The following is a 64,969-nucleotide window of genomic DNA, read 5'->3' on the forward strand; positions in this document are numbered from 1 at the left end:
GTACCTTGTCATCTCTGCAGGAATTGTGTACCCTAGGGGTGTGGTCATCATTAGAGCTGTTCACCAAATATTTTGAGTTCTCCTTACAGAGACAGATAAGTTTGAACTAAAACTTGTTTTAGTCTCTGAAATGAATAAGAAATGATTATATCACCTCTGAGCAAAAAGTTTAAAAGCCAATGCTCCATTTGCCACATTCTCTTTCTCCTGCCTTGGCAGTCAAAAGACAGAGCCCCCAAACAACCTGTAATCAAAATGTTCTGTGAGCAAGAAATAAACCCTGGTGATTTTAAGCCACTGAGATTGTAGGGCTCTTTTGTCCTTTAACTTAGCCCATCCTGATGGGTACACAGGGTCATAAACTCAGATTCCAGAGCATTCTTTGAGATGCTTAGACACTCATGCAGGAAGCTGTGAGGCAGCAGCAAAGCAAATGGCAATATCAGCTCTGAGAACGGGGAAGAAGGCTTCTACCCAAAGATATGAGGGCGTTAGAAGAAGCCTACTGACTACTGTATAACTTGTTTAGTCTAATTATTCACCACCGAACCACAGAAAATATGGAATTAGCAAGGTCTATTTGCAATGGTCTCAACAGCAAATAAATCTGTATCAGAGAAAAAGCATTGATTAAATTTGTATGTCCTTCCATCCCTGCCATTTTGTTTCTCAAATACTCAGCAAGTGTAAATTGCTTCTTTTCAGAGATGAAAAAGGGGGGCAGGATAAAAATGACAGTAAAGACCCCAAGAAACATTATCACTTCTCCAGAGTTTGACTAGTGAAGTTCAGCAGACATGCAATATTTTAATAAAATGTTTGGTAAGCTTGGGAGATGTAACAGCTTAAAATAAAAAGTCAACCTGTTTTATAATTGTCTCTCTCGTAAGCAAGAAATCAAGGTCAATGTGAATTTACAGTAGCCCCTGGAACAGCTCTGTAAAGAAGGATCTCATCCTGCCTGCAAGTTGGAACAGCTGCCGTGTTCTTTTATTCATGACCAAATGTTTCCAGAATGATTAAACTGGCATTGTAAATGTGCGGTCTGTATCAGCTGAGTGACAAGGATTAAGTGAGATTCAGATTAAAATGCTAAGTGAGTTTGTACCAAGATCAAGCCAGATATATAGTTAACACTAAGAAAATACGTGCTGAAGAAGAAGTATAAAACAACCACCACCTAGAGGAAACCTCAGAATAACAAATTGTACCAGAGAATGTCTTGAATGGCAAGTAAGTCAGTAGGGACTGAATTACACTTTTGAAAGCACAATCGCTGGGCAATATTTTGGAAAAAAACATAAAGCCAAACAAACGGCTTGGCCATCATATGTATTCAGAGTAGGTTTTGTTCAAAAAGAAGGTTGCAATTATAACATCCATTTTATTGATACAATAAATGTTGATAGAGAAATTTCAGGACAAACGATAAGTTGGAAACCAAAAATTACCATAAGAACTGCTAGATTTATGACTAAAAAAAGTAGGAAAATGCTTTGAGTCATGTAGAGCTTTTCTCCCCGGCCCAAAAAAAATCCACAATTGAAAGTCAAAATGAATGCAAATGTATTATTTATGAAACAATAGTTTAGACAAATAGTTACATTTGTTGCAACAAGTAGAATTTTAAAAAGCACCATTAGAAAAGAAATCTGAGCCAGGCACAGTAGCTCATGCCTGTAAGCCCAGCACTTTGGGAGGCCAAGGCAGGTGGATCACCTGAGGTCAGGAGTTCGAGACCAGCCTGGCCAATATGGTGAAACCCTGTCTCTACTAAAAATACAAAAATTAGCCAGGCATGGTGGAGGGCGCCTGTAATCCCAGCTACTCAGGAGACTGAGGCAGGAGAATCACTTGGACCTGGGAGGTGGAAGTTGCAGTGAGCCAAGATTGCACCACTGCACTCCAGCCTGGGCAACAGAGTGAGACTCCCTCTCAAAAAAAAAAAAAAAAAAAGAAAGAAAGAAAAGAAAAGAAATCTGTCATCACTATACGAGTAATGTATGGAACTTTTGTGGTGTAATGAAATAGAAATAAAATCACGTAGCCTTTGATGATGACACAGTGATCTGGGACATTGAAGAATAAATACAATATTTGAATTGACACCCTCAAACCTCCCTGTCGATGGTCTTCCAATCCTCTATATCTGCTCACATTCCATAGGACTTAACCCCATTGATATACCGTTCTTTGCTGAAACTTGCGTTTTTGGATTTGCAAAGGGAACAAAAAGGGAACAACAGTCTTACATCCTTAGAATTCCCAGTAGTGGCCTTTTGCCTGATAAATTTCCCAGTTGGCTTCATGGAAACACTCCTTTCCAGTTCCATTAGACACTCCAAGTTTGTCCTTCTATAGGGAGGACTTAATACCTTCCCTCCTAAAGCTCTGATTGAGGTCAATAGAATGATGATAACATTTTTATTCTCAGTACCAAAGAAGTATGAGGAGGTACCCAGGCTAACGTGAGTGAGAGGCCATAGTACAGCACAGTGATCAAGAACACGGGCTCAAAGGCCGGGCACAGTGGCTCATGCGTGTAAGCCCAACACTTTGGGAGACCAAGGCGGGCAGATCACCTGAGGTCAGGAGTTCAAGACCAGCCTGACCAACAATGAAGAAACAGCACCTCTACTAAAAATACAAAATTAGCCAGGCATGGTGGCGCATGCCTGCACTCCCAGCCACTCTGGAGGCTGAGGTGGGAGAATCGCTTGATCCTGGGAGGCAGAGGTTGTGGTGAGCCAAGATGGTGCCATTGCACTCCAGCCTGGGCAACAAGAGCAAAACTCCATCTCAAAAAAAAAAAAAAAAAAAAAAAAAAAAACACGGGCTCTGAATCCATCTAGCCTACCTGTAATCTCAAAATCTGCCTACAGCTCTCATTTTCACATCTGTAGCTTGTGGATGGTAATACTACATGACACATCATGAACCAAATAATCCTTGTTCACCACTTACAAAGTATCTTGCACACAGAAAGTTAGCAATAGATGGTTGCCATTATGATTATAGTAAATTCTCTCTCTTCTAGGAAAAATTTAGAGACATCCTTAGCCTCTTGACTCTGTTCACCCTCTTATAAGAGTCACAGATTTCTGCTTGTGTGCTACAGATACTGATGCTCTCAAGGAGGTGAACAGATGTGGTATCCCAAAACTGGACAGAAAGATAAAATACAGACTGTTGAAGAAAGGTCAGGAAGAGGCAGCTGCACAGGAAGAGTAAGTAGAAAACAACATTCAAGGTCCAACCCCTGATGAGGTGCTAAGTGACTGGTGGGAGCAATTCCTGCTGTAATCCAGTTAACATTTAGCATCTAATTATCACTTCTCAGTGGAGTCCAGACTAGATAATTGTGAACTGCAACCTCCGGGCTGCACGGGAAATGTATGATGCTACTAAGCCATGGATTCAATCATTTAGCAGGTACTGCTATCTAGAAGTAAGTAGAGAGACATGGAGAATATTACTCTGGTCAACCAGTGAAGGGTCATCTTTTTTTCTGGATCTGGCCTGCAGTTCAGTGGATTTTAGCCCAACAAGATGTGAATGACTTAATCCAAGATTTCCTTCTATATTCCCTCTCGTACTAGCAGTCATGGATTCTAGAAAACACAATGTGAGATTCCAAACCTCAAGTTCCCTTCATATAGGATGCAAAGCAATGCTAGTGATTCCTCACTTTTGTTTTGTTTTTGCTTTTGTTTTTCAGGGGGATGACACATTTCCTCATCCTTCCAGTCTTCCAAAATACATTTCCTTAATATCTAAATGAAGTAACTGCCTGGGATAGAATAATGACTAAAACATAAGTCCCAGACCTGAGAAGCTCATAGTCTAATATAAGAGACTAAGGGAGAGGCTAGAGATTTTCAATAGAATAATACATGTAACAAAGTCATGGCGGGAGGTAGAGGTTGTAGTAGCACACAAAACAGGGCAACTAAATCTGCCTGAAAAAGACTTGGAAGGCTTCTCACAGAATTAATGACATGTATGTTACATCTCAAAAATAAATAAAAGAAAAAAAGAGGAAAGGCACTCTGGGAAGACAGAAGGGTGAGTATAATAGAAAAAGGCTTAGCATGTTTGAGCAAAATAAGAAGTTCGTCATCATGTATGCTGTGGAGTAGGGGGCATGATATTGGAAAGACAGGCAGAGAATACAGTGTAAAACATAGTATGAAGAATATTATAAAATAAACCTAGGAGTTTGGATTTAATCTTATAGGTAATGGGAACCAGCAGTGTTTTGTTTTGTTGCATTTTTAAGACAGGATAGTGATACAGACTTTAATTTTTGAATGATCATTTTAAAAATTAAAGAGGTAGAGAAATGTGTTAAGATGAAAGAGAATAGAGATAAGAAAAAGTAGGTGTAAGTAGTGTGATGGAAGGGAAGAGAATGGAGATGATAAAGACTAGACAGAACATTGTCACAATGGTCTGGGAGGAAAACGTTGGGATTGTGGACCAGGACAAAGACAGTAGAGATAGAAGACAGGTCAATTTTAAAAGACTTTTGGGGGCCGGACGAGGGGGCTCATGCCTGTAATATCACCACTTTGGGAGGCCGAGGCGGGCGGATCACAAGGTCAGGAGATCGAAACCACGTTGAAACCCCGTCTCTACTAAAAATACAAAAAATTAGCCGGGCGCCGTGGCGGGTGCCTGTAGTCCCAGCTACTCGGGAGGCTGAGGCAGGAGAATGGTGTGAACCCGGGAGGAGGAGCTTGCAGTGAGCCGAGATCGCGCCACTGCACTCCAGCCTGGGGAACAGAGCGAGACTCCGTCTCAAAAAAAGAAAAAAGAAAAAAATAGCCAGGCAATGGTGGCGCGTGCCTGTAATCCCAGCAACTGGGGAGGCAGAGGCATGAGAATCCCTTGAGCCGGGGAGGTGGAGGCTGCAGTGAGCCGAGATGGTGCCACTGCCTTGCAGCCTGGGAGACAGAGCGATACTCTGCCTCCAATAAAATAAAATAAAATAAAATAAATAATAGATTTTTCAGAGATATAAACGAAAAATGCTTGGGAGAACGAGAGTGGAATTAAGAATACACTTGCAATAAAGAGTGGGGTAAAAGTCATGTTGTGGAGTAAGAAAGAGGTGGAAATAGAAGCGTCTCTCAAACAGTAGTGAATGAAGGCTCTTTCCTCATCCTTGGTATAGAGATGATACCAATCCTCAGCACTACTGCATGGAAATCCAGTCATGGAATAAAATGAAGCTAACTGGATTACCTTGGGTCTGCATTCACTAGCTTGGCCTCATTTGAACCACTTCAGTCAACCAGCCCCAGACCAAAAGCTTTAAACTCAAACTCATTTTCCAGGAGCACACTATTCTCAAGCAAAACCAAAATGCTATTCCTTCAGATAGCCCTGACTTAACCTCAGTTCCCCACAAAGCCGAGCCAAGGACAAAGACACATGTGCAAGAAATTGATAGAGTGGAATTGATAGAGTGGAACTGATAGAGTGGAATTGATAGAGTGGAATTGATAGAGTGGAATTGATAGAGCGTAAAGCAGGGAAGAGTCAACACAAATACACATCAGCTACTGCCACCCACAGCTGGTTGCTCAGTCATCCAAGCATTGTGCCTAAATACCACACTGATTAAGAGCTTTTTTACCTCTCTGGTTCACACCCTCACCATTATTTCTTTTGACCTGTTACAATAGTTTAGTAACTAACAGTATACAAAATACATTAGGAATATGCAAAGTACTATAAAAAAATTACTTGTTGCATATACTCAGATTATCACACCTTAGAGCAGGTCTTATTCTCCAGATTCAATAGAGTTGTTCTAGCTGTAGGTGACTGTCCCTTCCTTCTTGTGTAGACCTTGTTTACTTTTGCATTGTACTGGGTTGAACAATGTCACAACCCAAAATTTTTGTCCCCCATGCTCAACTCCTCCTGCAGAACCTCAGAATATGGTCTTATTTGGAAATAGGGTCTTTATAGTTGCAAGTAGTTAAGATGAGGTCATACTGGATTAGGCTGGGCCCTAAATCCAATGGCTGGTGTCTTCATAAGAGAAAGGAGAAGGAGATTCAGAACACAGAGGAAGGGAGAAGGTGATGTAAAACTGGAGGCAAAGATTTGAGTGATGTATCTACAAGCCATGGAACACTAAGGACTGCCAGCAAATCACCAGAAACTGGGAGAGAAGCGTAAGATGGTTTCTCCCTCAGAGCCTCCAGAAGGATCAGTCCTGGCAGCATTTTGATTTCAGACTTTGTTGGCTTCTTGTATGTCTTCTTTTTCTGTTTGTTTGTTTTTTGTTTTTTGTTTTTTGTTTTTTTTTATTTTGAGACAGAGTCTTGCTCTGTCACCCAGGCTGGAATGCAATGGCGTGATCTTGGCTCACTGCAACCTCCACCTCCCAGGTTCAAGCGATTCTCATGCCTCAGCCTCCCAAGTAGCTGGGATTACAGGCACCTGCCACCATGCTTGGCTAATTTTTTGTATTTTTAGTAGAGATGCGGTTTTTCCATGTTGGCCAGGCTGGTCCCGAACTCTTGACCTAAAGTGATCCACCCACCTTGGTCTCCCAAAGTGCTGGGATTACAGATATGAGCCACTGTGTCTGGCCTGTCTTCTTTTGATAAATGTCTGTTCATGTCTTTGCCTACATTTTAATGGGATTGTTTGTTTATTCCTTTTTCAACTGTTTAAGTTCCTTATAGATTCTGGATATTAGAACTTTGTCCTTTGCATAGTTTGTGAATATTTTCTCTCATTCTGTAGGCTGTCTGTTTATTCTGATGATAGTTTCTTTTGCTGTGCAGAAGCTCTTTAGTTTAATTAGGTCCCACTTGTCAATTTTTGTTTTTGTTTCAATTGCTTTTGAGAACTTAGTCATAAATTCTTTGCCAAGGCCAATGTCCAGAATAGTGTTTTCTATAGTTTCTTCTAGGATTCTTATAGTTTGAGGTCTTACCTTTAATTCTCATCCATCTTGAGTTAATTTTTTTATATGGTGAAAAGTAGGGGTCCAGTTTCATTATTTTGTATATAGCTAACTAACTATCCCAGCACTATTTATTGAATAGAAAATCCTTTCACTATTACTTATTTTTGTTGACTTGGTCAAAAATCAGATGGCTGCAGGTATGCAGCTTTATTTCTGGGTTCTCCACTCTGTTCCATCAGTCTATGTGTCTGTTTTTGTACTAGTACCATTCTGTTTTGGTTACTGTAGCCCTGTAGTATAGTTTGAAGTCAGGTAATGTGATACCTCTGACTTTATTCTTTTTGCTTAGGATTGCTTTGGTTATTTGGGCTCTATTTTGATTCTACGTGGATTTTAGAATACTTTTTTCTAATTCTATGAAAAATGACATTGGTAGTTTGACAGAATCGTGTTCAATGTATAGGTTACTTTGGGCAGTATGGCCATTTTAACAATACTGATTATTCTAATTCATGAGCATGGAACGTTTTTCTATTCGTTAGTAGCATCTATGATTTCTTTTAGCGTGTTTTATAGTTCTTTTTGTAGAGATCTTCCACCTCCTCAGGTAGATGTATTCCTAGGTATTTTATTTCTTTGTGGCTCTGTCTTAAAAACAAACAAACAAAAAGCTTTCAGTTACCTTTACCATAAGGGTTATGGAAAGTCTCTCTGAAAAATGTTCCCAGATTATTCTTGTTTTAGACATAAGCATTGATGATCTATATTGATGCAAATGTAACATGGAATGGAGAATTTTTACAAATGGTGTCATTACCAGCTATTACTGACATAGCTTTAATTTGTGCATTAAGTTTAGCAGCCAATTACCTAACAGGTCATCAAGGGAAGGACACAGAAGAGGCAAGCATTGATAATGAAAGGTCTATATCACAGGTGTGCTCAGAAAAGGCAAGCATGGGTAAGCAAGCTCAGGGAGCACTGTCAAGAAAACATGAGAAGCAAAAGAAAAATATTGCTAGAAGGGCTCCAGGAAGAATTTTTCCTTATTTAGTAACTTGGGCTGAGACTTGACCTCTGAAATATTAAGTCTTCATTTATCTCTCCTCTACATACATACACACACACACACACACACACACACACACACACACAGAACACTTCTATAATTTTAGCTCCACATTCAGGAAAGAAGTAATATTCCATTCCATGATGACCATTATAGCTATTGCTATGTGGTTAATGAGTTAATATATTCAAAACACATAGATGTGGGCCAGACACATGTTAAGTACTATGTAAATGTCAGCAATTACTATCATTATGTCCATCCATTTTTTTCCCACAAAACATTACTGGGACTATCTTAAATGCCTAACACTGAGAAATCAAATATGATTCCTAATTTTGAGGATTTTGGTTAAAAACAGGTGGTGGTGTTCAAATCTATTAACCTTATGAATTAAGCATTTTTATTCCCATTATATTCATGAAGAATTCAAGATTCAAAGAAGTGACTTGCAAATACACCACTCATAATTAATGAAGTTTGGACTTCAAACCAGGCTGTCTAAACTGAAATCAGAGCTAAAGCTCCAAGTGTGAGATGCACGATTGCCATAGCTGTAGCAGACCAATGATTCAATGATTTGGAAAAGGAGGCACAAGAGCAAGATGTAACTAATTCTGCCTGAGAAAACTGGAAAAAGCTTAGAGAAAAGGTGACATGTAAGCAGAGAAGATTTCAAAAAAAAAAAAAGAGAGAGGGCAGGGAGGTAAGAGGGTATTTCAGCCTAAGGCTCAATGCCTTGTTTTGCTATGGGGTCAAATGAACTCTGATAGCTATTTAAACCCAATAGCTTTCCTCTCCTTGTTTGGGATAGTTGGTCTGTTCATTCAATTAGTATTTATTAAGCAACTGCTTTGTATAAGACCATATTAAGCACTGATATACATAAAAAGAAAACTCCAAAATAGATTCCACCCCCCAGGATCTTCCTGAAGGAAGTAGCTGACTAGGTTAGCTCCTCTCTTAGTCCTCAGTTCTTGCAATTTGTGTGTAGTTCTTTCACTATGGCATGGAGAGCAGGTATAAAATAGAGCATTGCAGCGGGCTGAGTGTTTGTGTACTTCTAAACTGCTTATGTTTCAATCCCAACACCCAGAGACTTGTATTAGAAGGTGAGACCCTTGGAAGGTAATTAGATTGTAAAGGTAGAGCCTTCATGAATGGGATTAGTGCTCTTACAAGAACCCTTACAAGCTCTTATAAGAGAACTTGCTTCCTTTTTCTCTCCTTCCACCACATGAGGAAACAAGGATAAATCTATAACTTAGAAGAAGTTCTTCACCAGAACCCAACCATGCCAGCACCCTGATCTCTGACTTCCAGACTCCAAAACTGTAAGAAATAAATGCTTGTTGTTTTAAGTCACCCAGTCTATGGTAATTTGTTACAGCAGCTTGAACACACTAAAACAAGCATAGTGCCTGTTACTCTAGGAATGACTATCTGATATTCCATAATACAGGTGACAAAAGATAGTATTATTTCCAGGAGAAGCAAAAATGTATTCAGTGCCCAAGAATGACAAATTTGAAAAAGAATTAGGACTCTAGTTTAATCTAGACAAGAAATATGAAATTTGGTCCAAAACTGAGTTGGAAGAGAGCACGATATTTCCATAGATAGCGTTTATTTTGAGAAAATTCTGAGCTGGAAATATGAAGAGGTAAGCTCATGGCATATGCAGGGTGGCAGAGTCAGAACTTGAATCCAGTTCAATTCAATAAGGCAAATGTTAGCAAGCCCTCTCCTTTGAACCTGGCAAACATTGTGAGAACCTCTCATTGGTTTGGTGGAGAGAAGGAAAGTGACTGAAAAATCTAAGTTGTTATTAATGCATCTTAAAACCTATTACATTTTTTATGATTTTGTGGAACAGCGTAATTAAACCACATGCAGCATGCTTTACTTGCCTCAGGGAAAGCTCACTGGATAAACAAGATATGGTTCCTCCCTTGCTGCTTCCACTGTCAAGGTTAATAGGAAAAAAATCTAAATAAGTATTACTGTTCCTAGCAACAACAATAATAACAGTGGCAAACAATTAAGAACTGCCTTTTATATGCCAGGTACTTTATCCTTGTTTTCCCTGATCCTTTCACATATTCTTTGAAGTAGGTATTATTATCCCCATTTTGCATGTAAGTTGACCAATACTCGGGGAAATTCAGAAACTTTCCCAAAATGACACAGCCAGGAAGTGGCACAGCTGGGACTCAAACCTAGATTAACTCTAAAGTCTACAGTATAATAATGCTCAGTGTACATGAAAAGGAAGCAATATCAGACCTTATAATGCTGGGCAAAATGGCAATACAGGAGACCTGAATTCAAATCTTGGTTGTGCCACTTGCTAACTCTGTGAGCCTACAGCTAGTTGCTAAACACATGACCTTTAGGTACAAGATTACAGTTAATGAGAGAATTGGATAAGATTAGATGTTGTAAATGTGCCAAAACCAATACCTAGCGCATAACAGATTCTCATTTAAAGCTAGTCAAACCTAAATAACCAAGTATATTTCATTCTAAGGAAACCCAGAATAATATGCCAAAATCAGAATTTACCAAACATGCTTCTGTTTCCATTTCCAAACAAAAGAATTCCTGTGTTATACCATCAATAGAAAAATATTCCCAAAGTGTGTAAAAGATCGTTTGATTTACAAACATTAACTTTATACAGGTCCCCAGGCACAGTGATTTCATCAAGCAAGGTATATCTGAGGTCTGGTGACGAAGACCCTATATTCCTCCTGCATCGCTGATTTTTAAAAACTGCTTCCAAAACAAATCATTAGAAACTACATAGAATTTAATCACTCTATTCTTTACTCTTCAAGTCAATGGTGACTGACAAATGGTAAAGGGAACTAAAATGTACTGTGTGCCTATCATGTGCCAGTTTTCTTACATAAATCCCACCAGGTGGGTTTACTTACAAGGTTCACAAACACTATACTCTTGATAATTTCAGACCCTGGAATGGAATTATCAAGATCTCATCAGTCATTCCAACTCCTAGAGGAGTAATTAATCTATCTGCAAAGATTTCTCTCATCTGTAATTACAGTGGCCATATATCCTGGGCTTCTTAGTTCAGTTTAAATATTCTCTCTTGTTGCCAGACCATGTCTCCCAACTTTGAGTTTGGATGATAGACTCTTGGTATCTTTAATTTAGAGTGAATTTAAACCACATATTTCTCAGAAAGAAGTAGGGAGGGAGGGAGGGAGGAAAAAAGGAATTGGAAGGAAGGAAGGAAGGAAGGAAGGAAGGAAGGAAGGAAGGAAGGAAGGAAGGAAGGAAGGAAGGAAGGAAGGAAGGAAGGAAGCGAGGGAGGGAAGAGGAAGGGGGGAGCCAGAGATAGACAGACAAAGAAAGAAAGAAAGCCTTTCCTCCTCACCCACACATGGGCCACATGAAGCAGCAGCACATTTATCCAGGAAATTGATGTAGTAGCCACAAGGGATTCATTTACAAGGGGAAACTATAGCCCTCAAATAGGCAAAAAGTAAGAATACATCAAGCTAAGCAGTAAAGCCTCATCCATTTGCAGGTCTATCTGCCCTAACCCTCTCCTTTTATGTTATTCATGGTCATTTGTAGAACTAATCAATTGCCAGATGAGGTGTGAATTTGGTGGGCTTAAAAAAAAATTTTTTTTTTTTGCTTGTATTTGGCAAGACCACCTCTCCTCTCCTGACAAATTAATTACCTGTGAATACCTCCCAGCAGCCCCAGACTTTCTTAGATGAAAGAATAGTGGGTATATGTGCTCACTGTTTCAAAATGTGAGCATAATAAATGAAGTGATCAAAACCCAGGGCTCTGACCTGAAGCCAAGGACAGAGAGCCTGCTGTACATTCTTCACAACATTGTTTTCATCAGCATCAAGTTCCTCAGATCACAGTTCCCAGGGCTGCCAGCAGAATGGATTTAATATCGCCACGTGGGAAGAAGAAAAAGCCACAGGGGTGAAGGAGCTATTAGAAAGAGAGAGGCCTTAAAAAGTTCTCCTAGAGAGCTTCCTAAAGACAGGGGAGAAGGCACAGCAGTGAAGCACTGGGGTCCTACTGCCATGGAGAAGCTCCCCTACCTTTGGCGGCAACAGGGCTGGAGGATAATGGGTTGCTGGACCTGCACAGGGTGCTAGTGCTGGTTCTGGCTACAGCAACTTTCAGTGATCTATTAGCACTTAGGGCTACAATTTTCCTTACATTTGCAGGAGTTTGCTTCCAGGTTACCTTGCAATTTCTTCTTAATTATTCCACCTGGATCTGTGTCTCCAGCTGGTTTTAAGTGTCTCAAGGGCAGGAACCAAGATTGCCATTTCATTTGTAACTTCCTACAGTGCTGAGTAGCAAAATAACATTTGTATAATGCTCTACGGTTTGCAGATTGCTTCCTGCGCATTAGCTCATTTGTTCTTCACCATAACCCTGAGAAGTGGGAACTATTATTATCTTTATTTTGCGTAATCAGAATTCAGTGCACACGTGAAGGCTGCTTTATCTCTGGATGATTAGTCCATTTCATTAAAAGGCTAACACGGTTTTCTTAATGTCCTGGGCACTTATAACACATATAGAAGAAAGGAAAATGTGCACAACTTTGTGAAAGGGGAACTCTATGCAAGTTACTGGCTTGGAGAATTTTGAGCGTAGGTTTTAGTTTAGAAAACCTCCCAGGAATATATAGAGATGTGACAAAAAATGGGACGACATGAGCCAGGCATTCATCTTCAAGTGCATCCATTTGAGAAGGTTGCAGAAAGCCCTGGGAGACAAGCTCCTGAACTCTCAGTGTAAGTTTTCCAATCCTCCTAGACACCAAGTAGTGCCAGGCGGGGTGTCAGAGCCCTCGCATCGAAAAGTAGTTGGCTTGCAGGTCGTAGGGTAGTGAGAATTGATTGACAACAGTATAGGTTTGAAAAGGTAAGTTTCATTAGATAGAAAGAATGTTGCAGAAGAATGCAGCAGGGCGCCTCAGCAAGACAAGACTGAGTGTGCCACCGTGGATTTTTCCTTAGGGGCATTCATGGACCTTAACGCGGGAGCTGAAGGGTAATTTGGACCATGTTAGCCACATAGGCCATGATAAACGATTAAATTTGTAGACATTTTGGTGCCTTGATGTTAGCAAGGGTTGCACAATGAGTTTTGACATGCACACATTCTGGAGATGTATAAAAAATCTAGTTACTTATAAATTTCGGGGGAAGAAACCAGGTATCAGATGCTGTCTTTAGATAAGAGGGAAGTCTAATTACTTCTAAATTCCTCAGATAAGCTTTTCCTCTGGATGGCCTGCTTGATGGTCACCGGGTGATCTCCTTCTCTCCTCAGTGCTGTCTATAGCTGAATAAGTAACACATCTTATACATACATGTTCATGCTTTTGTGAATGATTAAATCTCATTTAATTTAAGCTTGACTTTGTTCACAGTAGACTTTTTCTTCATTATACGTGTTCTCAAACAACAAGTGCTGGAAGAATAACTGCTTTCACGTGAGAACCATTACATTTGGAAGGGGTCCACATATGGTAAGGTAGGTGGTCTCGCTGCCTGAGAGCCAGTGTGAGATCTGGAAATGAAGCCTGGGTTCCTGAGCTGCAGATGATCTTCAGGAAGTGTGTGAGTGGGTCAAATGTCGTATTGAGCAGAGTGGATACCACAGCACTGCCCTACTCCTAAGTGATGTTTAAATGCCTTGCTTAAGTTTCTTCAGATCTCATCAATGCTGTGTTCTAAGGAGACTTGATCCAAGAAAAGGGGGTCACTTAAGGAGAGAAACAGTAAACAGGGAAGAGAGCTCATCATCATCACTATCATCTTCACTTGTCCCAACAGATCCAGTTTGGAACTCCAGAAAATACTCTGGTAGAAATAAGAAATCTATTCTTGTATCCTTATCAATAGCATCTTTATCATCATCACTTCTCCCATAATAAATCTATGCAGTCAATACAATTTCAATCAAAGTCTGATGAGTTTCTTCATGGAACATTCAAACTGATTCTAGAATTTATTTGGAAGAGAAAATGGGCAAGAATAGCTAAGAAAATTTTATGAAATAAGAGAATTGGGACCAGCCCTCCTAGGTGTCAAGACTTATTAAAAACTATAGCAATTATATGGCATCAGTGTAGGAGTAAATAGGTTATCTAAAAATAATCAAAAACTGAAACAGATCCATGTTTATGTAGGAACTTAATATTCAATAAAGTTAACACTTTGTGAAGAAAGAACAGATTGGTAAGTGATACTGGAAATAATAGACTTACTTTTGAAACAAGAGAAAATTTGTTAATATAAAGATTCCATATAAATTAAACTTAAAGTGTTAAAAGACAATATTGGAGAATGTATCTATGACTTTGAGGGTAGGAAAAGTTCTCCTTAAACGAGATGCAAAAACACACAAAAAAAACTTTAAAAGAATTATAAATTCAGCTACCTCACAATTTAAAACTTCTGTTTGTCAAAAGATACCATAAGCAGAGTTAAAACACAAGCAAAAATAGAAAATATTTGTATCATATAGAAAAAATAATTAATATCCCGTATCAATAAGAAAGCATGAAAAAAACAGGCAACATATATTTCCAGGCAGAAAAACAGGCAACATATATTTCCAGGCAATTCACAATAAAGGAAATATAAACAGCAAATAAACATGTAAATGTATACTCAACCTCACTGATCATTAGCATGTTCAAACCACAAATGCTATACCTTTTCATTTTTCACGCACAAGATCATTAGACATTTTTAAAGTGCTGACAAATTTGACAAGAGTATAAAGAAAATATTACTCTCAACTGCTGTTGGTTGAAATGTACACTGGAATTGCCACTTCGGTGGTCATGGGGCAGAACAAGTGGAAGCTAAAAATGTGTACCTCTTTTGATCCTGTGCATCTACTTCTTGATGGCTTCCCTCAAGAAATTCTTGCACAAGCGAGCCGTAAAGATGTTTGTTGCAGCATTGTTTGTGCAAGTAAAAAACTAGGATTAACCAAAATGTCCATTGATAGAGAAATGGTTTTTAAAACTAGAATGCACACACCCTAGGGAACTCTGCAGTAGTTAAAGATAGTAAGTTATCTATACCTATTAGCCTGGGTTGATCTCAAAAACATACCAATTGAAGAAGAAAAGCTGTAGAATACTATACATTACCTCCAGGGAGAAAAAATACATGTGTATGCCTAGCAAAAGATCAGGAAAGATAGGCCAAAAAATGGCAAGCGTAATTACCTCTCAATAGAGGGGTAGGGGACTAAGAATGAAATTGAGGAGAATAAATGACTGAGGGGCCCTTTGGCCTCATCTATCTGTAATATTTCCATTTTTAACAGGGATATTGTATTTTTGTTTAATTAAAATTTAATTTTAGCCAGGCATGGTGGCTCACGTCTGTAACCCCAGCACTTTGGGAGGCCAAGGCGGGTGGATCACCTGAGGTTGTGAGTTTGAGACCAGCCTGACCAACATGGAGAAACCCTATCTGTACTAAAAATCCAAAAAATTAGCTGGGTGTGGTGGCACATGCCTGTAATCCCAGCTACTCAGGAGGCTGAGGAAGGAGAATCTCTTGAAGCCGGGAGGCAGAGGTTGTGGTGAGCTGAGATCGTGCCATTGCACTCCAACCTGGGCAATAAGAGCAAAACTCCATCTCAAAAAATAATAATAATAACAATAATAATTAATTTTAAACCAAAACTGTTACTTGCTATTTATTGAAAATGCATGTATCAGACACTATGCGAAGTGCTTTACAGACATCTATTTCATCTGAAACCGAAAACAAGTCTCCATGTATTTTTACTATTCCCACTTTATAGATAAGAAAGCTGAGCCTAAGAGATGACAAGTTATGAGTCTGTCCAGTTACACTGTCTACAGTTTGCTGCCTTGCTTAGAGATGGCCTGTCTCCTTGACCATGTATGAATCTTTCTTTAGTGCAGATATCAGGAATCTGAATTTCTGGGGCAAAACATATGCACAGAGGCAGCTTCAACAGATTCATCCCCTTCAGAGCTGCTGTGACAGTTTACACCAGATTAACTTGCAGTTTCCAGAAAAAGAGCAAACTCTGGCCTAGAAACTGGAAGCACCAGAACCAGTCCCAGTACTCCAGTTCACAGTCTCACCCACTTCCCTCCACATACTCTCCATAATGAGACTACATTCCAGTCCTACACTAAGGTTTCAGAAATGCTGGAGTCGATGGGGCAATGGTTAACATTCATTAAGTGAGAGTCAAAGGCCAAGCAGTGTTAATCTTCCATTGAATGGGCCCCGCAGCTACTGGCAGTGGGTTTTAATTGGGTTTTCTATTAAAGCAATTTTCTCCTCAGTGATTTATCATAAAGAAATGACACAATTAAGTCTCATTTGGAAACACTAATGAATTATTTAGCATGGACCAAGCAAACAGAAAACATGACCTCCATTAGCCTCATCTGAGGTGAAGGAAGAAAATCCTGAAGAAACAGACTAATAAGAATGTAGGAAATGGGAGCATGAAGAGTTACATATCAAAACAGCTTTCTACATCATCTCCCTCATTCTACTCGACCTCCCATCCCAATTTATTAAATAACAATTCACAAGACAAATCTTTGTAAAATTGCATCTTGATCTATTTTGTGCCCGTTTTTCACTAACCCAGCTAATAAGGATGGTCCCTTAGTCTGTTATTCAACCCTCATCTTCTCCAGTTCCTCCCTTTCTGGCTTTTATCTTTATTCTCCCACAGAAATAGGATGTGGCTAAATCCCTAAGCTCACAAATGTCTTCTTAAAGATCCTCTCCTCACTCATCCTGAGCATCCCATTATCTCTGCACAGATGGAAACTTAGAAGGAAAACTAGGCTTCGTTTGTCCTCATACCAACAACAGCAGAGATAATGTCCAGATCTAAAATCGCAGCACATTCTTGATAGATTTTAGCTAAGCTCAGCAGTAGCTTCCATCATAAACATATTTTACTTCTGCCTGTGTGACGAAGATAAAAATGTCACAATTCACAGCAGCCATTTCTGACTCCAACAGTATGAAGGGATATTTCTCCATACAGTCAGCTTTCCGAAGTCTGCTGCTAAACTGGCTCTCCAAATAATGTGTGTGTGTGCATGTGCACATGTGTATGTGCACAAATACACATACACATCAACTAATTTGCAGCATTTGCCAATTTCTGTGGTGTAAATACTCCCACTACGGCCAACCTCAAGCTCCAGTGGGCCCCAGATTCCTGAATATCTGACAATCAATTCTTCAGAGCCAGCACCAGTAGATCCCAGTCTTATAGAAGATTCCAGAGTCTTATTGAAGACCTAATTGGATTCTTTCCATGTGGATTGCATGCGGAAAGTAAGCCCCAAAGGCAGAAAAACAAACAGCAACAGAACTGTCTGCTTGTTAACTGAAATTGGCTGTGAACTCAAAGAACTAACGTAGCCAATGGAAGACTTTGGGGAGGGGAGAACAGCAATGAGAAATTCCTGTAACAGTCTCCTCTAAGGACTTTTAAAATCAGGATATTTTAATTTGATTTAAATGATTTGCAATGTTGTAATATAAATTCCCCCTGTAAATTGGAGCCTTCAGTGAAAGTCAGGCCCCTCTCAACCCTGTGCAGATAAGTATTCTTGAGAGTAAGAACATATCAGGCGGTTTCTAGCATGGAATAATGTAATAAGGAAAAGAACAATACACACCCAGTGCTGAGGCTGAGATAATCCCAATAAACTGAATTTACTCAGTAGAAGCAGAGAAACAGAGCTAATGGAGGAAAACAGCCCATCTCACCCCCACATTTACCTAAAAGTCCTGCACAGAGACTTTTAGGTAAATGTCCCTCACTGCCAGAGGAATAAAGTTGAAGTGAATTCCACTTGACTCTCATAAGCCAGGGTGATCTCAGCAGAATCTGCATTACAGAGTCAAAGTATATTACTTTCTTCCATGTTCTATCTTTATTGTAACATGTCTTAGACACCAAAAATAATGAGGCAGACTGGAAGAGTCAAAACTCCCATTGTCAGCCAGACATAAACCTAGCAGAGAATAAACTTGGATGTGAGCAAAGCATTTGTTCAACAGGTCAGCGGCCATATAGTCATGCCAGATCTGGAATCTAGGAGGCAGGCACTAGTGAGTGAGGAATAGAGGAGAAACACTTTCCAAATGGTCAAGTAAGGTGCTTTGTCCAGAAAGTCATTACAGTCAAGTTGGACAGAAGTTCAGTAAGCCAAAGACAGATAAGCTGCACTTCCATAACCAGGGGTTCAGCAGAAGCAGGAGAAAGAAAGAGGCAGTAATCCCAACAGATAACCCAAGAGCCAGAAGGGCAGCTTTCTCCAGATGGCACTTGGGGACTTTGATTGCTGATCATAAAGACAGCAGTGGAATGCTCTCTGCTCTCTTGCCCACCCATGTGGGTGAGCAAATGTCAGCCTGTGGCTGCTGGCTGCTAGGAAGAGGAGACCCACTGCCCATGGCTGCAGCTGGCAGCCTCCTCAGGTGATGTTAATGGTCTCTCAGCTCTGTGGTCAGGTAGGTTTCAACACTGTAGGCTACCAACTTTCTTGATTAAACTACAGGTGGACAACAAGTAGTCATCTTTTGTCCATTTTTTTCCATTCTGTGGGACACCAGCTCTCCAGGAGAAGCCCCTGCCAGTTGAATGGGTTGAATTCATCCCCATGTGATGAGTTCTAACTGTGTGAACCTTTCAGCTTTGGAAACCATAGAGGAAAACACAGTATAACAGCTCTGATTGAAGGCACAGTAATATTTTAATAGACAATTTGATGATCAGCAAAATAAAAATTAGACAGCATTAGCAAACACAAATATCCAAGGAGCCCAGTAACAGCAGCCATATTATAGACCAGGAATATCAAAGAATATCACCTATGACTCTACAGAGTCTTATATGCCCCCTTTGCACAGAGAAGAATGAACTTGTGGGTGAAGGACTTATGAGAGAACTGATGATCTTTAAACACTTGCACATTTTTTCATAGGAATAAATCCTTTTGGTCTTAAGCATCACGCCGCTCAGAGAAGAAGGAGCTTGGCAATTAGCATGCTGCCTGCACACTAAGAAAATCTCACACAGTCAGATACACCCTGGAATTCATCCTAGTGATTTTATTAAGTCTCACTCAGCTCTAAATTACGGATTCAGAGCTCAGAAATGGCACCACAGGAGGCTGAAAGAAGTCATTTAGATTCCCGACGTTTCCGCGTCCTTCTGAGTTGTCTGGCCAACATGCTGTTGCTGAGTAAGTTAGACAAGAATCTAAAGTACCTCACCATCTCTCAAAGCCACCACTTTTCTCCATCCGGCTGGTGGTCCCTAGCTCTAGACCCCCATTCCTTCCAGGGGGTCTTCCTAAATCCAGTCTCACCCCTTCCTAACTTCTACATAGTATCCCAGAGTGATCTTTCTGAAGAACAGGTCTGATTATGTTGCTCTATTTAAAACCATACAATAGTTTCCCATTGCTCTTAAGATGAAGGACAAACTCGGTAATATAATTTAGAAGGCCCAGCATAGTTTGCCCCTCCCTTCCTTGTTAGCTTCCTCCCTCTGCACCGTCCTCACCACAACCCCTCATGCCCTCCTGCTCCAGCAATACTGAACTCGAGTCTGGAGCAACGAACTCTCTCCCATGCCTGGACCTTCACATCTGCTGGTCCCTCTGGCTAGAATAGTGATCCCATTGTGCCTTTGACTAATTAAATCTGATTCACTCCTCCAGGTTGGATGAAGTTTATTCTGGGAAGTTTGTCCTGACTCCAAGGCCTGAGTGTAGGACTCACAGCTCTGGCCAACATCTGCCACCACCCTTATCACACCCTCATCTGTCACCACTACTGGCTCATCTGGCAGCCATGCCACCCTGCTCTGTAAGTTCTGTGAAGTCAGGCACTGTGCTTGTCTGGTTCACAGATCTATCTCCAGCCCCTAGCATAAAGCCTGCTAGACAGAAAAAGCATTTAAGAGTTCATACAAGCGTTACTCTCTGTCTTTACCATACCATAGAACACCATGAAGCGTGTTCTACTTTCTCAATGACTCTTGCTTTGTTTTATACATTTAGGAATATTGATTGCATATCTTCTGACAATTCAATGAAGAAAAATATTAATAATCCATAGATAAATGGCTGAAAGATATGAAACAGTAATTTATAAAAGAAATTAAAAAGCCAAAAAACACACTCAGTCTTACCAACAATAAAAAAATACAAATTAAATAACAAAATATGAACTTTGTCTATAAGTGTGTCAAATGCTTTTAAAGATTATTAATAGCTGTGTTGGCAAGAATGTACGGTACTCACACAGTAAAGCAGTATAAATTGGAACAATTTTTTAGAAGATAGTTTGACAGCATCTATCAAAATATAAAACAAAATGCCCTTTGTATTAGTCAGGGTTCTCTAGAAGGACAGAACTGATAGGATAGATGTATATAAATGAAAGGGAGATGATTAAGGAGAATTGACTCACAGAATCAAAAAGTGAAGAGTCCCATGACAGGCCATCTGCAAGCTGAGGAGCAAGGAAGCCAGTGGTGGACCAGTTCGAGTCCCAAAACCTCAAAAGCAGGGAAGCAAACCGTGCAGTCTTCAATCTGTGGCCAAAGGCCCGAGAGCCTCTGGCAAACCACTGGTGTAAATCCAACAGTCCAAAAGCTGAAGAACTTGCAGTCTGATGTTTGAGGGCAGGAAACCTCCAGCATGGGAGAAAAATGAAGGCCAGAAGACTCAGCAAGTCTAGTCTTTCCACGTTTTTCTGCCTGCTTTATCCTAGCCATGTTGGCAGCTGATTCAATGGTGCCCACCCAGATTGAGGGTGGGTCTGCCTATCCCAGTCCACTGACTCAAATGCTAATCTCCTTTGGCAACACCCTCACAGACACACCCGGAAACAATACTTTGCATCCTTGAATCCAATCAAATTGACATTCAATACTAACCACAATAGCCTTCCACCTACAACCCCACTTTTAAGAGTCTCATGCTCTATCAGCTGAACTAGCCGGGCACCTACAATCCCACTTTTATACCATGGAAAAACTAACACAAATTGCCATGGATACATATACAAGAATTTCCATTAAAGCACTGTTGACAGTGGTGAACAATTAGAAGCAATATAAATGCCCATGAATAGGGGACTGATTAAATATATGATGCTAAATCATATAATAAAATACAATGCAATTGTTAAAAAGAACAATGTGATCTTAAAGCAACAAAGAAAGGGCTATATGTGGAAAGCCATCCATGATTAGTAACTAAATGAAAAAAAAAAAAAAAACAAGACAGAAAGGATATATATTAACTATTGCCATTTTTAGTTTAGAGCAAAGCAAGCAGGAGTGAAACCGTACCCTGAATAACAGTCCCTGATTCACTAGACTTTCAGAGAGTAAATAGATGATGTATTTGAACACAGTAGGAACTCCAATGCTGTTTGAATGTTAATTTCAGAAGGGCTAATGTAAACACCCAGCAAGGAGGACAGATACTTAGCAGGAATCCTGGGTATTGAGGCAAGGCCCTATGCCAGTAACCCATTAAGACGTAAGTGTCAGCAATAGTTGTTTACTTAGCACTTCAGAGTTTGTAAAGTACTTTCATAGATATTCTCTCATTTAATTTAATACTCTCAACTTCTTGAGATTAGTATCCTTATACTGTGATCAGGAAATCTTCAGATAATTTAAAGGAGTAAACTCTGCCACCTCTACAAAGGCAGAGATCAAGTCTGATCAACTTCCCCACAATAGTCCAAGCTCCAGTATATTATCAAAAAAAAAAAAAAAAAAGTGCTCAAAATGTATTTGGTGAGTGAGTGAATGTAAGCAAATTTGCCCCAGCTCTTCCATTTCTAGATGGGGCACCTGTTTCCACCCAACACGACCACTGCCAGGAGCTAGGCAGGCAGCAGGTGACTATATGAAACAAGAGGTCAGGAATAAAAACCAATACGTGCAGTGGCCTCAGCCCCAACTCCTAGAGTAGTGAAAGCCAAACTCTCCAGGGCAGAAACAATGGCAGCTCTAACAGGTGCCTCTGCAGTGCAGACTAACCAGGGGTGACAGATGCCAGCACTGCAGTCCAGGAGAATACCTGGGGCACTGGGATTTCTGTGAGTTCCAGCTCCCCCACCCTCCGGAGATGTCTCTTACAACAGAATGTGGTGGAATGGTGCACAGACCTGACCTAACGTCTTTGTTCTGCCCCTTACTACTTTCATGAACTAGGGCAAACCATATAACTTCTCTAAGCCTCCAGTTCCTTTCCTATAAAGTAGGGATGGTCATAGTTGCTACCTAACAGGGATATAAAGGATTAAATAAGATAATGTAGGTAAAGGACTTAGCAGAGCATCTGAGACCTGGTGAACACTCAATAGTTTGCTATTCATTTCTAATTATGACATGGTAGGCTAATCATAAAAAGTATGGCTACAGAAAATCTTCAGAGAACACATTAAGCAAAAATGTATGTTTGTAAATGCATGCATATTCATGTGTGCATGTCTGCAAGTGTGTTTAAGAAGAGCAAGGAGTCTGGGTCCTGAGCAGATGTGATTTAACATTCTGATAATAGAAAAGAGGTTGTTTTGAGAAGCTCTCTGGAGAGTGGGATTCTCTAACTGTGTTACCGCCCATTTGGAAAATCATTAAGACAATTAATCCTCAGGCCCAAACCAAAGGCTGAAGTCTCCCCAGATCTTTCTCCCCTGTCTGGGCAGCCTTTGTAATATCACTTCACACACATGGGCACAATTGAGGATCCGGTAAGAAGAAGGCATTCTAATTGGAAGCGTGCTGTTTCATTATTCAGCCCCCCAAGTAGTGATGTTTTGCTGCTTGATTATTGTTAAAACTGAAAGTGATGCCGCAGCTTGCTGTGCTTTTGTGTCCCAATCACATTTATGTATCAAGTCTCTATTCCAACATGGTACCAAGGTGTTATTCCTGCAAATTGAAGATGCCTCCTTTAGCAATTTTGCTCAGAGTCTATAAACATTGAAGAAATAAAAAGAAATCGCTTTTCTATTATCACTAGTCTCCTATCTGAAATTGTTCACATCCCTGTTGTTAATAGAGCAGCACCAATCACTAGAACTCATCACTAGAACTCAGCTGTGCTTTTCCCACTGACAATGTTGCCAAAATCCTCTGAACAGGCTACGCAGAGGGTCAGAGCTTGGGCTGAGCCATCTTTCTCACTAGAACCACCTGACACAGATCTTAAGAACTGTCATTGAGGGGCCCAGGAGACAAAGAGAAAGGCGCAACTCCACACCAGCCCCCACCCAAAAGAATAGGAAAATCGAGTATTTCCCCAAGCAAAATTGCTTGTGTACTTTGTCTTTCCAGAAGAGAGAAAAGAGCAGCATGGTATACTCCCCATCCATGTGCCAAAATCCTGGTGAGCTGGCATAGGGGTGGCCTGCACCACTCAATGGGGGCTCATTCTCCTTTTCAAGAGACAGCACAGCCTGGATGTGGGGTCAGGTGCTCGTCGGCCTATTTTAAGGACACCAGAGTCAGAATGCACAGCAGGAATACAGAAAGCCTGATGGGTGGGATGCAAGAAGGGAAGGAAAATTGGCTTTGTGTATTACCTTGGTAAAAGGAAACCTGGGTAGCCCCTTCCAGTGGTCCCTAAATGAACTGTCTACTAAACAGGAGTGTCCCAGCAATATTTCTGAAGGCTCAACACAAACGTTTCTGTTCAGTTCCACCAATATATATAGATCATGGTCCTAAATGCTGAGTATATGAACGTGACTGTAAAAATAAATACAGCACAGTTCTGGTCCTTGAGGAGCTCACAAGCTAATATCAGAAGTAGAAAAATTAACACCTCCTCTTAATATGCTGTAGTAAATTCAAGATCAGTCAAGGCTCAAGTGTCACAAAAGCTCAGAAGGGCTCTTTAACCCATCCAGCGGCCCAGGGAGGCCATAAAGCAAGATAGCCCTTCAGTTTCTTGCCCATCATTCCCAAAAGTTTAAACTCTGTGAAGGTCCACCTGCATATCTGCTGCTCACCTGATTCAGGCTAGGTTCCAGAAGCCAAGTTACGTAAAAAACAGCTGCCGATCTGGACTCTTAGGCACATGGAATGGGAGAGAAGGGCACACACAGAGACTCTCCAGCAGTCCAGGGTGGCCAGTACCTACAAGAGGGACCCTGTTCTCAAGCCTGGGTTCTCTGAGGCTGGAGATGGAATGGACACAGAAGTTTACTCTGCTTATTACTTGGATGCCTTTAACTCTATTTTCTGTCCCAAAGACTGTAAAACTCCTATATAGATGTCAGAAGCCCAGAGCTTGAGTGGTTTGCAAAATGAACTTTCACTCACCCCTATGGAGAGAACATCAGCTCCCAGCCTTGTTCTTAAGCTACATCTCTTACTGGAAGTAAGAGAATTGAATCAATTAATGTGCACACCAACAGTATAAAACAAAAAATGTGTACATTTCTACAAACCATCACCACAACAGCATAATCATTTAGTTTTTTCATTTTGATGGCTATTTTAATTATGCTGCATCCATAAAATGGAATCATACATAGCCATCAAATATCAGATTTTCAAAAAATGATGACAAACTATGATGTTTGTTTTTATGACTTGAATTGTGTCCCCCCAAAAAGATATGTTGACATCCTAACCCCCAAAATGTATGAATGTGGCGTTCTTTGGAAACAGGGTCATGGCCGATGTGACTGAGTGAAAATGACATCAATTAGGGTGGGCCCTAGTCCAATATGAGGAACATCCTTATAAGAAGAGAAAAACACCCTGTGAAAACAGAGACACACACAGGGAGGTGCCATATAACAACAGAGGCAGAGACTGGGGAGAAGCAGTTGCAAGCCTACTGTTAAGGGGGAAAAAAGGAGGACATAAAACTATTTTTTGCTAACAAGGGAATTAATGTTTTCACCGTATGTTTACTGGCCCTCTTAATTTCTTTTGTGTGAATTATTTTTTCACCTACTTGCAGGAAAGATAATTCTTGAGGCTGAGGATTACTCCACACTCCAGCCCAGGGATTTGGATGCTCCAAGATGACTCTTGGCCACCCTGAGTCTCCTTTGCTCTTCTGAGAATAGGACCCCAGTGCTCTGAGACTTAAATTTTGAGCCCCTTTATTGTTCCTTACTTTCATTTCAAATTTTTGCCTAGCCCTCATCTGAGCTTTCTTTTTCACTTAGAATAGATACAATGCAAAATTATTTTGGCTGAAATTGTTTCCAATGTTTAGGACACATTTCCTGTTCCAAGAGTGTAGAATTAGTAGAAGTACAATAGCTTAGCAACATCAAACATTGCATACATTTCCTGATTTGGCTGTTACTGTGATCAAGTTCTTGGCAGAGCATCTTCAGAACTGAAAATGGGCCCAGCTTACCCGAGCCCTCCACCCTCAAAACCCCAACCCTGTGAAGTGAGAATACACAGGTATGAGAATCCCGACCCACTGGCTTCCCCTTCTCTCCTTCAGCAGCCCTCACCTCCATCTGCAGCAAGCCACAGTCTCTTCCTTCCTTCAGAGGGAGCTGGTCACGGGGGTGTTGATGACAGAGTAGGGTAGAACACTCAGATGTCAGTTGCTTACTGAGTAACTTCAAACTATAGACCCTTCTGATATGTAGGGATTCTTAAATATAATCTTGACTCATTTTAATTTTTCACAAGTATCCTATTATTTGTTTTAATTTCAAACTGATTATTCTCACATTGGGAATACTCAAATTAGTTATCAAGCATATACCCTGATTCTATTTTAGCCCTTATCACTTTGAGCTGTTTATGTACTCACATGAATTTCCACACTAGATAATGAGCTCTTAAATTCAAGGTCATGACTTGTTTATTTTTGTATTATCACAGCTTGTATATTACATAGCATATGCTCAATATAGTAAATGTTTTTTAAAAAAATAGATTATTGGAAGTTTAATCTGAACCTTCCCGACCCAAGAGAGGTACAGGATAGAGGAACGTGTGCAGAGGGATGCAGGAATTATCAGCACACCCTGTAGGGTTTGATAGTAAGGGCAGTTTAGGGACTATCTGCCAAATGAGATGATCTTTGAATTGGGACTTGGAAGATGACTACAACTTCACCAAACGGACAAGAAGAAATAACATAGAAACCAGCCTCAGATTGTGTGGCTGGAACATATAGAAGGGAGAGGACCCAATGGAAACGTGCAAAAAGTTGTAAAAAGTTTTTCCAGCTTATGCCTTTACCAATAATGATCATAATCATTTTATTGTGAGTTGAACTTTACTTTATATTCAATAAGTCTTTCTGTCATTCAGCAAAAATATATCGAGGAGCGATATAATTTCAGGCACCTTGTTAGAACCCAGTGTCTGCCTCAGTCACATCCCTACAATGGGATGTCCTTTGGAAATGTTATTTAGACGTTTTACGTCATTTGTCTTAGTTCTAATCTCATAGGACAAACTAGAAATTGCACCTTTAATTCCTTAATGTTGTCCCACAAAATCTGCATAAATGTTTTCTAGATACCGTTGTTTAATAAATGCTTTTGGAATTAAACTAATCTAAAGTGGGAGGATCATGGAAGAAAGAAACTAAAAGGGAAAAAATGGTAAAAGAAGGAAACCTAAAGGGGAAAACATCAGTGCAAGAAAAGAAATAATTAGAATTAAGAAGAAAGGGACCGGGCGTGGTGGCTCACACCTGTAACCCCAGCATTTTGGGAGGCCAAGGTGGGCAGATCATCTGAAGTCAGGAGCTCAAGACCAGCCTGGCCAACACGGTGAAACCTCGTCTCTACTAAAAATACAAAAATTAGCTGGGCTTGGTGGCAGGTGCCTGTAATCCCAGCTGCTCGGGGGAGGCTGAGGCATGAGAATTGCTTGAATCCGGGAGGCAGAGGTTGCAGTGAGCCTAGATTGCACCACTGCACTCCAGTCTGGGTGACAGAGCTAAATTCTGTCTCCAAAAAAAAAGGAAAGAAAAGAAAGGGGAATTGATCTGACGGTTTTAAAGAACAGAATCTTAGGGCTAAAAGAAATGAATCTTAAGTTTTGTTGGATCTCTAGAGGCCACCACTAAGGGACACCTGAATTAGGAAGAAGGATGGGCAGGATTTTAGTATTTCCTCCAATGCTAAGAGTCCAGGTTACATACAGCAATATTACTTTGACTCATATTTGATGGTAGAATTATTTAAATACTCCCAGAGATGCGGCCCTTATGCCCATGTTCTGAGCCATCTGGCAAAAGGTATGATAGTAGTTATAGCAGCTGAACTAACTCTACAGTGTTGGACATATGGATACTTGATGAACTTTGGGTGAATTAGATTGATAAATTTCAAAGCATAAAAAATCATGATACTCTTTTCTCTTATTTCCAGAATGCAGTGTCTTGGATATATGAAATCAAAGGACCCTGCCTAGTTAGCATTATCTTTTTTTTTTTTTTTTTTTTTTTTTTTGAGACAAAGTCTCACTCTGTCACCTAGGCTGGAGTGCAACGGTGCAATCTTGGCTCACTGCAACCTCCGCTTCCCAGGTTCAAGTGATTCTTCTGCCTCAGCCTCCCGAGTAGCTGGGACTACAAGAGTGCACCACCATACCTGGCTAATTTTTTCATTTTTATTTTTTTATTTTTAGTAGAGTTGGGGGTTTCACCATATTGGCCAAGCTGGTCTCGAACTCCTGACCTCGTGATCCACCCACCTTGGCCTCCCAAAGTGCTAGGATTACAGGCATGAGCCACCACACCCAGCCCTAGCTAGCATTATCTAGCCACATTCATTATACCTGATGAGCCAAATTAACAGCACTGCTCCTAACTTGTGTCAATCAAACTGCTCGTCAAATTTCTTCTGGTAGAAGAAACATTCATTCAAAGTTCCACTTTTCCACTATGGTCTTGGTGGTCATATGGGCATCATAACAGTGACACATTCCTCTCGTGTACTGTTTTTATTACATCAAGCTTGAGTGGACCTTGAGCAAAAGATGACTAATGACATCCCCTTTTCTTTCAGTGTGGCACAAATGAATCAGACAACACACCAGGAAGCAGTGAAAATAGAATTAGACTATGAATCAGGAGACGTGGGTCTTAGTTAAGTTTTGTCTCTAACTGGTGATGGAATCTTGCAAAGGTCTCCCTAGGCACCAGTGATTACCTCCTCTTTAAAATATGTCCCCATTAAACTTTAACATTCTCCGACTCTTGACTATTCCCCCAGAATCTACTTGAATTGCTATTAACTATGAAATTGGTTTTATATTTTCATTGTCTAAATATTTTGGGGAACAAGCATTTGGATGCTTGATTTAAAAGAAAAAAAGAAAGTCACCCAGCTTATGCATAAGATTTGTCTCCACAGCAGCAGTTTAGAATAGGGGAAGCCTTGGCCGGGTGCGGTGGCTCACGCCTGTAATCCCAGCACTTTGGGAGGCCGAGGTGGGTGATCACGAGGTCAGGAGATCGAGACCCTCCTGGCTAACACAGTGAAATCTCGTCTCTACTAAAAATACAAAAAATTAGCCAGGCATGGTGGTGGGTGCCTGTAGTCAGTCCCAGCTACTCGGGAGGCTGAGGCAGGAGAATGGTGTGAACCCGGGAGGCGGAGCTTGCAGTGAGCCGAGATCACACCACTGCACTCCAGCCTGGGCGACAGAGCGAGACTCCATCTCAAAACAAACAAACAAAAAGAACTATCAACCCCTTCATGAAGAATTCAACAGGGCTAAAAGCTACCACTTGAGGGAGGATACTCTGGAGTATTTCAGAAATTAAACAGAAGCTGGGGAAAGGTTTTCTTGAGCAATGGGCTTTCCTAGAGCTTCTGAAATCACATTATTCTAACGTGTCAGTCAGTTTTGTGTCCTGCCACACAAAATCCCATCCAATGGGTGTGATGCCAACCAGACATTATTTGATAGCTCACCACGAACTTTTGACATGAACAAATTCTCTATAACTAAGTTCAGGCCCTACCAACCTTTCTTAGAGTTCAAAATTGAACACCTAAGTCTGCAATAGTTTTAGGAGCTACATAAATCTGTAAGAGTGAGCCTGAGAACTATGTGTCTTGCCCAGGTTATCCTTCATGATAAATCAAAAAATTACCTGATGAGCAAAAGATTAGAATAAAGGGAATCGACATTTCCCCACCATTCTATCAAGCCAAGGTGTTGAATAAAATCACAAGAGCACCTCTTCTAAGAACAGAACTGGAGATAATCTAACACATTCTAAATCTTTGGTTCTGTCTACATCTCTGCTGCTCACCCCAGATACAATCCCAGAGCTGGGACTTCAGAAATGGTGGAAGTGAGTTAGGCCAGTGCTCAAAGGCTAATCCAGGTTCAAGAATGAGCAAAGGAGGCAGAATCAGTTCAGCTGCTGCAACTTCATTTAACCTTGAATCAGTAAATGGACCATGCAGCAGATTTGCATGAGATCAAACACTCATAGTGGTAATGTATATGTTGACTTTCACCCTTATTGCTCCAGAAGCCTACCCAAAGTCTGATGGCCTCAGCAGCCAGTGCAAAGCAAGGAATTCACCAAGGCAGAGGAGCTGAAAACTGCAGGCATGCTGCCATGTATACCATGGTGAGCTTGGCAAGGGTAGAGAGGCCAGCTCAGCATTCAAGCCCTTATAATTATAAGACAAAGTCCTTGCCTCATCACAGTGACATTCTTCTACTTTTTACTTATTCCTCCATCATTGAGACTTCAGTGCAACAGGCCTAGCTACAACCTAGCCCAGAAGGCAAATGAATGGGTTTTAGCTTTTTGAGAAACAACCAAAAATTCTTGACTCCATTTGAGAGATATTCTGGCCCTGCTTTTATTGAATAATATCCACATACTTCTATGCCTAATCAACATATGTGTATATTTTTATCTTAAACAATAATATTATTCTTGATACTTAAGCCCTGTTATGATGACTTCTCTGTTGGGACCACAAAGCACACCTGAAGTCAAGGCTTGTGTTTAAAACCCACAATCTTAGTGTTCAGTAAGATCACACACACACATACACACACACAAACACACACTCCAGCCCATTCTCAGATGATTCTAACTGATTGTAAAAGATTCACCCTCCAGACATTAGCCATGATCCGAGATGATAATCTTGACACACCATGTCTCCATTTTCATGAAGAACATAAAGCTTTAGAAGGCAGTTGTCATTGTAATCATCAAGCATTTACTGAGCATGTGCCAGGAACAAAAACTAGAGACACCTGAGAAACTTCAAACCTTATTGACGTACATAGGACATACACAGAAAGGAAAAAATAAAGCCCGGAAGTAAAGATGCACAGGATTCTAGAGCTACAGGGGTCGCAGTGGGCATTCCTTTGGTCCTTTCTGACTTTCCTTTCTATAGTCATAAGTTTTAAAATATCACTTATATTTCAAAATCCAGATTATTGGCCACACTTTTCTCAAGGCTTTCCCAGATCAATGTCATTTCCACCAAAACAGAGTAATTTCTCAGTTCTTTCAACCCCATCAGCAGTTTATCTGCTTCTTTCCTAGGATACTTTCTACCTCATATCAATCATTTATGTACATCTTATTTCCAAGGCTAGATTTGATTAGAAACCTCTGGTGGACAGAATCTATGTATCAGTGAATCTCAACATTACCTAGCACGGAGTCTTGACCATCACAGGTAATCAATAGTTAAGGGTTTGATTTCTTATTATAACCTACTCATTTGGCAGCTGAAGGAACTAAGAACTGGAGACACCATTGAGAATCTTGCCAGTGAGTCAAACCAACAGGGCTGAGGTTTAACTGGGATGCTACAGTATGACCTTCCAGGATGCCAGACTACACATCCATGTCAGTTGGTAAGTAGCTGCTGATCTCAAATGTCGCCCTGCTGTCCCAGCTGTGCCAGGCCTTCCCTTGGAACCCCCTAGGTCCTCATCTAGCAACTATGAAAGTGATAACCAGCACAGCAGGGGACTTCTAAGACCCTGCATCAGTTCTGCAGCCAACATCAATTTTTATTGTTCCATGCTCCTGCTGAACAAGGCATCCAGTATTTTGAATATCAACCCCCATCCCCACCTTCACCCCTGCTGCATACAATAGTTAATTGCAAGTTTCTGACAGAAAGCAAGTGTCTCATTACTCTTCCAAATATAGTGATGCTAATTTATCATGTGATAAAGTGAATTCTATTAAAAAGAGTGCATCGTAATAAGTTATCAGTGACCAAACTTCTTAAGATAAATGGAACTAGAACTCGGCATTAAAGAGTAAGCAGGAGTTGAATACACAGAATTATGGGAGGGGATTCTAAGCGGGAAAATGTAGTCACATAATGCTTAGAAGCAGATATTCATTTGATGCATTAAGGGTTGGCCGCATAATTTACAGAGCCTGGTGCAAAAGAAATGTGCAGAGCCACTTGCCCAAAAAAAAGCAAAAAGTCATTGTCCTTTCCTCTGTAATCTCTCTCCAAACCCAACAAAGTGTTTTTATTTTTGTTTTGTTTTGTTTTGTTTTGTTTGCCATTTAATGTTGCGCTCCCATTACAAAGGCAGCAGGAGGTGGACCACATGTAAACTGAGGGTCCAATCCCCAGCACATGGATCTATTTCACCATCAGACTTCATTTACAAAATGCAAATTCAAGGAGAAAATTATTAAGAATTTCAAGACAACAACCACAGAGCATTAAGCCCCAAGTGTGGGCCAGCTTCTCAGCACAGAGCCCTGTACAACTAGGCTAATTGCTTGTCTCTGAAGTCGGATGTATCTGGAAGGCAAAAAGCAACAGAATTAGATGAAAGTCGGGGACGGGGTAACGTAGGGAGGTAAGATGAGGTAAGAGAAAAGAGGTATAATCTGTGTAGATACTCACAAGCCATGCCATGCAGCACCCAGAATAATTTCTATGTTTCACAAATTAGTTATTTGGAGATTACAAACAGAAATAAGCATAGATGAAGTTTATCTACCTCTTCAGGATCCTCCTCATAACTTGCTTCTCAAAAACATTATGGAAATGGGCCATTCTGAGGTCCTAGGCAGCTCTTCAGACTCTGGACCTATTTTTCTTCTCTAGCCCAATCCTGTTTCCTCTGCCATCCTTAGAATTATTCTGTTGCAAGAAAGAATCTTATTGACTAATTCACTAATAACAAGGACAACCAAAACATTTTACCTTCCAAAGAGAAACTTGTAAAGAGGAACTACTTCACATGCCAAATATTCTCTTGTAGCAGTGTATTTACAAGATCAGCAAAAGGTCCCACTGATAGTAGTGAAGAAGGGAATACAGAAGAGCATGTACATTTGCCTGGAGACCATGCCCAGTACTCCCTCCAATCAGCTACTCCACCTTGACAAGTCTGAGCTGCCACCACTCCAGCCTGCTGCACTCTCTGTACGTACTAATCTGCAGAACAAATATTCCCTGCAAAGGGGAAGTCTGGGCCTCAGAACTGGCCAGACAGAATTTCTCAGCCACAGTATTTCAAAAAATTTGAAATTGGATCTTGATCACTGAGAACCTGTCATCATAATTAAGCAGAAAAAAGCAGACAGACATCTGTTCTGTCCAGGAACACAAACAGCATACTAATTTCAAGCTTTTGCCTGGTGTGGAACACTGCGGCCTTGGCTTGGACAGGCTGCATGGCCAGACGGGCAGAGGCTGACCAGGCTGCAGTCATCAGAGAAGCAATAAAGGTCACTACGATATGGCTGAAGGCTCTGCCTTTGATCAGCTGAATGAAGGAACTGAATGGAGTTCCTTCTTGACCACTGTCCCGTCTTCCTCTTACACACCCTGGATTCCAGGAACGAACCTGGGAACTGAGCTTGCAAGCTGAATCTTGTACTTTTCATTCCCTAAAGCTGTCATAATATGCTTTTCCCTCCTCCTTCTATCCAAATCTTACCCACCTATCAAGGACTACCCCTAGATCCACATTATTCATTTGCTAATTTATTCATTTACCAAAAATAAGTACTTAATTTGTACAAAGCAGTGTGCTAGTCATTGCGTGGAATACTAGGTAAATTGTGGGCAAATCTTTTCTTTGTGATGCTTATAAGCCTAACAGCAGAGAGTAAACAGATACAAAAATAATTCCAATATAAAATAAAAGAAAAAGAAAACCTGTTAGTATCCTAACACAGGTAAAACTAGATGCTTAGGAGTTTAAAACAAAGAACAATGAGCTGTACTGAAGCACATCAAAGGCTTTATCGAAAAGGTGACAGTTGTGCCAGGACTTGAAGAACAGGTAGCACATGAGGACACAGATATGCATGAAGAAACAAAAAGAGCCACTGAAGTAAATAGAAGGGGGAAAAAAAGCTGCAAAGTGTGCATGAAGAACACCAAACATGTTCAGTGTGACGAGAAATAGACTTAGAGAGTCATGAAATACGAAGTTAGAAAAGCAGCCTGACAGTCAGGCGTGGTGGCTCACGTCTGTAATCCCAGCACTTTGGGAGGCCGAGGCAGGCAGATCACCTGAGGTCGGGAGTTTGAGACCAGCCTGAACAACATGGAGAAACCTCATCTCTACTGAAAATCCAAAATTAGTCAGGCGTGGTGGCACATGCCTGTAATCCCAACTATTCGGGAGGCTGAGGCAGGATAATCGCCTGAACGTGGGAGGAGGAGGTTGCAGTGAGCTGAGATCGCACTATTATACTCCAGCCTGGGCAACAAAAGCACAAGAGTGAAACTCTGTCTTAAAAAAAAAGAAAAGAAAAGAAAAGACTAACTAATCACAGCATCCCTTCTGGAAAATAACCCAGGAGGAAACCACAGCCTCTTCTGACCCCTCTTCTCTGTGACTTTCATATGCTTCTGTTTGTCCCTCGCCCTTTGTGCTCTAAATGGCAGACATTCAACAAATGTGTGTTGAATAATAAATTAATAAGCTCTTCACTGCTAAGTGTTGCCATATAATATAACCCAGGGAAATCGTATGGTGTGTTCTAAGTCAAAACAGTTGCTTCAAAGTAATCATCTTTGTTCCTTGATGTTTGCAAAACAAATAAATAGAAACTATGATTTGCAAAAAGCAAAATAATGGTGATAATTCACATGTGAAGGGTATCTTGAAGTATGTGAACCATGTTTTATTTTATCTCACCAGTTACTTGGTTGAGAGTGAGCCAAAAGCAGATGTACTGGTGGAATTTAGAAGACCTGTGCTGCTCCCTGTTTCCTCGACAGGCATCCCCCGTCCTTGGTGGCCCCCTAAGCATTTGCTCAACAATTTGCTTTGGTCTGCCCACTGTTTAGCAAGACAGAGGTGTTTCTTAGTGTTTTTTTAGGCTTTTTCCGAAACCTATGTGGAAGTGAGGAAATAATGGGCAAAATATCACTTATATCCTTACCTCTCCAGGAGATCATCTTGCAGATTGCAGATTTAGTAGCTGTATGATCTGCGACAAGTAACTGTGAGTCTGTATCACCATGGGTGTGTGTCACTTTTCTGTACCTCAGCCTCTTCATCTGTAAAATCTGGATCAGAGAATGCCCACCATATAAGGTTGCTGTGAGGATTAAATGATATAATATGTATATAATTAATATATATAATGTACTTAACACAACACCTGGCATATAGTCAGCACTATGTAAATGTTAGTTATTATTATGTGTAGTATAGCCATGCAAATGTTAACTATTTTAGTAATTATTCTCATTAAATGCCACTTAACGAGAGGTCTGCAGAAAGTCTCCTGAAGCAGAGGTTATTGTATTTATATACTAACTTGCCCATACCTGTGCACATTTTCTAAGGCATTCGCAGGTAATTTTCTGATGTGTTCTTGCCTTTATGCATTTGTGCTTTTTTCTTCAATGTCATAATTTAATTTATTTTCTTCATTTTTCTTTCATCAAACCCATTTGGACTTCCTAACGGTGCAGTAAGGGAAAGAGTGAGGATTGCAACTACACAATACTGAAAGAGGTGAGAAGGTTCTTCATTTGGGCAGTGCTCTGCCAACAGAGAGAAGCTCCTCACCTTGTGTCTCATCAGGGACAGAAAACATCTCTAAAAGGGTGGCAGTGGAAGAAACACACATCACGACCATCTGCCTCTCCACTCATTTTAAAAATATGTACAGTCATGCACTGCCCACTGATGTTGGGGTCAACGACAGATTCTGTGTATGACGGTGGTTCCATAAGATTATAATACGGTATTTTTACTGTACGTTTTCTATGTTTAGACACACAAATTCTTACTATTGTTTTCCAATTGCCAACAGTATGCAGCAGGGTAACATGCTGTACAGGTCTGTAGCGTAGAAGCAATGGGCTCTACCGTATAGCTAGGTGTGTAGTAGGCTGAACCACCTTGGTTTGGGAAAGTACACTCTACGATGTTAGCAGGACGAAATCGCCTAACCATGTATTTCTCAGAGCATCCATACCCGTCCTAACGCGACGCGTAACTGTATATTGAACCAGTCTTCTACGACCAAAATATGGTCTGGGCAGAAAAAAGCTTTGAAGAAGCACAAAGGCAGAGAAGGTGCCCGTCCTGGGGAGCCTCAGAAGGGCCCAGTGACCAGACTTCCAGAGGCCCTGCCAGCTGCCCTAACAGAAGCACCAGCCTAGCTGTGCAGGCAGGAACGGGCCTGGCGCGCCAGACCGCTCGGCCCCGCCCACTCGCCGCTCTCGGAAAGCTGGAACCCGGCCCCTTTGGAGGCGGCGGCGGCGGCTGCGCGGGCCTCGGATGCGCGGGCACGCGGGACTCCCGGCTGTCAATCAGGCGCGGGCTGAGCTCTACCGGGCGGAGCGGTGGCGGCGGCGGCGGTGATGGGACCCCAGCGAGAGATCTGCGGCTAGGCTGGCTGCACTTGCTCCACGGGTCAGGGGATCGGAGGGGGCAGGTAAAGCCACGCGGAGTCCAGGGATGGCGGCTTTCTATGCTCCAAATGTCTTTCTCCAGTTCTCCCTCTCCTCCCTTTCTCGCTTTCCTTCCTCCTTCTTCATGCATAAATGTTCTCTCTCTCGCTCCCTCCCTCCCTCCCTCATTCACGTTTATTATATGTGCACCAATCTCCACAAAAAAACACGCGTATAAAAATTGGTGAAAACATACAAATGAGGAAGAGCCAGCTCCATGCTTTGGTGGTTTGTGCTTTGCGTTATGTAAGAACTGGGGGGGGGGGGGGGGGGGGGGGGCGGGCAGGAGGGGCGTACAGCTAAAAACTTGAGAGTTTCCTTTCCATAAGATAAGGAAAGTTGTGTATTAGGAAAGAGTCAAATATGTGTATTTAGAGTTTGCAAAGTTGGTTTGATTTATTTTTCAGGCTGAATTGAGCCCCTACTGGCCCTCCCCACTCCTGTGCCACGTCTGAAGATGTTTCAATGTTTTGGTGTGATCTCAGGACCTACTTCTTTGTGTTGTTAGAAAGGAACATTAGGGTGGAGGGTCAGACAGAGTCTGGAGGCCACAAAGAAAACAGAACTGGAATTTAACAGCTAATGTTTGCTTGATTGGTTCCTGGCACTGTAACAGAAATGTTTTCAGGACCTTGGAGAGCTCCTGGGGGCTCCACATCAGGCCAGCCTTTGGTGAAGGGCATGTGTGGAATCTTCAGAGAAAATGGAGAAGGTGACAGATAAAAAGAAGAGAAATGTAATTCAGAGAGGCAGAGAGAGACAGGAAAGAAAGATACAGATGGGGGTGGAGGGCAGGTGTTGGGGGAGGGAGGAAGAGGAGAATGTAGTGAATTACGATTGGCTTGTTTTCCTTTGCTTATCCAGATCCAGGAGGCTAATACAATTTGCTTTTACCCCCAAATCTGCTCACACACCACTCACAAAATTTGTGGGAAAGTAAGTGGGTCTTGAATATTTGGCTTTGGTCCATATAGGCTGACCCTAGAAATGCTGAAAACAGTTTATCAGGCCTCAGCTAGGCTTACTCACCTCAAGTCTTCAGGTTCTCCTGCAAACAAATGGGGACTTGTTCATCAGAAAGAATTCTTAATGATCCCTTAAAAATACGGCCCCAGATATTATCTTATTTCACATAACTAGAGTAATGTAGGAAACCAATAGCCTTAGAGTTGGCAATGGCTTTTTAATCAAATTTTACATGGGCACCTGCTTTTCTTAGGCAGCTGGAAAGCAAAATGATCATGATAGGAAGAAAACGGATATAGGAGTACAACTCAGCCTAATAAGTAAATCATCCAAAGAGCCTTACGAAGTGTAAAATGCATGTAAACATATCAGAAAATATAGTGATTATAGGACTCATATATTTTACATTATAAGACCAAGCACCAGAAAAGATCAATTCTGAAGTATCTAGGAAGCAAGTCACTTTTTTAAATTTAGAATTTGTAAAACAGAAATGGATCAGTCTAGTTGGTATTATTAACGACATGGAATATAGTTATATCAAAATGAGAATAGCACATGTATAGTGTGTTATAATTTACAAAGCCCTTGTATGTCATCTCATGCACTTTATAAATTATTATGAGAACCCATTGAAAAGTTCTAAAATGTAGTTTAGACTTTTATTTTTTAGAAAGTTATCTCAATTCCTAAACATGAAGTTCTTTGTCAATGCTTTTGTCAACATTAAAATTATTCTTTATAAGTTATATGAATGGCTTATGAAATTTAAATTTTGATCTGGATTACATTCTGCAGAGACTTTTTTCTTAAATAGGATTGAAGAATGTGCCATTAAAAAGAAAGATCAAGGAGTAAACAAGAAGAAGAAGAAAAAGAGGACTTCAAAGGTAGGACTCAAACCCTATCACATGTAGATTCATAAGCACCCTGTGTCTGTATGTAGATAAAGAAGACATTAAAAGAGAATACGGGTTCCTTTTTTCTCATTTTGGCTTTGGATTTTATGTACCTTTCTAAAAAACAAATCTTGAAGAATCAAAGTAAATGATAACAAGATAATCTTACATTGTTACTCCTTTTTAAAAATTATAAAAGTGGTTACATGTCCACTGACTTTGAAGGTATTTTTATAACTCAGTATAAAGCCACAATCTCTACCACTGTTTCAGAAAAATAAAATATCTCTGAAATGATCCATTGGTAGGAACACAGTTCAGGTTTTAAGACCATGCTTATATAATTTCAGAATGCCTGATTTAAAGGTGAAAAAGCTGTTAGAAGGCTTTCATGCCTTCCTGTATCCCCTATGAGTCTGACTAAATCTTTTAAGGAACTGACCTTTTGGCTTGGTGTTGAATAAGTGGTCTAAATTGTCTACGTGCCTGTACTTTGTCTTTTGCAGCACTAGCCCTGTGGAAAAGTGGCTATAATGGGAACCTCAGTCTCATTGTCTCAGAATCATTTTATGGGAGAGAAAAGCAGCATGAAAAATTGAATGAAATTTCAAAGAAAATAAATAGAACAGGGCCTGTGCCTGGCCTCACAACTGACTCACACATAGTGTCACAGGAAAACACTCATTCTTTTTGTGCCTCAATTTGCTGCCTCTCTTCTCTCAAGGAGACCATGAAGACAAAGAATATAACATCTGTAATGTTCTTAGAGTTTCATGAGGCATAAAGATTTATTTCTGCTTCAAGGCTATGAACATTTATAGAGGAAAATAAAAATTAACTGCAAATATTAGACTGAAATTTAAATTTCCAGCACATTGATACTACAGTCTATTGGCACACACAGTGATATCATAATAGCACATGCATGACTTTGTTTCCCTAATACAGGAATTTTTCTAGGGATTCTCAGCATTTGTACTCTCTTCTATTGTACATACCTCTTGATGATGCTCATTTTGTTATGTTTATTGCTTCATGAGTGTGTCTCCTTGTAACCCAAGAGTTCATTGAGGGCAGACCTGGCCCCACTCATCTTCATAACTATTATCTATCTCACAGGTGCCAGGCACGTAGTACTTTAAAAACACTGAAGGAAGGAGAGGATGAAAAATGGAGGACTACTCAGGCCTTCATCCACACCAACCCACATAGAACTCTGCAGGAAGTTTCAAAGTACTGGAGAGTAAAGCAGTCAACAGTACAGAAAAAGTCCCTGCCCACATGTCGCTTGCACTCTATCATGTATATGGTCTATCAGACCATAAGTAAATAACCACACATAGAATATCAGATAGTAACAAGTGCTAGGAAGAGAAACAAACCTAGGCAAGGGGATAGAAAGTAATGGAAGGCTGATATTTACATATATTGACTATAGAACTCCTCTCAGAAGAATTTGCTAGGGAGTGGCAGTGTAATTTTTTCCCTCCACTGGTCTCTGGGTTATGATAGGTGTGCTGAGTTGGTAAGAATTGGATATTCATTTAATGTATAACAGTGCATGCAATTGAGACAGTTGCTATGGACAGATTATAAAAACAAGAAATCCATGGATGGATCCTCATTTATCAGCAAGTAGAGTATCCTTCAGAGAGAATAAAAACAACTCTTTCTTCATAGATAACAAAACAATCACACACAAAAGTTGCTTGTGCCCCATCACCATGGCCATGCTGGCAGGGAGGATGCAACAGGCTCTATCAGCGTGTTTACAGAATGAAGACTAATATGGATTGATTTAAATATAACACTAAAGAGTGTGTTTACTCATCCCCTCTATCCATGTACCTCCTGTGATATTAAAGCTTTTGTGAATAAAAAAAGGCTCTCTAAAATATTTTCATTAACAACAGTCATAGATAAACCTTTTTGTTGTTGCTACTATAGCTACTGAAATATAGACATCAGAATTCTTATGAAACCTTGATCTTTAAGTAAATACTGAGCCAGAGTAAAAAGCCTTCGCACATAGCTTCTGTTTCTGTCTCAATTCTAGTTTGTTGTATATAGTTTAATAACTGCCTAGTCTTTAAAGTGACTTTATGAAGTGACCTCACATATCTTTTTTATGATACCAGAAGTTTCCATCAATCAAATGAGATTCCAAATAACTGTAACATTCTCAGATTTGGGACAAAAAGTTATTGACTTCCCTAGGAGATGTATAACTCTCTGTTGAGATTTTGTAGGTCCAAAACCATCACTCTAACATGTTATATTTTAAAATTCATGTTCTTCCAAGTCATTCTCCTCTAGGAGTGAATTCCAGGTAGTTGCATGTTTGGGAAGATGTGTGATACCTCTCAGACCTATTTTAGGCAACATACATGATAATGCATTAACTTGCTAAACAAACAACATACAAACATTTAGTCTACCTAGTAGCAAGTAACTAACCTAACTAGTTATATGCCCTTTTTAAATGGAAGCTGCATACATACTAGTATAAAGTAAGAATTTGAGCTGTCAATGAGGATATGGAAGGAAGTGGGAAATCAGTAAACCTAGTTGTTTGTTCAATAGAAAATGATAGAATCATTCTATTGAGACAGACAAAATATCCTGAAAAACTACATCTGGAAGAAATTAGAGATTAATCTGATCCAACCCTCTTACTTTAAGGATGATGAAACCATAGCCCAGAGAGGCTAATGAGCTTGTCTGAAATCTCCTGACCAGTAAGTTGCAAATCAAAAACTGGCAATAGAGTCCATTCTCTGCTCTGTGTATGTAGTACAAAACAGGCCATGTTCTCGTTCATGTTTTGTGCCCCCGGGGGAGAAAGGCGCTTTGGAATTCTTTTTCTGGAATGTAGCTAACATAGCTAAAAATTCATGACTTCAAGTAGAGCGTTCAATCATTCAGGCTCAAAAACATTTGTTTTATGACACTTTCTATCTCTTTTATGATTTTGTCCATATTGTTTTTTACAAAGTTGGACAACTGGGTCTCATCTTACAAAGCAGAAACATTTAACCTAGTGTGCCAGAAGCAAACTGTGCAGGGAATGGCTATAATATATCACACAATCCTTCTCTGCATCAAAGCTGAATCCTGAGAAAGAACAACTTCAGCATCTAAGGAAACATAACTCTTACTGTTGCTATGAGGGATTTTTTTATTCCTATCATATCTATTTTTGTCCCTTTTTCATGTTAAAGTCTCTGATGCTTTATAGAAAATCTGAAAATATATATTTAGAGGAGGTGGTTCTGACTATGCAAGTATATGATTCAGTCCATACTCCTGCTTCTTGTATTAATTGTCATCTTTCATCTGTTCCCTGACTCATGGTGTAACCTTTAGTAGATGATTTTTCTATGCCTCAGTTTCCTAGTTGACAAAGCAGAGTTAGTAATACCAATCCCATCTCCCCTGGACTGAAATTTGCATTAGAATGCCTTAAAGGAAAATGCCTTTAAAATTATACCACTTATATACCGATGGTAATACGTTCTTGTTAATCATCTTCGTTGTATAAGCATTAAACAGAAGGTACTGAAGAGATCATCCTAATGCTATGCTTAAAATATTAAAACTAGGTTAATATTCTTTTGATCTGCCAGATTTTGGTGCTCGATTCAGGCAAAGAACATTCTAAAAATCTTGACTTCTCATGAAATCATATCTTTCTAAATGTTTTAAAGCAAATGTGTTTGTGTGGGGGGGGGGCGGGGGAGGTGTGGGTGTGTAGACTCTTGCCTCCCTGCACTCTTTCCCTGGGTGATTTCTTTAGATGGTAGCTATATCTGAAACAGAAAAAAGCACAGGAGCTAACAGTTAGTTGGTTTTCATTGATCAACAGCTAAAAAGATGAGGTTATTGGTCATCATTAATAGCACCATTTTTCTAAGGTCAGGGCCATGTTTTCCTCGATTTGACTACATTTTTAACCAAAACTCATTTGTAGCTAAGAGCACATATTTAAAGATGTTCTAGTGGGTTTACTTTGTGCCCACTGGAATTGCTGACTATCCCTGGTTCCAACTTTGATTTTAGCCCCATAATTCTATCCAGTCAATCTAAGTGGCCACATATAGGCATTTGATGGAATTGTAGATCGATATTTTTCTTTTGTAGATAAACATTACAAGCTGGTTGCTTCGTAAGTAACTGGAAACATTTAATATGCCTCTGTTGGCCTGGATTACAGCACAAGCTCTGAGAAAACCTGGCTTAATAGAAAAATAACCTTCCATGTTATTCCTCACTTTTTCAGATATAGACTATGTCCACACAACTAAAACTACCTACAGGATAATTTTTTTGGAAGAAGTCTGATTTATTTTAAAACACAAAAATAACTACCTTCATTTATAGTCAAACAATAGTGTGGCAGTTATATTGTGGACTAAAGAGTTCTTTCAGAGTTTTATACTTATTTTATTATTTCCACTTTTTTATATTATACTTTAAGTTCTGGGATACATGTGCAGAATGTGGAGGTCTGTTACATACATAAGTATACATGTGCCATGGTGGTGTGCTACACCCATCAACCCATCATCTAGGTTTTAAGCCCCACATGCATTAGGTATTTGTCCTAATGCTCTCACTCTCCTTGCTCCCCACCCCCTGACAGGTGTGCGATGTTCCCCTCCCTGTGTCTATGTGTTCTTATCTATCTACAGGATAATTTAAAAATCCAAACACGTATTTCACATTTCCAGCTATACATTTATTTGCTTATACGGAGATCAGAAAGTACAGATGATAACTGGCAATTCCCTTATTCACCAAAATTACTGTCCCTCAGTAATTCTTTCTTTTTTATTTTTAACCATGATTAGTAACAAAATCCATGTGAATGCCTCTCTCTAAGGGTATCATTTACATCAAATAAAGTGGAAATTTCCATCTTAAAAAGGCAGAGCCCCAAGCAGGCTGCCCAGGACGTAGTTTTATTTAACAGTTCTCTGAGTTCTTACTGACACTAGACACTTCATGGAAAATAATAAAAGGCTGTGTCTGCTCTCCACATTACAGTCTAGCCACCCACATGGGCAGATGTATCCACAAATAATGGCTAAAATATACAGTGTTAGTGAGGTGTAAATTATTGGCCAAGCCATTTGTGATTAATAAAGCATGAGGCATAGTTGCTCAGCAGCTTTTTAATAAAACTTCGTACAACTTGACAATTAGTTAAAATGTCGGAGGAAGATACATGAGATCCGAAGGCAAAATTTCGAACTAGTAAGAGTAACACCGTGTAGATTCCACAAGGAAACAGGGTTAAAAATCTGAGAGGACAGTTTAAGGCAAACTCCATCTTCAGCAAATGAGAATGCCTGCCCAATTCTTTAACATGTAAGTGCAAAGACAACTGGATTCTAAGAGATTAAAGATTTCTTGTCAAGGCAATAAAAATCTCAGCTTCTTTGTTGCCCTTTCTTGCGTGCTTCATGCTTAAAGGTGTACCTAATTTATGTGAGTTGTGCTGTTGTGTCTCATTTCATTTATGGAGATGCAGTTCTAGTCATTGAGTATTTAGGGTAATCTTGCATTAAACAAAAAAGAAGAGCAGCTTATAGGAAAGACAGGTTTTTCTCACTCATCGGTGGGAATTGAACAATGAGAACACTTTGTCACAGGAAAGGGAACATCACACACCAGGGCCTGTTGTGGGGCGGGGAGGGGAGCGGGGAGGGATAGCATTAGGAGATATACCTAATGTAAATAACGACTTAATGGGTGCAGCACACCAACATGGCACATGTATACGTACACAGCAAACTTGCACCCTGTGCACATATACCCTAGAACTTAAAGTATAATAATAAAAAAAAAAAGACAGGTTTTTTTGTTGTTGTTGTTGTTTGTTTTTGTTTTTTTGTTTGTTTTTGGTTTTTTGTTTTGTTTTGGTTTTGTTTGAGACAGAGCCTCGCTCTGTCGCCCGGGCTGGAATGCAGTGGCGCAATCTCCGCTCACTGCAAGCTCCGCCTCCCGGGTTCACGCCATTCTCCTGCCTCAGCCTCCCAAGTAACTGGGACTACAGGCGCCCGCCACCACGCCGGGCTAATTTTTTTTTTTTTTTTTTAGTAGAGACGGAGTTTCGCCATGTTAGCCAGGGTGGTCTCCATCTCCTCACCTCGTGATCCACCCGCCTCGGCCTCCCAAAGTGCTGGGATTACAGGCATGAGCCACCGCGTCCGGTCAAGAAAGACAGGTCTTTAAAAGTGCCTTTTCTGTAATGAAAAGAGCACTGTTCAACTAGGCATACATTACTCAGTCTGGTTCTTACCTTTCATATGTCTTTTGATCCTGAGGCCAAAGCCCGTGGTGCTGATCCATGTGGTTGTTGTCATTCCAGCTGGGAAGGATGAGTTCTTGCAGCAACGTCTGTGGGTCCAGGCAGGCACAGGCTGCAGTTGAGGGCGGGTACCAGCGCTATGGAGTCCGGTCCTACCTGCACCAGTTTTATGAGGACTGTACCGCCTCAATCTGGGAGTATGAGGATGATTTCCAGATCCAGAGATCACCTAACAGGTGGAGCTCAGTATTCTGGAAGGTAAGGAAGGAGCATGTGTTTAACTTAGGGAATGGAAAAATTATTGGACGTGGTTAATACTGCAGCCGTGGAGGATGGAGAGGTTTAGTACTCTCTGTGTGTGCATCACTTTTGGTGATACTAAATGCATTTTTCTTACCTTACGAAAGAAGAATCTAAACTTTGGGCCAAAGAAAGCCTCTAAACACAGCACAATTATTGATGAGCAAGTTAAACATAAATAGGTACAATTCCCATATGAATTATTATTATTGCTACCATTAATAATGTGCCACTAAATTCACTAATTGAAGCCATCCATAGGCAAAACATTATATTCTTTCAACCTCCCTTACAGGTGTGGTAAGTATCATTTGACAAGTTGCAACAATTATTAAAAAGAAATCGTTAGGTATTTAGAGAGAGTTAATGATTAAATGTAGTACAGTGGTCAGTATACCAGCTCCATCTCTACCAAGTGTGTGATCATGAGGCTCTCTGATCCCAGCTTCCTCAAATGAAGGAATCTCATTAGACAATGTATTTAGTCCCTCAACAGATAATTAGTGAGCATCTACTCTGTGCCAAGAGGGTTCAAAGTGCTGGAGGTTAAAGTGGTAAACAGAGAAAGAAAAAGTGACTTCCCTTGTGGAGCTTATAATCTATCATGGGAAACAGACTGTAAACAAAGAAACCACATGACAGAACGTTAGGTAGTGATAGTGCTATGGATGACAGGGAGTGATGGAGACTGGTATTTGGATATGCTGATGGTAGAAGGCTTTCAGAGGAGATGCCATCTTAATGAATACCAGGATGAGTTGAGGGAACAGACCTGGCTAAAGGTCATCCTAGACTGGGAAAATAGTAGGTCCAAAAGCTCTGAAATGGGAACGAGTTTGGTGTGTTTGAAAACGATCCAGAGGTCTTGAATCTGGTTGGAGTGGTGTAAGGAAAGGGACAGGCAATGAATTAAGAAAAATAACAAGGCACAGATGATTTATGTAGAGCCTTGTACACCATAGTGAGGTCTTGGGTTTTTACCTCCAGACACATGGGAAGCCACTGGAAGAGGCTGATTAATTTAGAGGGTGTTAAATACCCAGGCAAAAGATTCTGATGGCATTAGTGGAGATGGTGAAAAGTAGTCAGATTTAGCTAAAGGTTATGCCTATTAGACATCCGAGTAGTGATCTCTAGTGACAATTTAAATATATCAATCTACAGCTCATGGATTGGGAGTTATTGACACATAGAATCGGTACAAGGCACTGGACTTCTGAGATCATCCAGGAAAAGAGTGTGGACATAGAAGAGAAGAGGGCATTGGGACGTTCCAACATTTAGAAACTAAGAAGAGGAAGAGGCTTCAGAAAGGGATACTGAGAAGATGATCCTTAGATAATGCCTAAGGTCTTCCCTAATCTTTGCTTCTCCCAAAAGATCCCAGAATTTTTTGACATGGACATTGACATAAACTTGCAACTTATTGGTCATATAGTGTAACAAGAGACAGTATAGCATAATAATGATGAACATGAATTCTAACCTCAGACTACATGAGCTCAAATCCCAGCTCTTTTGTTTAATCGTTCTGTAACCCTGAGCAAATTAATTGGCCTTATGGGGCCTCTAACGGTGATACTTACAGCACCTACCACATAAAAGATATAAGAATTAAATGAGATAATATTTACAAAGATCTTAACACTGTCTTTCTAGGTACTTAATAAGCATTAGCTATATTACCTACTATTACTGGTTGCCGTATGAAGCACTGAGTTCTTAAATGGAAAAAAAGTTGAAATACAGTTAATAAATAAAGTATGAGGTAACACAGTTGTTAACGTGGATAACCCAAGACCTGTGTTAATTCAACATCATGTTGTTGTCACATACTCTGCATCAGAACTGGTCAAGACAGCATCCTTGCCCTGTAGAAATCTCACCTCTGATGAATCCTTACTGGCTTTAGCCAATGAAATGCACAGCCAAGCTTGGCACATCTTGTATTTACCCGGATATGTGGGTGGTTGTTTCCCTATTTGTCAAAAAAAAAAAAAAAAAGCATTTGCCTGACAGATCTATTGTGCCAAGAGCCTAAAATGCCACTGACACACAGAATATTGTAAGTGTTCATGGAGCTCCAAAGCACTAGTTGTTATGTGATTTGTGAAGCTGTAAACCCATCAAATAAAACATAGTTACGGTTTTAAAACAAAGAACTCACAGTGAATTACCAACCCCAGAATTCAGATTTCATTATTTTCTCCCTTCTATTTTGCACAAACAAGATCCAAAAATATTTATTTACTGTTGTGCTGGAGTCCTAGATGTATATCTGAACCACAAAACACAAGAAACCTAGTGTCAACTTGACTGACCTAGGAATTCACTGTCTTAGAGACCTCACCTCTATCAAGGGATAAACCAACTGTTCCTGGGTTGAAGTGCTTTGTACCAACACAGGAAAAGGCACCAGCTATGCTCATGTCTCTATTATAATTCTTTTTCATGTTTTTTTTTTTTCTTTCATTCAAACTGCATCTGTAGGTGGTTCAAATTGCTGGCTTCTCCTTTCCCTGCTTCCACTGTAATGTTGCAAGAGTCATGTCAGCCTCTCACTGGGGGCTGTGCTCACAGTGCTTTGGTGGAACTCTGCTCTTGAGGCAGCAGCAGTGGGCAGCATGGCAAGACTTAACGAGAACAGAGCTTGGAATCAAATGGGTCTGAGTTAGAATCTTTATTGAATGCATCTGCATAACATCTATTTCACAGTATCATTCTTCCTCTCTTTCTTCAAATGTGTAGCTGTCCAACATGCACCAGCCTCTGGGATTCTGATGTGAATAAGATCTTTTTCAGAGGTGAACAAATATTCTTCAAATATGAAGAAGATCTTTTCTTCACCTCTGAATAAGATACAGCATTTGACCTGAAGGAGTTCACAGTCAAATAGGGAGGTGGCCATGTACATAGATTGTTATAATGCAATATGCTAAATGCTCCCCTTAAAGCAGGCACAATAATTACTGGGAGCACAGGGTTTGAGGGGTAGGGTGGAGTGGGTATCTGATGCAGCTAGGGAAGAAATGGCTCCAAGAGGAGGTCACATGTGAGCAAGCAGGAGCAGGGCATTCCAGTAGAGAGAAAAGTATTGCAAAAGCTAAGAGCCATGGGAGAGTACAGCATGTTCAGGAGACTGCAAAGAGTTCCCTGTGGCTGGGGTAAATGTCCAAAAGTTGAAGAAGAGTCAGGAGTTGAACCTGGGAAAGCATACAAGAGCCAGTTCACAGAAGACTCTGAAAGACCATGTAATAGAAATTTCTCTATAACCTTTCAGCTTGAGTACAGTGAGGGGGCAAGATACTGAATCTAGGCTTTTCTAGGTGGTATATCATAGTCAGGTATACACACACACAGACACACACACACACACACACACAGAGTGCCACATACTTTCTCTGAGGTTAAGATATACATCTAGGACTCCAGCACAACAGTAAATGAGCCGAGGTCCTAGGTTGCTGCATGACTGCCTCCGCCACTTCTAATTTATCCCACTGCCTGCAGCTGATTCCATCTGTAAAAATTGATGTAACGTAGTCCCATCACCATTTCTGCTGCCCCCAAATCAATCAGGCTATGGCGGATTTTTTTTTTTTCGTATCTTTGCCTTTAACCTTGACTAAGGCTGTTGCCACTTGATTATCCATGCAGCAAACAGTGTCATATGCACGTGTCAAACCAATGGGAGCAGTCTTCTCACCTCCCATCATTCCCTGCTCACCTGAGGCTTATCTTCTTGCCTTCTCCTCAACCTGTCTCAGAAGCCTGTATCAGCCTATGTCGGAGGTTGATATGTCATGGAGGCATTTGATGGCGATGTGCAGGTGCAAGGCAAGACCAAGATTGCCTCCTCCACAGCCTTACTAACTGTGAAAGGGACTCCAGTCCCTCTCTTTCCTCTCAAGACCCAGGTTAAGCTCCTCCTATCTGCCCTAACCTCTCTAGTCCCCCTCTTAAGCTAAGTCAGAGTTTAAACTTAAGTCCTTGTTTTTTTCCTTCAAAGCTTTTCTAGACATTAAGAAGTTCGTTTTATACTAGAGATGAGAGGAGCTGTGGAAGACTCTGCTTTTTAAATCGCAAATGTATATTGTATATATTTCTCATGTACAACATGTTGTTTTGAAATACATATATATTGTGGCATGACTACATCGAACTAACATATGCATTATCTCACATCCTTTTTTGTGGTAAGAACACTTAAAATCTATTTTTTCAGCAATTTTCAAGAACACAATAGTGTTATGGACTATAGTCACCATGTTGTACAATAAGGTCTCTTGAATTTATTCCTCTTAACTGAAATTTTGTATCTTTTAAACAAAATCTTCCCAATCCCCTCTCTTACTCCTTTCCAGTTCCTCTCTACTTCTATGATTTCAAATTTATTAGATTCCACATATAAGTGAGATCATGTAATATTTGTCTTTCTGTGCCTGGCATATTTCACTTGACATAATGTCCTGTGGAAGACTACTAAGAAGAGAAGCCAGGTGGTATAATTTCTGTTTATAAAAGATTTCTCAAGTTGCCTTTGAAGGATGGAGCAATGGAGATCATCAGGACACTGTTGCAATGATCCAGGCAAGATATAATAATGGCCTGCACCATAAGAGTGGCTGCAGTGGACAAGACAGAAAAGATTCAAGAGATTTTTATGAGATAGAGTGACTAAGATTTAATATCTACCACTATGACTATGAAGAACAATTTCATGAATGTGTGGATGGGAAGAACACAAATAGAAAAATTGGGAAGGAAGTTGCAGGGCACCACTTTTACTCTTTTGGGTTTGAGGAGTGTTTGGGACATTTTTCTGTAGATTTTCCTGTTGGTTGTCAGAAATATGGTCTAGAGCTCAAGACAGAGATCCAGGCTGGAGTTGGAGGTTTGGAAGTCATTGGTAACAGGTGGGAGTTGAAACTGCAGCTTCTGATTAAACGCTAAAGAGAACATAGTGATTAAGAAGAGGTGGAGGTCAAGGATAGACTCCTTATCCAGACATGGTGGTGTGTGCCTAAAATCCCAGAGGACTCAGGAGCCTAAGGAGGGATGATTGCTTTAGGCCAAGAGTTCAAGGCTGCAATGAGCCATGATTGCACCATTGCGCTCCAGCCTGAATGACAGAGAGTGACCCTGTCTCTAAAAAAGGTGGGGAAGGGTAGAATCCTGGGGAACACCAATAAGTTATGAAGAACATCCAGCAAAGCAGGTTGAGAGTTAGTTGTCTGGAGCAGACATACACAGAGGAGAGAGTGTGTCAGAGATAACCACGGGGAAGGGTTTCAAGAACGTTTAAGTGTTTAATATCAACGAATGTAGAATATTTAAGTGAGCTAAAAAAAGGAATTAGATTTGACATTAGACTTGACAATTAAGAGGTCCTTTGTAACCTCGGAGAAGCAGGTTTAAGGAAATCGTGGAGGACTGAGCATGGCTGTCAAGGATAGAAAGGACATCGAGAAGTAGGAAGAGAGGCACACAGAGCTGGAGAATTGCTTTGGAAGATGGAGGCAGTTGAATGTGTTTATGCGCTGGAGGAAGGAATCTCTGTCAGGTGGAAGAGCTGGTATGATTTCACTGCCCAGGTGAAAGGGTCTAAGAAGACCGTGAGGTCAGGCTGTGGAAGGACCTCGATCACCTGGCGTCGGTTCTTGCTTCATACAACTCAGTATCAAGCTGAGACAAGCAGGGACAGGTGAGCTATACTCTGCCCCCGCCGCTGGCAGACATCACCGCTCGAAGCTCAGCTCCTGCTCTGGAGAGGTCAGCATAGCCCTCAGGGCTGATGCAGAAGAAAAAGCCCGTCTTCGCTCTCCCGACGCGCTTCCCCTAAATAACCTCTAACCCAGATGGCGCCTTGCACATGGAGCTCCATCCAGCATTCCCCGCACGCCAGGCTGTTCTTCCCAGCCATGCAGGTTCGTGCTTCCAACAGTCATTCCTGCCTCCTCTCTGCCAGAACAGCTGCGCCGCGACTGCTGCCAGCTCTGTCTATTGGAGTAAATGCATTTTCAGGCCTCATCAGCTCACTGGGAAACAATGAAAGGATGTTGGTCAAAATAACAGCAGTCTCTGGCCTGTAGCCCCCACCAGCAGAATTTCTGGCATACAAAAATAAGTTCTCCTTCCTCTCCAATTTTCCTTTCCAGCAGCAGGAACTGGGTTTTCACACATCCTCCCACAGCCAAGAATGGAATCGGAAGTCACAGCACAAAAACTGTCCTCGCTGCTGTTTCGGGAGTTTGTCACCATCTGGAGAAGCCCTTCTCTGTCACCACTGGGATTGGTCTTACCACATCAAGGCCCCAGGCTGCTCTGCTGAGCCTTGAGGAGGACCCTCCCAAAGCATTTCAATTTTTCTGTGTGGCCCTAAACAAGGCTGCTTTGGTTACTCAGAACCTTAAATAACCTCTGCATTGCAATTTTTTGACTCTTTCCATTTGGGAGCCCTCTTTCTGTTAGACCTCGGACCAATTCGACTTAGAACTGTGTCCAGAGACAATTTTTATGATACTGAATGGAATCACTCCCTCAATTTTTATCCTTTCCAGTACTCAGCATGGTACCAAGACTAAGCTGATGCATCCCAACTGCTCTCCTCACCTCCCATATCCTCTATGAGAGGGTTAGAAGCAGCCTACTCATGACAGACTCCATCATACCTATGATCCCATGCTCTCCCTCCCATGCTTTAGCATGTCTGGAATTCCCCAATGGGTGCATCTCTCAGAGATTCTCATTAAAGACTGGCATTGAGAGCACCTTCAGAACCTTTGAATTTAGCTGTTCACTGTGCTGTCTTCCCCACTACAGGGGGTGAGCCTCTCTCTGATTCTCTGATGTCAATAGAAAAGGGGAGAAGGCTCAGAAAGGCCAGTCACGTTCCAGTTCTTCAAGTGAGCAGGAATTCTGCCACCTGCAAGCCATGGTTTGCCTTTTAGCTTCTGAGTGATAGTCCAGGAGTGGATTTTCATCGAAAGCACTGCTCAGCTGAGGAGCAGACTCCTCTGAGAATAAATCACCTGGCTCTGCGTTCAGCAGTCTAGTGGTTTAAGTTAGGCAGGCAGGATGGTTTATTGAGTGTCAGGCTGGAATAGGAGCAGTGGGGAGGCAAGACAGACACACACTGGTCTCACGTGCTCTTCAGAATCTCAGAAACTAAGATCATTTTTGGCTACCCTCAATTTTTGAGAATTTATGTCAATTCTTCAGCCGGGAGGTAGTTTAGTGACATAGGAAGCATGTCACCATGGATATTTAAATCAATTTTGCTTGTACCTTCAGAAGTTTTTGATATGAGTCATTTTCTAAAAGTTATAAATAATGGTTAGTCTTGGAAAGTAAATGTAGTTGCCACGATTTTTAGAAAAATGTAGAAAGCAATCCAAAATGTTATATTGTACAGCCCAATTTTTCCTGTAGTACTCATGTCTTATATAGAACAGCTTTTTTTTTTTTTTTTTTAATGAAGACATCCTATTGACCCTCTTTGTTTTTCAGTTTCCTTACAATATGAGATAATGGAAATTTGTTCATATATTGTGGCTAAAACTCCTTTGAGGTTCAAATAAAAATAATGGAAAGAAATATACAAAATAGTAATGGTGAAGTATTATGGGTAGAAGAAAAGTCACAAGTAGTGGGAATCACACAGGTCTGGGTTAGAACTAGTCACACCACCTGCTATTTATGGGACCATGAACTATGCTTTTTTCTTTTTTTCTCTTTCCCCTGAGATGGAGTCTTGCGCTTGTTGCCCAGGCTGGAGTATAATGGTGGGATCTCGGCTCACTGCAACCTCCACCCCGACAGGTTCAAGTGATTCTCCTGCCTCAGACTCCCGAGTGACTGGGATTACAGGCATGCACCACCATGCCCAGTTAATGTTGTATTTTTTAGTAGAGACAGGGTTTGACCATGTTGGTCAGGCTGGTCTTGTGTCTGGAACTGGTTCCTTTCAGTGGATTCTTGGTCTTGCTGACTTCAGGAATGAAGCCGCAGACCCTTGCAGTGAGTGTTACAGCTCATAAAGGTAGTGCAGACCCAAAGAGTGAGCAGTAGCAAGATTTATTGTGGAAAGGGAAAGAACAAACTTTCCACAGTGTGGAAGGGGAACCGAGCAGGTTGCTGCTGCTGGCGCAGGTGGCCAGCTTTTATTCTCTTATTTGACCCCACCCACATCCTGCTGATGGTTCATTTTACAGAGTGCTGATTGGTCTGTTTTTACAGAGTGCTGATTAGTGCATTTACAAACCTTTAGCTAGACAGAGCACTGATTGGTGTGTTTACAATCCTTTAGCTAGACAGAAAAGTTCTCCAAGTCCCCACCCGACCCAGAAGACCAGCTGGCTTCACCTCTCAGTCTCAAACTCCTGACCTCAGATGATCTGCCCACCTTGGCCTCCCAAAGTGCTAAGATTACAGGCATGAGCCACCATGCCTGGCTAAACTATGCTTCTTTAACCTTATAATCCTCAGTTTCTTATCGGTGAAATGGGAATAAAAATACCTACTTCTCATAAGATGCTTGTAAGGATTAAATGAAAAACACATCTAGCATTAGCCCAGGTCATAATAGATGTTCAATAATATCTGTTATGCTTTTCCCCTTTTTGCTAGGGTGATAGATTCGTGGATGTGTTTTCATCCTATTAGCCAAACCACCTTTATTAGTGTATTATCCCAAAAAATTTAAATATTTTAAAGATTAAATCATGTTATATATCTGGTTATTTTCCTAACCTCATTATTCTAACTAAAAGCAATTAAGAACAGGAGGAAAGGAAAAATGTGTTTAAAAAGTAATGGTGTTAGCTATTCCTTATTCCAAGTGCTGAGCAATTGTAATACTGTTACCAATGTAGCATAACAATTTTACAAAGGGTGTCTTTCCAAATAAGAAAAAGAGTAGCTATTTATTACAATTCATAATTTTGCCAGATACAATGTATAACTTTGCCAGATACAAGGCTGAGTGTTTTTACACATAATCTCATTTAGTCCTCACAAGTCCTCTATGAGGTACGTATTATGAGCATTTGTCATTTTATAGATGGGGAAATTAATGACAAGAGATTTTAAGTAACTTTCCTTCTATGATTCAAGTGCTAGGTGGTGGTGGTAGAATCCAAGCGTGAGTCTATTTATTCCAAACCTGTGAGCGTCGACCACCAAATGGTACATCATTTCCATCTTTAGTATGTTACATTTCATTAGAACCTGAGCTAATGCAGTTTAACCTCCATCTGCTATTCTGAACACTTCCTAGCACCTGTACAAGTACAGCCCAAATAGCTACATGTGAGAGGAGAAAGAGCACTGGCTTGGGGATCAGCTCTGTGGCTTCTAACCCTGCCTCTGCAGCTTGTTAGCTGTCCATCTTTGGCCCATGACTTACCCTCTCTGAGGCTACATTTCTTTACCTGTAAACTGGCAATTAAGGTTCCTTCTCTGCTTACTTGGAAAAGAGGTGAGTAGTTACAAAGACTATCCATGTCCTCCAGCCAAAACCACCAGGAACACACCTACATGTTGAACAAGTTGGATGTATTACTCATTACAGTGAGAAAGAATGTCACCATAGGGGACTGTGGAGCATTGTAGTATGACAGTGTGAAAAGGAAGTATAGTATTATAGGATGTGGGCTCTGGTTGGGAGATTTTGGGGAGGGTCTAATGAAGCAAGAGTTCACTCTGGATTGTTAGGGACAATTCTATGATTGGATATCTTAATAAATCTTATGTATAGAGAGGACAAACTAGAGTGAGACTAAAGCGATCATGAGTAAAGAAGTAGCTGTCATTCATATTAGCCAGGAGAGGGGGTCATGTGGTATTTTGTGGCTTTTACAAGGACATTGTTTTTGTTTGTGCTTAGACAAAGTTATGAAGGGACACTGTTTTGTCCCACTTCATCGTGGTCACAGAATGAGCATGTGTTAATGTTCTGTGACATGGTGCCTAGCAGAACAGCGTGGCCTTGCTGTGAGCTCCCAGCCAGCTTCTAACAACATTGAGGCCTAGGGGACAGAGTAAGGCCAGCTCCTGGATATCAGGGCTACTTTTCTGTTCCTCAAGACCAAATGAGACAATGTAAGCAAAAGAAGCAAAAGAAGGTTTTGTCAACTGCAAAGCATTGTACAAATTTTAAAAAATAGATACTTATGTATATATAATTTATATATTATATATATTTTTAGATATATATTATATATAATATATCAAAACTGAGTGCTGGAGTTTTTGGTTGGCATTAAAATTAGAAAGATCATCTTTCACCTTTTTCAACAGAAAATTAAGTAGATGTTTCCTGCAAATTTGGGGTAACTGGAAATATTCACTTCTCTCAAGAAACGAGACAAGTGCTGCCCTTGAGGGCTCAGGGGCGAGCCAAAGCACCTTCCTCACTCTACCTTGCTTCTGTCGTTATCTACCTCTAGGTCGGACTCATCTCAGGTACAGTCTTTGTGATCCTCGGATTGACTGTTCTGGCAGTGGGCTTTCTTGTGCCCCCCAAAATCGAAGCATTTGGCGAAGCTGATTTTGTGGTGGTCGACACGCATGCTGTCCGGTTTAACAGTGCTCTGGACATGTACAAGCTGGCAGGAGCTGTTCTCTTCTGCATTGGAGGCACGTCCATGGCAGGGTGCCTGCTGATGTCAGTGTTTGTAAAGAGCTACTCCAAAGAAGAAAAATTCCTCCAGCAGAAGTTTAAAGAACGAATCGCAGACATCAAAGTCCACACCCAACCGGTTACAAAAGCTCCAGGGCCAGGGGAAACAAAAATTCCAGTCACTTTGTCTAGGGTTCAAAATGTCCAGCCTCTATCGGCAACCTGAAACCTTTCCCACCCCAGTTCTTCTTGTCTGATTTATGCCCATGGTTAAAAGGAGCAGGCCAATTTTCAAGATAAAGAAGATTTGGCATTGACTGCCTCAGGGCTGTGTTCAGCTCTGGGCAGCCTAGTGAGTGGACTCACACTTGCTCGGTTCAGGCAGCTCTGCTGGAGGTCGTTGCCATGCCTAAGCCTGTGCACATGCATTCAGCTTCTTAAGATGGGTGCTTCCTTGTGCTGGGTCACCAGAAGTCCCCTGGAACTCTCTTTCATAGATCGTGACTTTGTGTTATTTTCCGTGTTATTCAAAAGCGCCGACGAGTTTAGACCAGCTCACCAATGGTTAAGGTGGTACATTTTATTTTCTAATATTGGTTTATCTAATCTTTTCTGCGTGGTGCTGTCTTCCATTCCTGTCTCACTCTGTGTAAGATTTTTGTCATGTGTGTTCATAGAAACATAGAATTCTCTGATTTTGATCTGAACATGAGTTTTTTAACCGTATTTTGACATGAGATTCCTGACATTGGATACAAAGTTATCAGCATTCACAAATCTTTTTGTTTTCTCCATTTTTTTGTCCTTTGAGATGAAGTGCTGTTCTTTTGCCCAGGTTGGAGTACAGTGGTGAAATCATAGCACACTGCAGCCTTGAACTCCTGGGCTCAAGCAATCCTCCCACCTGAGCCTCCCAAGTAGCTGGGACTACAGGCACCTGTCACCACCCCCAGCTAATTTTTTTTTAAATTTTTTAGAGGCAGGATCTTGCTCTCCAATTTTTTTAAAAAACCAAAATTGCCAACTTTAGAATCTTGACCAAAAAAATTAATTTTAGGAGAGTCTACTTATGCAGTGTCCAAAAGTACTGAATTAGAAACCAGGAAATTTTAGTTTCTTCTATCTGTGTGATCTTGGGGAAATTATTTAACCTCTCAGTCCTAATTTTCCCCTTCTGTATAATGGGAGTCCTGGATCACAATACATCTGGGGTCTCATTACCCAAACATCCGAGATTCCATTTTTGCCATGTGTCATCAAGTCTCTCCCCAACAGATGTTTGTGATGCTTTTGTGGTTCTCACCGTGGTGGGATTCTTTCAGAATTAGACTCCTGGTAAGTCACTGAGTCAGCAGCCTTCACACTATCTACCCTTAAATATCCAACCCCAGCAATTTATACAATGCTGTCATATTTTTATAAAAACAAAAGTAAGCCATCCTCAAATAAGGAACCCCTTGGTAGGTATTAACCTAAAAAGGGTTTTCATTCTCAAACAAGATGCTTTGTTCTCCAGCAAGATACTCATCTCATCCCTTGCACTTTTGTTTAATTTGTGGATTCAGATTAGACTGAGGAAAATGGAAAATATGCCCTTGGTGTTTTCTTAAAGTTGTGCCACTTCAGAGCCCTTTTTTTTTTCTTCCTTCACTGGACAAATAAAATATGTGAACGAGCGGAACCTGAATTGCATTGTCATTCCTTCAGTGTGGTTATTTTCTCTCCAACATGTAATTTTCCATTCTGAGACTGAATAAGCTCTGATGTTTCCCCGGCTAAATGGAAGAATAAATGAAGCAATTAGTACTCTTTGTGCACAGTGTTTATTTTGCACAGTCCAGCATAAAACACAGGGCAAATCAGTATCCTCAGCAAGGATCATTGGCCAGATTTTGGAGAAATCGTTCCAGTTTCCTCAGGTTCTCTATCTTCCTGTGGAAATGCCATTTTAATTTTATTCTTTAAAGACTTATGCAAGCCCCCAAGCATCTGTTCAAGGCAACATTGTTTGAAGCTTTCCATGCTTGCTTCCGTCTTGCGTACCAATGAATCTCCGAGGATGAGACTTGACTTGTAAAAGCCTCCAGAATGAAAGCTTATGGCTGGTGGGAACTTCTAGGTACAGACATAATAGCAACTATTTAAAAAGCAGCTCTGTTCCTCAGATGAAGGCCTAAAAGAAGCTGAGGTAGATAAAGTAGGAGCTGCCCTGTCTTTCCTGTTCAGCCCAGGCTTTGTGGAAGTGGGTACCTGTAAGGACCCTCCCAGCCCATGAGGCAAGGATTGGGAGTTATTGTGGCAGAGCAGAGAAAGGTGGCTGAATCAGATTAGGAAATACAGTTTGATCTTTGGAAGGAACACAGGCTGTATACAATCAGAGGCTGGGAAGCAGTGGACTACACATTTTTTAAAGATATTTTCTGGCGTGGGTTGGGCAGACATCTCAACTGTATGGCAAACAAGAATGACCTTAGAACCTTGATCCCAGCCTCATTGCTTGCATTAAACCAGTCCTTCTCTTCAGTATTGAAACTTCTAAAACAAAGGGAAACCACATACCTATAGTGCTGAGATGGCAACTGGAGAAACTTAGAAATGGGTTCGGGCCCAGAGGTCTGGTGCTCACAGGCACTTGGATTGACAGAAACCTTAGATAATGTGAGCTCACCCCAGGCAGACATTTCCTCACCCCTTTGTCAACACTCATCAGCGTTTGCTTAGGCACTTCCAGTGATCCCACACCTACGCCTACTGTCCCACAAGTGAGCTGCTACATCTGATAATGGCTCCGTATGGTTAGAAAACCCATCCCTATGTCTTTCCAAACTCTGCCTTGCTAAACCTTCCGCACACTGGATAAGATTTCATAATTCAAAGTTACCTTGAAGTCTAATCCTCTTACATATGACTAATGAGCTCTTGCTTTCAATCTTATCACTTCCCTATTTGTCTTCTTCAGAGAAATATTTCTGTAAGTTCTTAATGTTCCCAACTTAGTTCATGCCACCTATTAAAAGGGGTCCCCAGAGGTTTTAGAAATTATATATGTTAGAGATTCCCTAACTCCATTAATAGTGTTACTATGTGAACAGGACCTCAGCCAGAATACAATGACAGAGGGCTCCTTCGTGGGTTCTCGAGGCCTCCTGGGATCTGTCCAGCTCCTTTCTCGTTTTATTATGGTTTTATTCTAGTCATATGCAAACACTCTCCCCTCTCTAAATGTGCCTGCACTTTCATGCCCCTATGCCTTCACTCACAATGCTTATTTTCCCAAGAATAACCACCTGCCTATTCTCTGGTTATGAACTCAGTATTCAAGGCCACATCAAGAAATAGAAGCAGTAATAATAATAACTAACATATATTGCATGGGAGGGATCATTAAAGCCTTTTATATGTATCAATTCATTTAATTTTCAAAAAACCCTATGAGGTCAGGACTAATATCATACACCCATTTTACAGGAAAGGAAATAGGCAAAGAGAGAACAACTCATCCAAGGATAATCAGTAACTGACATACACAAGATTTAAATTCAAGCAGCCTGACTCCAGAGGCTGTATGCTCTGCCAATATGCCAATATGTTCTTCTGTCTCTAGAAATACCACCTTTTCTCTGCAGCTTCTCCTTGATCTCTCTCTCTCTCTCTCACCCTTTCACACACACACACACACACACACACACACACACACACACACACACACACACTCAGACTTAATGTCTCTTCCTCAATAAATTCAGCACTTCGTACAAACACATTCTATCCCACTTATCTCTCTTTATTATAGTGATTTGTTTACACATCTGTTCCTTCCATTAGAAGATGACTATTAGCTGCTTGGGTACAGAGAACATATCTTAATAAGTGGTGAACCCTCAGAATCAAATACATAAAACCTATGTGTTACTATTATATGGTTATTTAAAACAATTATTACATTTTTATTCAGAGTCAAGCAATGTGCTGGCACTATAAAGGGATGATGAATAGGGGCACTAATGTTTTTGCATATCGTGTGTGTGTGTGTGTGTGCGTGTGTGTGTGTGTGTAAGAAAAAAAAGGATTTTCTAGGGAGGACTAAGTTTGGAGTATGAATATGGGTTCCCCAAAGCAAAGCTTCCCTCAGTGTAACATTCGAGTGGGAGAAACCCAGTCTGATGACTAGCTCACCATTTCTATATCTAAGAGCAAAATCTTCCAGCCAATGAGTCTAGCCCACTGACACAGAGCTGCCAGTCATACTTCTCATTCCAGCAAGAGACCGATGGAACAGCTAAACCCACCTAGTCAAGAGCAGAGTGAATTGTTTCCAGCAGTCCTGAATAAACATCCTGGTCTTTCATCCTTACATATGAAAGTACAACCTGAGTCATCAGACATCTGAGGACATACACAGGGAATAACAGACTCAGTGGGAAACATAAGGACTTCAGAAATCACAGAAGTCTCAAAAGAATCTACTCAGTCTTCAAGAAGAAATTAAAACCATAGGATAAAAATAGAATACTATGAAAAAGAACATCAAGTAGTTCAAAATAACAAATAACTAAAAGAATAAGTTGAAAGCACTTCCTGGAAAGTAAAATAATCCCTCATTTTAAAAACGAAATTTAAAAAAAATTTTAAATGAAAAATATGAGACAATTGGTAAAGACATACAAATTCAATCAAGGAGCAAAAGATAACAGAAAACAATAATAGAGAAGAAGTTATCAGTAAAATAATAGAAAAAAATTTTCCAAAGCTATAGGATACAAAAATCTTCAGACTGAAAATGCCTGCCGAAGACTGGGTGCAGTGGCTCACACCTGTAATCCCAGCACTTTGGGAGGCTGAGGTGGGCATATTACTTGAGGTCAGGAGTTCGAGACCAGCCTGGCCAACACGGTGAAACCCCGGAGTGGAGGTTGCAGTGAGCAGAGTTTGCCCCATTACACTCCAACCTAGTTGACAGAGTGATACTCCATCAAAGAGAGAGACAGAGAGAGACAGAGAGAGAGAGAGGAAGGGAGGGAGGGAGGGAGGGAGGGAGGGAGGGAGGAAGGAAGGAAGGAAGGAAGGAAGGAAGGAAGGAAGGAAGGAAGGAAGGAAGGAAGGAAGGAAAGAAAGAAAGAAAGAAAGAAAGAAAGAAAGAAAGAAAGAAAGAAAGAAAGAAAGAGAGAGAGAGAGAGAGAGAGAGAGAGAGAGAGAGAGAGAGAGAGAAAGAAAGAAAGAAAGAAAGAAAGATGCCTGCTGCATATTCAACAATATGCATGGTTAAAACAAAAAGTCAGGTATGTTTTTTGTGAAATTTTTGGACACAAAAGATAAAAAGGATCCAAGAAGCATCCCAGAGAACAGCAGCCCACCTACAAAATGATAAAAGTCATACTGGGGAAAGAGCAGGTATGCTATCTGCAAAAGATAGTAAGCGAGGTAATTGAGTCTACAGAAAATACATGTTCCTCTTATTGAGAAGAAAAGAGCAAAGCAATAGAAACTCTAGGAAGAAAATTTTTAATAAACTGCACAAAGAAATGATGGTTGTGGCCGGGCGCAGTGGTTCAAGCCTGTAATCCCAGCACTTTGGGAGGCCGAGACGGGTGGATCACGAGGTCAGGAGATGGAGACCATCCTGGCTAACACCGTGAAACCCCGTCTCTACTAAAAAATACAAAAAACTAGCCAGGCGAGGTGGCGGGCGCCTGTAGTCCCAGCTACTCGGGAGGCGGAACTTGCAGTGAGCTGAGATCCGGCCACTACACTCCAGCCTGGGCGATAGAGTGAGACTCCGTCTCAAAAAAAAAAAAAAATGATGGTTGTAACATGATGGGGAATAATTGATAGAGCATAAGAAAAGTGAAGCCACTGGAAACTTGACCTTCCCACTAGACACACATTCTATTTCTGTAGAACAAACACTGGGATTATTGAACCCACAGAGAAAAAAACAGAATCTTGTCACCTCAATAGTTTTGCAGTGATGATCATTACAAAGTCAAACTAATGCAAGCTCTTCTTACTTGTTTCAACTTTCAGAATCAAACTATAGCCGAAAGTCTAAATTATGATTGTAAAATGAACTGTATGTGTGATAAATTTGATGATGTGAAAATGAAGGTAGTGCTAGCAAAATTCAGAAAGCAAAATAAAAAAAAAAATAAGAGGAGCTAAAAGTAGGGACACTAATAGCCTCATCTGGTTTAGTCGAGAGTCAAGAGTAACAGTCTTAGTCTCTTTTGGCTGCAATAACAAAATACCATAGACTGGGTGGCTTATGAACAACTGGCATTTGTTTCTCACAGTTCTGGAGGCTAGGAAATCACTTGGTGGAAGGGGGGACATCTGGTTTCTTTAGCCTCCTATAAGGGCACAAATCTCATTCATAAGGGCTCCACCCCCATGCCCCAGTCACCTCCCAAAGGCCTCGCCTCCTATTACTATCACAGTAGGGGTTAGGTCTCAACATGTAAATTTTGTGGATATACAAACAATCAATCTGTAGCAGTAGCTGGCTAAAGTTTATAAAAATAAATAACGACTTAAGTTTATAATTTACAACTGTAAAGATAACTCAGTGAAAGAATTAAAAATAAAACATAACAAACAATGGAAAGAGGAGAGAATAAAATGAGAGGTAGAGAAAGTACATGTAAACCTTCATCTTTAATTGTAAGAAATCAGGCTGGGCGCGGTGGCTCACACCTATAATCCCCGCACTTTGGAAGGTCGAGGCAGGTTTATCACTTGAGCTCAAGAGTTTGAGGACAGCATGGGCAACATGGAAAAATCCTATCTCTACTTAAAAAACAAAATATAAAAATTAGTTGGGTGTGGTGGTACATGCCTGTGGTTCCAGCTACTTGGGAGGCTGAGGCAGGAGGATCGCTTGAGCCAGGTCAAGGCTGCAGTGAGCTGAGGTCGCACCAATGCACTCCAGCCTGGGTGACAGAGCCAGACCCTGTCTCAAAAAAAAAAAGATAAATTATTATTATCTCCATTAATAAATCAAGAAATAGTAAATATAGTATTTAAAGTTATGGAAGAAGCCACTAGAAGTTCAATTTCAAACAGTAAATGTTAAAGGAGATTGCCTCTGAGAGCTGGAGGAAGCCAGGGGTAAGGCAGGATGATTTTTACTCACATAATGAAGACTTAAGACTGTCCTAGTCACAGCCCTGGTCCCTGTAGTTCTTATACTGACTTTAATCTAATTTCTGTTGTGGTAGATGCTACAAAAAAAGAGGATACAAGCATTAACAGATCCTTAAAACAAAAAGACTGATTCTAGTTTAAGGTTCTGGGAAAGCCTCAAAGGAAGTGATATTTAATTTGTGTCTTGAAATATGAGTAGAAGTTAACCAGAGTGATCTTGTCTTCACGAGGGATCTGTTCTTTTTTTGTGGGAGGTTGCAGTTTGGAGGTAGTGGATGATGGGAAGAAAGAGAGAAGAGCTTTGCAGGCAGAGGCAACAGCATGTGAAAACACACAGAACCAAGACTGAGTGAGGCATGTTGAAAAATTGTAAGAAGTCCATCCTAGCTGAAGCAGCCCAAGAGCCCTGGGGTGAGCGTCTAGAGATGGCAAGGCCAACAAGCCCTGTCACCAAGCCGCACACCTCCAGGAAGCACCATTTACAGTGACTGCAATGTAAACAGCATCTCCTAGAGCTGTGTAGCAGGACTACACTGGGGGAGCAGTTTGAGTAGTCGCAGAAGGTGAGGTTTGCTACAGAAGTACAAGATCAGACCAGAGGTGATGGGAGCCTTGAGGATCGAAGACAAGAGCTGAGAGAAGCCAGCATGGAGAGTGCAGCAGAGACTGCATCAGAAATGAATGCAAAGGGGGCAGAGGAGGGTCCTTGTGCTGTGCCCCAACCCTTAAGGTATGTTAACTTTCTCTCCAAGTCCCTGTCTCTAGAACATCACCAACTTCAGAATCAGAGGAATCATTTCCTTTGCCTTCTGAGAAATGGAAAATGTCAATAAGAAATGTTGGACTTTTGTCATAATGGGACTGCTAACAAATGTTACCCTGTATCTTGCCCCTAAGTCAATTTTCTATCTGCTTTAGGAAAAAAGGTGAGGCGGGAGAGCCTACCGTCTGTATGTTGCTAGTCAGCCTCTTCAGAGTACTGAATGATGAAACAGAACTCAGAAATGGAACAATGCAGAGAAAATAATTGAAATAGCTAAAATGTGTTGAGAGCTTCCTCTTTGCCAAGTAATGTGACAAATATCATTATGCATTTTTGCATTTAATATAATTTATCCTTGAAAGGATTCTAAGGATGACTACAGTTACTTTCTCCATTTTACAGATAGGGAAATCTGGGCTCAGAGAGATGAAGTGAGTCATCCAAGGTGGTCATGCAGTCAGAAAGTGATTCAACTAGTGTTAACGCCCAGGTAGCCTGACTCAAAGCCTTCCCTCCCTGTGAACAGATTCTGTCAGAAAGAATGAGAAAGTAGATACAACTCATCTTTGCTTAATATGTCCCAGATTTAACATATCTTTTAGCATAGGGCTCTGCACTTTTATATAGGATGCAAAAATAGGGCAGGAAATATTCTATATAATATTTTTATATATAATAAAATATATATATATTTATTTATTGAATATATATTTATTATATAGGCAATAAAACCACTACATGGGAATTCAGTCTAAACTATTGCAGGCAATAAAAGTAAGATTCCACTGAACTAGAGTGCTGAGTTAACAAAAGATTGGTCCAGAAAGCTATTTTTGTCTTCCCAGAAATTTTATAAGAACAAATCTGTAATCCATAAGCTCCTTGAAGTTGGTACCCTATCTTACTCATATTTCTCCCCAATACCTAGCACAGTATCTAATTCACAGGATGAATGTTTGCTAAATTGAGGTGTTTGAGTTGAAGAAACTGCAATAATTGTTCTCAGTAAACAGACCTCCTTGTGACCTGCACCAATCCATATGATACTGTTAAGAATCATATTCCTCATGCAGCATGTGAATGTCTTGCATGCTTTGACCTGTCTTAAAATGCATTCACTGGAATTCCTGGAAGGTGTAATGTGTTAATCTCCCACAAGAGATGTGTGCATTTTTATTTATTTAATTTGTTTTTTGAGACAGTCTTGCTCTGCTGCCCAGGCTGGAATGCAGTGGCATGATCTTGACTCACTGCAACCTCTGCCTCCCAGGCTCAAGCAATTCTCCTGTCGCAGCCTCCTGAGTAACTGGGACTACAGGCACCTGCCACCAAGCCTGGCCAATTTTTGCATTTTTAGTAGAGATGGAGTTTCACCATATTGGTAAGGCTGGTCTCAAACTCCTGACCTCAGGTGATCTGCCCGCTTTGGCCTCCCAAAGTGCTGGGATTACAGGCATGAGCCACTGTGCCTGGCTGATGTGTGCATTTTTAACTATGCGAGTACAGCTCAACTCTGAGGGAGGCAGGAGAGCCTAGTGGTTAAGCATGCAAGCTCCAGGGTCAGACTATGCATTCACGTTTTGGCTCTATCATTTTGCAGACTTGCAAAGGTAGGGCATTGGCCAAATCACTACAACTCTCTGGGCCTCAGTTTCCTCATCTATCAAGAATGATTAAAAATTTGTACCTACTGGGGTTGCTGTTGAGTATTAAATGAGTTAACACAGCTAAAGCAATCAGAGCAACACAGAGCTAGCACTTAATAAATGCTAATTGTTACTATCTGGGGCAAGGCCCATTTAAAACACACCTGTTTAAGGCTCCAATAGAGGCATAAGGCTCCCAATTTTCCTGTGAACACATGTGCTTTCACCTCTACAGTCACCCCTACTGTCGGATCTGAAGTGATTTGGAACTCACCAGACAGGGCACTGACCTTTTCAACATCAAGTTTAATTAAGCCTAGTGAATAGCTAAAGTG

General features: G+C 40.8%; 1 protein-coding gene across 1 annotated transcript; it reads left to right on the forward strand.

Moving 5' to 3' along the window:
* The first annotated feature begins 35,861 nt into the window (after window positions 1–35,861).
* NRSN1 (neurensin 1) lies at window positions 35,862–56,772 on the forward strand. Its single transcript, XM_030929634.1, has 4 exons — window positions 35,862–35,970; window positions 37,770–37,842; window positions 44,225–44,422; window positions 54,913–56,772. Exons 3-4 carry the CDS (start codon window positions 44,234–44,236, stop codon window positions 55,309–55,311), a joined length of 588 nt encoding a protein of 195 aa, XP_030785494.1. The 5' UTR covers window positions 35,862–35,970; window positions 37,770–37,842; window positions 44,225–44,233; the 3' UTR covers window positions 55,312–56,772.
* Window positions 56,773–64,969: the final 8,197 nt, after the last annotated feature.

The sequence above is a fragment of the Rhinopithecus roxellana genome, chromosome 4 (assembly GCF_007565055.1).
Source record: "Rhinopithecus roxellana isolate Shanxi Qingling chromosome 4, ASM756505v1, whole genome shotgun sequence".
Taxonomy (NCBI): domain Eukaryota; kingdom Metazoa; phylum Chordata; class Mammalia; order Primates; family Cercopithecidae; genus Rhinopithecus; species Rhinopithecus roxellana.

Coding starts and splice junctions, on each gene's coding strand:
- NRSN1 (XM_030929634.1), top strand. CDS start 44,234: ATGAGTTCTTGCAGCAACGTCTGTGGGTCCAGGCAGGCACAGGCTGCA. Junction 44,423..54,912: donor GGAGCTCAGTATTCTGGAAG/GTAAGGAAGGAG, acceptor ATCTACCTCTAG/GTCGGACTCATCTCAGGTAC.